Genomic DNA, 72089 nt, shown 5'->3' with positions numbered 1-72089 from the left:
GAGTTGGGAAGTACTGGCATCTTAACAATATTGAATCTTCCAGTTCACGAACATGGAATATCTTTTCATGCATTTATATCATCTTTGATTTTTTCTATCAGAGTTTTGTATTTTTCACATACAAATCATATATATATATATATATATATATATATATATATATACACACACACATATATGGTTAGAGTCATACCTAAGTAGTTCAAATTAGGAGGTAGGCTGAGATTGTAGATAATACTTTATTCTTCATTTCAAATACCAAATGTTCATTGCTGGTATATAGGAAGGCAACTCTCTTTTTTATATTGACCTTGCATGTTGTGATGTTGTTTTTTTTCTTTTTTTTTAATTTAATTTATTTTTCTTTATACAGCAGGTTCTTATTAGTCATCCATTTTATACACATCAGTTTATACATGTCAATCCCAATCTCCAAATTCATCACACAACCAGGCCCACCCCCCACCACTTTCCCCCCTTAGTGTCCATATGTTTGTTCTATACATCTGTGTCTCAATTTCTTTCCTGCAAACTGGCTCATCTGTAACATTGTTCTAGGTTCCACATATATGCGTTAACATATGATATTTGCTTTTCTCTTTCTGACTTACTTCACTCTGTATGACAATCTCTAGATCCATCCACGTCTATACAAATGACCCAATTTCATTCCCTTCTATGGCTGAGTAATAGTCCATTGTATATAGGTACCACATCTTCTTTATCCATTCTCCTGTCGATGAGCATTTAGGTTGCTTCCATGACATGACTATTGTAAATAGCGATGCAATGAACATTGGGGTGCATGTGTCTTTTGGAATTATGGTTTTCTCTGGATATATGCCCAGTAGTGGGATTGCTGGGTCATATGGTAATTCTACTTTTAGTATTTTTAAGGAACCTCCATACTGTTCTCCATAGTGGCTGTATCAATTAACATTCCCACCAACAGAGCAAGAGGGTTCCCTTTTCTCTATACCCTCTCCAGCATTCGTTCTTTGTAGATTTTCTGATGATGCTCATTTTAACTAGTATAAGGTGATACCTCATTGTAGCTTTGATTTGCATTTCTCTAATAATTAGTGATGTGGAGCAGCTGTTCATGTGCTTCTTGGCCATCTGTATGTCTTCTTTGGAGAAACGTCTATTTAGGTCTTCTGCCCATTTTTGGATTGGGTTGTTTGTTTCTTTAATATTGAGATGCATGAGCTGTTTATATATTTTGGAGATTTAATCCTTTGTCTGTTGATTCGTTTGCAAATAATTTCTCCCATTCTGAGGGTTGTCTTTTGGTCTTGTTTATGGTTTCCTTTGCTGTGCAAAAGCTTTTAAGTTTCATTAGGTCCCATTTGTTAATTTTTGTTTTTATTTCCATTTCTCTAGGAGGTGGGTCAAAAAGGATCTTGCTGTGGTTTATGTCATAGAGTGTTCTGCCTATGTTTTCCTCTCAGAGTTTCATACTGTCTGGTCCTACATTAGGTCTCTAGTCCATTTAGAGTTTATTTTTTTGTATGGTGTTAGAGAGTATTCTAAATTCATTCTTTTACTTGTAGCCGTCCAGTTTTCCCAGAACAACTTATTGAAGAGACTGTCTTTTCTCCATTGTATATCCTTACCTCCTTTGTCATAGATTAGTTGACCATAGCTGCATATCTGGGCTTTCTATTGTTTTGCATTGATCTATGTTTCTGTTTTTCATATCTCTGGGCTTTCTATTGTTTTGCATTGATCTATGTTTCTGTTTTTGTGCCAGTACCATCTTGTCTTGATTACTGTAGCTTTGTAGTATAGTTGGAAGTCAGGGAGTCTGATTCCTCCAGCTCCATTTATTTCCCTAAAGACTGCTTTGGCTATTTGGGATCTTTTGTGTCTCCATACAAATGTTAAGATATATTCTAGTTCTGTAAAAAATGCCATTGGTAATTTGATAGGGATTGCATTGAATCTGTAGATTGCTTTGGATAGTATAGTTATTTTCACAATATTGATTCCAATCCAAGAACATGGTATGTCTCTCCATCTGTTGGTATCATTTTTCATTTCTTTCATCAGTGTCTTATAGTTTTCTGCATACAGGTCTTTTGTCTCCCTAGGTAGGTTTATTCCTAGGTATTTTATTCTCTTTGTTGCAATGGTGAATGAGATAGTTTCCTTAATTTCTCTTTCTGATCTTTCATTGTTAGTGTATAGGAATGCGGGAGATTTCTGTGCATTAATTTTGTATCCTGCAACTTTACCAAATTCATTGATTAACTTTAATAGTTTTCTGGTGGCATCTTTAGGATTCTCTATGTTTATTATCATGTCATCTGCAAACAGTGACAGTTTTACTTCTTTTCCAATTTGTATTACTTTTACTTCTTTTGTCTCTGATTATCATGGCTAGGACTTCCAAAAGTATGTTGAATAATAGTGGTGAGAGTGGACATCCTTCTCTTGTTCTTGATCTTAGAGGAAACGCTTTCAGTTTTTCACCATTGAGAATGATGTTTGCTGTGGGTTTGTTGTCTATGGCCTTTATTATGTTGAGGTAGGTTCCATTTATGTCCACTTTCTGGAGATTTTTTATCATAAATGGGTGTTGAATTTTGTCAAACGTTTTTCTGCATCTATTGAGACGACCATATGCTTTTTATTCTTCAATTTGTTAATATGATGTATCACATTGATTGATTTGCATATATTGAAGAATCCTTGCATCCCTGCAGTGAATCCCACTTGATCATGCTGTATGGTCCTTTTAATGTGTTGTTTCATTCTGTTTGCTAGTATTTTGTTGAGAATCTTTGCATCTATATTCATCAGTGATATTGGCCTGTAATTTTCTTTTTTTGTAGTATCTTTGTCTGGTTTTTGGTATCAGGGTGATGGTGGGCTCATAGAATGAGTTTGGGAGTGTTCCTTCCTCTGCAATTTTTTGGAAGAGTTTCAGAATGGTAGGTGTTAGCTCTTCTCTAAATGTTTGATAGAATTCACCTGTGAAGCTTTCTTGTCCTGAACTTTTGTTTGTTGGAATATTTTTAATCAAAGTTTCAATTTATTTACTTGTGTTTGGTCTGTTCATATTTTCTGTTTCTTCCTGGTTCAATCTTGGGAGGTTATCCCTTTCTAAGAATTTGTCCACTTCTTCCAGGTTGTCCATTTTTTTGGCATCGACTTGCTTGTAGTAGTCTCATAGGATGCTTTTTATTTCTGCAGTACCTGTTGTAATTTCTCCTTTTTCATTTCTAATTTTATTGATTTGAGTCCTCTCCCTCTTTTCTGGATGAGTCTGGCTATTGGCTTATCAATTTTATTTATCTTCTGAAAGAACAAGCTTTTAGTTTTATTAATCTTTGTTATTGTTTTCTTTCTTTCTATTTCACTTATTTCTGCTCTGATATTTATGATTTATTTCCTTCTGCTAACTTTGGGTTTTGTTTGTTCTTTCTCTAATTCCTTTAACTGTGATGTAAGATTCTTTATTTGTGGTTATTCTTTCTTGAGGTAGGCTTGTATATCTATAAACTTCCCTCTTAGAACTGCTGTTGCTGCATCCCATAGGTTTTTGATCATCATGTTTTCATTGTCATTTGTCTCTACGTGTTTTTCCATTTCCTCTTTGATTTCTTCAGTGACCACTTCACTTGGTTATTTAGTGACATATTGTTTAGGCTCCATGTGTTTGTGCTCTTCACATTTTTTCCCTGTAATTCATTTCTAATCTCATAGCGTTGTGGTCAGAAAAGATGCTTGATACGCTTTCAATTTTCTTAAATTTACTGAGGTTTGAATTGTTACCCAAGATATGATCTATCCTGGAGAATGTTCCATGAGCACTTGAGAAGAAAGTGTTATCTGTTGTTTTTGGATGGAATGACCCATAAATATCAGTTAAAACTATCTGGTCTATTGTGTCAGTTAAAGCTGTGTTTCCTTATTAATTTTCTATTTGGATGATCTGTCCATTGGTGTAAGTGAGGTGTTAAAGTCCCCCACTAGTATTTAGTTACTGTAAATTTCCTGTTATAGCTGTTAGCAGTTGCCTTATGTATTGTGGTGTTCCAATGTTGGGTGCATATATATTTATAATTGTTATATCTTCTTCTTGGATTGATCTCTTGATCATTATGTAGTGTCCTTCCTTGTCTGTTGTAACATTCTTTATTTTAAAGTCTATTTTACCTGATATAAGTATTGCTACTCCAGCTTTCTTGTGATTTCCATTTGCATGGAATATCTTTTTCCATCCCCTCACTTTCAGTCTGTATGTCAGACAGCATATATATGGGTCTTGTTTTTGTGTCCATTCAGCAAGCCTCTGTCTTTTGGTCGGAGCATTTAATTCATTCACGTTTAAGGTAGTTATTGATATGTATGTTCCTATTACTATTTTCTTAATCGTTTTGCATTTTTTTTTTTTTTTTGGTAAGTCCTTTTCTTCTACTGTGTTTTCCACTTAGAGAAGTTCCTTTAGCATTTGTTGCAAAGCTGGTTTGGTGGTGCTGAATTCTCTTAGCCTTTGCTTGTCTTTAAAGCTTTGATTTCTCCATCGAATCTGAATGAGATCGTTGCTGGTTAGAGTAATCTTGGTTGTAGGTTTTTCCATTCCATCACTTTAAGTATATCATGCCATTCCCTTCTGACTTGCAGAGATTCTGCTGAAAAATCCTCTGCTAACCTTATGGGAGTTCCCTTATATGTTATTTGTTGTTTTTCCCTTGCTTCTTTCAATAATTTTTCTTTGTCTTTAAGTTTTGCCAATTTGATTACTATGTGTCTCGGCATGTTTCTCCTTGAGGTTATCCTGTATGGGACTCCCTGCACTTCCTGGACTTGGGTGGCTATTTCCTTTCCCCTGTTAGGGAATTTTTCTACTCTAATCTCTTCAAATATTTTCTCTGGTCCTTTCTGTCTCTCTTCTCCTTCTGGGACCCCTATAATGCGAATGTTGTTGCGTTTAATGTTGTCACAGAGGTCTCTTAGGCTGTCTTCATATCTTTCCATTCTTTTTTCTTTATTCTGTTCCACAGCCATGATTTTCACCATTCTTCCTTCCAGATCACTTATCTGTTTTTCTGCCTCCATTATTCTACTATTGATTCCTTCTAGTGTAATTTTCATTTCAATTATTGTATTGTTCATCTCTGTTTCTTTGTTCTTTAATTCTTCTAGGTCTTTGTAAAACATTTCTTGCATCTTCTCGATCTTTGCCTCCATTCCTTTTCTGAGGTCGTGGATCATCTTCACTATCATCATTCTGTATTCTTTTTTCTGGAAGGTTGCCTATCTCCACTTCATTTAGTTGTTTTTCTGGGGTTTTATCTTGTTCCTTCATCTAGTACATAGTCCTCTTCCTTTTCATCTTGTCTATCTTTCTGTGAATGTGGTTTCTGTTCCACAGGCTGCAGGATTGTAGTTCCTCTTGCTTCTGCTGTCTGCCCTCTGGTCAATGAGGCTATTTAAGAGGCTTGTGCAAATTTCCTGATGGGAGGGACTGTTGGTGAGTAGAGCTGACTGTTGCTCTGGTGGGCAGAGCTCATTATAACTTTAATCCACTTTTGCTGATGGGTGGGGCTGGGTTCCCTCCCTGTTGGTTGTTTGGCCTGAGGCGACCCAACACAGGAACTTACCTCGGTTCTTTGGTGAGGCTAATGGCAGACTCTGGGAGGGCTCATGCCAATGGGTACCTCCCAGAACTTCTGCTGCCAGTGTCCTTGTCCTCGTGGTGATGCAGAAACACCCCTACCTCTGCAGGAGACCCCCCAGTACTAGCAGGTAGGTCTTGTTCAGGCTCTATGGAGTCACTGCTCCTTGCTCTGGGTTCTGATGCACACACCACTTTGTGTGTGCCCTCCAAGAGTGGAGTTTCTGTTTCCCCCAGTCCTGTTGAAGTCCTGAAATAAAATCCTGCTAACTTTCAATGTCTGATTCTCTAGGAATTCCTCCTTCCATTGCCCGACCCCCAGGTTCGGAAGCCTGATGTGGGGCTCAGAACCTTCACTCCAGTGGGTTCTGTGGTATAAGTGTTTTCCAGTTTGTGGGTCACCCATCCAGCAGATATGGGATTTCATTTTATTGTGATTGTGTCCCTTCTAATGTTTCACTGTGGCTTTTCCTTTGTCTTTGGATGTGGGGTATGTTTTTTTGTGAGTTCCAGTGTCTTCCTGTCGATGATTGTTCAGCAGTTAGTTGTGATTCCAGTGTTCTCGCAAGAGGGAGTGAGAGCAGGTCATTCTCCTCCACCATCTTGAACCAATCTCTGTGATGTTGTTAAGAGTTGTTTATTAATTTCTAGGAGTTTCATTATCAATACTTTGGAATTTTTACACAGAAGAAATTCTATCACCTGAGAGTAAAGACAGCTCAATTTTTTCTTTACTAATCTGTATATCATTTATGTTTTTTCCTTGACTTGTTGCATTAGCTTAGACTTCTAGTCTGATGTTGAAAATGACTAGTGAGATTGGATATTATTTCTTTATTCTCCATCTTAAGTGGAGAAGTGTCCTGATCCTCACCATTATATACATTGTTAGCTGTAGGGTTTTTTTGGTTTTTTTTTAATCAGCTGAAACAGTTCCCTTCTTATTTTAGTTTCCTGAAAATTCTAATCATGAACAAGTGATGGATTTTGTCAAAATATTTTTCTGTGTTAATATGTTCCAGAATAGCATTATATCATTTTCTTGACAAGAATAAATTTCTAATCATACCCTCTAATATTACTTTGTTTTACTTAGAGTGATCTTTCAGACTAAGTATACTCAAAAGTAAAAACTGCTTGTTTTTGTAATTGGTTCTTGAATATGAAAAGAGATGTTTAGAGATCTCATAATTAAACAGCCATCATCTATTTTTCTCTAAGTATTTAGTATTTACTTAAACTGACATTTTAAAAATCAATAATTATTAATTACAAAACAATGATGAAACTTAGTAGAACATATATTCTGCAGTGAGGACCTCATAAACACTAACTTCATAGCTCTAAAATTTATCATGTGTGTGTTCTTCTCTCTCAAGATAGAAAATACACTTGATATAATTTTTGAACAATAAAATATTTTTATTTCCAATTAATGTCAGGAGTGGGAGAACCAAACCAGTAAACAGGTAAAAATAAAAGAAGTCTGAAACTTTTTTCTCTCTGTAATGCCTCCTACACTCATGGCTAATTCAATTCTCAATGCTCTTTGAATATCAATTTAAATTCAAGCTTACTTCAAGTCTTTCTTTGTTCTATTAGCCTATGAACATCTATCCTTTAAGGGTGGTTCAGTATCATCTAATTTCACACAATTCCATATATTAAATTAATGTGGATGTCTGCCTCCTCAGTGAGAACATGAACCCTATAAGAGCAAGATCACCTTGTGATTTTTATCTGACATCTGAACACCTATGTCAAAATCTGAGGCCCCAGACTCATGGCCCCTTAATAACTGCATCTTTGTTCCTGATATATACCTTCCATTTTCTGTTGTAACCAACACTGTCTACTTATAAACACCTAATTAAAACTTACTGGTAGATACCTGTCTCTAAATATTTGTCCCAATACAGTAAGTCACCTACACATGAACCTTCAAGTTATGAATGTCCAAAGATGCCAATGTGCATTCATGTGTCCTAAGTTAACATAAGTCTTAACATAAGTTAGTTCACATGTCTGGCATACATTGTCACATGTGTGCATCCTCTACAAGTGATTGTGCTTTTGTGCACTTCATTGTACAGTACTGTATAGAGTACAGTAGTACAGTATCTTTATTTCAAGCCCAGGATATCCAGAAGCAACCGTAAAAGCAGCAGTGATGTAGCTGGTACTGCTAAGAAGTGCCAGCTGTTGTACTGTACTCTTCAAGGTACTGTAATGTAAGATTAAAAATGTTTTATTTATTTTTTTGTGTGTTTGCTTGTTTTTTATGTATTATTTGTGTGAAAAGTATTTTAAACCTATTACAGTTGTGTTAGTTGGGTACCAAGGCTAACCTTGTTGGACTTATGAACAAAATTGGACTTACAAAGCACTCTCAGAATTGAATTCATTTGTATGTAGGGCAGTTACTATATTCCTTTCATTCCCTTTTGCTTATGTAAGTCTGATCCACAAGCTCATCTCACATCTATCCTATTCAGAAGATCTTCTCACTTTATCCCACAGGATTCACTGTTAACACATTTATTACCTGTATAGGAATCTATTGTATTTTGTATTTTATGTCATTTCTTGTGCTTTTTTTGTTGTCAATTAATCTTCATAAAATTATTCCTTTTCTCCAAAATGAATAAAACATTTTCTGAAAACAAAAATCATTTATTTGATTTGTTATATTCTCTATATGCCTAATACTGAACAATACACATGCAATTCATAATTGATGAATTTAATTTCTTTAGCCACAAACATTTCATCCAGTAATGGTTAAATGATCAGCTCATGTAAGGCTTGAAGACACTGTGCAGAGAGGTCAATGTTAAGAATCCAAAAAAGAGGTTGTGGAAATGAGCCAAGGACAATCTCAAAGGGATAAACGGCATGGACAGGAGTAGGGAGTTAATATATTTCTTATTTTCCAAAGGCAGAGAGAGGTACCCCTCTTGGTTGAAGAAAACGCTTGATTCTGAAGAGAAACACAAATTTACAGGTAAAAAGTAGGTGAAACATGAAATCTATTTGTAAATGGGTAGATGAAAAATTGAACTAACCAAAAGGAAACTAGGAACTGACTTAATCTGAGAATTTTAGTTAAGAATCCATCCTTAGATTATCTTGTCTTCCTTCAAAACATTAGTTAGCATTTATTATGGACAAGGCATTATTCTAGGAATTGTGGGGCTTCAAAGATGTGTAAATCATGGCTTTCTGTCTTCACAATTAAGTGCCAATACTACCTCTGCCACGAACTTTCTGTCAAGTTTTGGATTAGGCATTTTGCCTCTCAGGTTTCCATGCTCTTCTTCATTAAAATAACGGGGTTGGGCTAGATGAGCTTTTCCCTCTAACACTGCACAACAGGATGAAACAAATGGCCCAGTCATTTTCCTTCTTAAGATACTTTTCCCTCCATGCCCCCAAACATTTGTTTGCTGTCACAGACAAAGCTTTTAATACTAAACTGAGTCTGCTAACAGGATGAGATTTTGACATTCACCACACCTACTGCCAAGGAAGAAAGAAGCCTCTGGGAAGGCTAATTGTGGGAACTGTCATTCTGAGGGTTTGAGCAAATGAAAAATTATCTGATGCCCAGTGGGAGGTGTGGAAGCTTGTGGGTGAAACATTCAGGAGATGTAAGTGTTTTGGAAGCTGCCAAGAACAACCTGGTAGTTATCTCAGTAGTAAGAACAAAGCTTGGGAAGAAAAGCCTTGCTGGAAAAATAAGTCTACCTGTTGGAGAGATCTATCTTCACCTGCAGTGTGTGCAAGGAGAGGAAGAGTTGTTAGGGAGGCAGGATGCACCTGTGAGATTTCACATTGATGGTTCTAGCTTCTCCCTTAATAGCACACTCTAAACAGGATTTCTTTCACACGTATTGCAAACTAGTGTTTTGTTTCTCATTTTTACAGATCCTACTAGTAATTTCTCATTTCTGGCTCACACAATAATGATATCTCCAGGTTGTGGTGATCAGGCTCCGGTGTGCAGAAACATCTAGGTGAAAAGTTATTTTGTACAGCTCCAGTTCCCTTAAGTTATGTTCCATTCCTTCCCCTCTCTCCCTAAACAAAAGTGGGCCTCCTTTTTTTCCAACCTATGAAAATGTTATAAATCCTAAGAAATGCAACCCAAGTGTCATTTACCATGTCCTCTTTCCTTCCATGATTCAAAGTATATGAGATATAATATTGAAAGTAAGAAGTAACTTTCCATGATTATTGTTGTTTTTATTTATTTATTCTTTTTGTTAATTAGCTAGTATGTAAAGTTTTATTTTATTAGATTTTGATGTGACTTTCCAACTAGTCAATAAGTATTTTGAGGGCATACAGCAGGAGGCCTTTGTATCTGCCATAGCACCTTGTCTTCTCTGGAGCACATATTAGATATTTAAATGATACTTTTCAAGAGATCGTTGGCTCAATTTTCTCAGTTTAAAAAAAATGAGAGCTTACTACTCTAGAGACTTTTATGTTTGATTGACTGTCACAAAATGGACTGGGCAGATTTTAATGATGTCAAGTAATTGATAAAGGTTTACAACCTTTTTCATTCCTTTAAAAGGGCAGATTACCTCACAGGCCACAGTGCAAATGTCAATGACTCACTGCAGGGAATTGGGTCTAGCTGGTGCATGGCTTAATCATTGGAGAGTGCTAATGAAATATTGATCCCTATATAACACTCTATGGGAGAGTGTGTAAGTTAATATCTGCCCCCTAATACATGTGGGTATATTAAAATTATTGGGCTGTGAAATCTGCAGAGATGGAAGTTCACAGCTCTCTTCAGCCCCATGAAAACCACCGATTCAATGTTGTTTGATGGGATTCATCACTAAAGCACAGTTTGTTATGAGTAATGTATTCAACTACTCCAATGAGTGAAAAAAAAAATGTAGAAGATTTGTGCTGGTCCATGTGACACCAGTGGTCCTGGATTGGACAAATATCTGATTCAGATTCTCTGTAAATAGAGGGTTCACAAATTCAGTGGACTAAATGGTATTTAAAGAGATCATAGAGTGTGACCTGCAGATAAATAGCCATTAACTGTGCTTAGGAAAAGGATCAGAGTTGAGAGAAGGAAAAACATTCTATTACCATTCTATTCTATTTTATAATTCTAGTCCCTTTCTGAGGACTAGATTTTTTTCTGACCTAGGAAAAGCATGCCCTGAATAATAACCTTCACCTTCTTTTGGCTTGTCTTAGCTTAAGTCTGCCTCTTTAACTTGATTTTAATATATTCCAGCCCAATACAAATATTGGCTTTAGAAATGAAGGAAAGTAAATACAGAATAAACTGAACTGGGTTGGTATGGTCAGTGGTGCACTTTCACTCATCACAGAATGAAGGACTGTCAGACCATGATATTGATGGTGAAGTAATCAGGTGACATACTACCTGTCACCTACTGAGACTATGACCACATGGACACATTTGGTGACATTTTTGAGGGCTAGAATCAAAACAGCAAGAACACAGACTCTGTTAATTACTTTTGTGTTCCTTCAGTAAGGTACACAAAAGAAACGAGTTCTAAATTAGAATTTCCCACTAGAAGAAAATGTAGAAAATCTGGGTTGCTAGATTATATTTCTAAAATGCTAGAAGAAATGCATATGCCTAATAGTATTTAGATTGTTTGATTTCTTATTTCTATAGATAACATTGACATGCTTTTCAAGAAATGGAGGTATACTAGAAAATAGCATGGGAATATTGGGAAGAGGAAGAAATATCAGGAAACCAAACCTACCAGTTTTTTCCTGAGGAGCTCCTGATATACCGGTCTGCCCCCAGCTCCACTTGCCATTGCAAAGTATATTTTATGACTAAACCTGGAATGTAACAAGGGAGCAAAATTCTGGAAAGATGTAATACTGTTTTCTGTTTTGTTGTTGCTGTTTTTTATTGAAGTATAGTTGGCATTCAACATTATGTTAGTTTCAGGTGTACAACACAGTGATATGACAATCAAATACAGTACACAATAATCATAATTTCAATAATCATCTGCCATCATGCAAAATTATTATAGTACTGTTACCTACATTCTTTATGCTATATATTACATCCCTGTGATTTTTTCATTTTATAACTGGAATTTTGTATCTCTTAATCCCCTTTGCCTATTTTGCCCAGCCCCTGAACTCCGCCTCCCCTTTGGCAAACACCAGTGTGCTTTCTGTATCTATAAATTTGTTTCTGATTTGTTCTATTTATTTATTTATAATATTCCATGTATAAATGGAATCAGCCAGAATTTTCTTTCTCTGTCTGACTTATTTCACTTAGCATAATATTGGGTTGGCCTAAAAGTTCCTTTGTTTTTTAAGTAAACATAAAAGACACATTTTCCATTTTCACCAAGAACTTTATTGAACAACGTGTTCACCGTTTTGTTCCACTACCTTCTGCCATTCTTCAGGTAACTTCATAATTCCATCTTCCCAAAACTGTTTATCTTTTTGAGCAAAAAACTGTTCCAGGTGCCTTTTACAGTCTTCCAGGGAAGTGAAATTTTTTCCATTAAGAGAATTTTGTAAAGACCAAAATAAATGGAAATCCGAAGGTGCAATGTCTGGTGAATACAGCAGATGAATCAGAACTTCCTGGCCAAGCTGTAACAGTTTTTGCCTAGTCATCAAAGAAACATGTGGTCTTGCGGTATCCAGATGGAAGATTGTGTGTTTTCTGTTGACTAATTACAGATGCTTTTCATCAAGTGCTGCTTTCAGTTGGTTTAATTGGGAGCAGCATTTGTTGGAATTAATCGTTTGGTTTTCTGGAAGGAGCTAATAATAGAGGACTCCCTTCCAATCTCACCATATATACAACATCACATTCTTTGGATGAAAACCTGCCTTTGGTGTGGTTGATGGTGGTTCATCTCGTTTGCCCCACGGTCTCTTCCATTCCACATTATTGTACAGTATCCACTTCTCATTGCCCGTCACAATCTGTTTTAAAAGCAGAACATTTTTGTTACGTTTCAGTAGAGGATCACATGCATGTATATGGTCAAGAAGATGGAACCCAAACATCAAATCGATTAACATAAGCAAGCTGGTGCAAATGATTTTCAGCACTTGATTTGGATATTTTGAATATGCCAGCTATCTCCAGCGTGGCATAACATTGATTGTTGTCAATTAATGTCTCGATCTGATTGCTATCAACTTCAACTGGTCTACCCGACCGTGGAGCATCATCCAGTGAGAAATCTCCAGCACAAAACTTCACAAACCAAGTTGACACATTCAATCAGTCATAGCACCTTCTCCATACACTGCACAAATCATTTTTTTTGCACTTCAGTGCATTTTTACCTTTCTTGAAATAAACCATAATATGCAAAAATGTTGCTTTTTTTCTTCCACCTTCAATATTAAAATGGCCACACAAAAATTCACCAGTTTTGGGCTTCCCTGGTGGTGCAGTGGTTGGGAGTCTGCCTGCCGATGCGGGGGACGCGGGTTCATGTCCCGGTCTCGGGGAATCCCGCGTACCGCAGAGCGGCTGGGCCCGTGGGCCGTGGCCGCTGGGCCTGCGCGTCCGGAGCCTGTGCTCCGCAACGGGAGAGGCCGCAACAGTGAGATGCCCACGTACCGCAAAAAAAAAAAAAAAAAAAAAAAATTCACCAGTTTTGATTTTTTTTTTTTAATGCACGCTGATATGACAGCCGTCACAATACAATCTAACAAAATTGTTTCAAATGAAGTTAAAGACAACTAAGTGCTACTAAAGCTATCTTACAGAAAAAAATGAATGAACTCTTTGGCCAACCGATACCTTCTAGGTCCACTCATGTTGTCACAAATGGCAATATTTCATTCTTTTTATAGCTGAGTAGTATTTCCCTCTCTTTCTCCCTCTCTCTCTCTTCTTAATCCGTTCATCTTTCAATGTGTGTTTCAGTTGTTTCAATATCTTGGCTATTGTAAATAATGCTTCAATCAACATAGGGGTGCATTTATCTTTTCAAATTAGTGCTTTTGTTTTCTGTTGGTAAATACGCAGATGTGGAATCACTGCACTGTATGATAGTTCTATTTTTAGTTTTTTGAGGAAGTTCCATACTATTTTTCATCATGGCTTCACCAATTTACACTCTCACCAACATTGCACAAGGGTTTCCTTTACTCCAAGTTCTTGACAACACTTGTTATTTGTTATCTGTTAGAGGATGGCCTTTCTGACAGGTGTGAGGTGATATCTCATTGTGGTTTTGATTTGCATTTCCCGAATGATTAGTGATGATGAACATATTTTCATGCATCAATTGGTTATTTGTATGTTTTTTTTAGAGAAATGCCTACTCAGGTCCTCTGCCCATTTGTATTATTATTTTTATTTATTTATTTATTTATTGTGGTACGCGGGCCTCTCACTGTTGTGGCCTCTCCCGTTGCGAAGCACAGGCTCCGGACGTGCAGGCTCAATGGCCATGGCTCACAGGCCCAGCCGCTCCGCAGCATGTGAGATCTTCCCAGACCGGGGTACGATCCCATGTCCCCTGCATCGGTAGGTGGACTCTCAACCACTGCACCACCAGGGAAGCCCCTCTGCCCATTTTTAAATCATATTGTTTGTTTTTTGATATGTAATTGTGTATTTTCTTTATATATAACTTGGATATTAACCACTTATCAGATATATCAGTTGAAAATATTTTCTCTCATTCAAAAGGTTGCCTTTTGGTTTTGTTGGTGGTTTCCTTTGCTGTGTAAACTCTTCTTAGTTTGATGCAGTACCATTTGTTTATTTTTGTTTTGTTTCCCCTGCCTGAGGAAACATATCCAGAAATATATTAATAAGACCAATGTCAAAGAGCATATTGCCTATGTTTTTTTGTTTGTTTGTTTGTTTGTTTTAGTTTTATGGTTTCAGGTCTTACATTTAAATTTTAATCCATGTTGAACTTCTTTTTGTGCATGGTGTGAAAGAGTAGTCCAGTTTGATTCTTTTGCATGTAGCTGTCCATTTTTCCCAACAGCATTTATTGAAGAGGCTGTTTTTTTCCCCCATTGTGTATTATTGCCTCCTTTGTCATAGATTAATTTACTAATTCACTTCTGGATTTTCTATTCTGTTCCATCAAACTATGTTTCCATTTTTGTACCAGTACCATACAGTTTTGATGACTGTAGCTTTGTACTATAGTTTGAAATCAGGGAGTGTGATATCTCCATCTTTATTCTTTCCCAAGATTGTTTTGGCTATTTGGGGTCTTTTGTATTTCCATACAAATTTTAGAATAATTTGTTCTAGTTATTTGAAAAGTGCTGTTGATATTTTGACAGGGATTGCATAAAATCTGTGATTGCTTTGGGTAATATGGACAATTTAACCAGATTTATTCTTCTGATCCATGAGCACAGTATATCTTTTTATTTATCTGTGTACATTTCAATTTCTTTTACCCATGTGATAGTTTTTAGAGTGCAGGCCTTTCACCTACTTGGTTAAATTTATTCCTAGGTATTTTATTCCTTTTGATGCAATTTTAATGGGATTATTTTCTAATTTGTCTTTCTGACAGATCATTGTTAGTGTATAGAAATGACACAGAATTCTGTATATTTGTATTCTACAATTTTACTCAATATATTTATTAGTTCTGATAGATTTTTTTGTGGTATCTGTAGGTTTTCTATATATAGTATCATGTCATCTGTAAACAGCAACAGTTTTACTTCTTCCTTTTTAATTTGGATTCCTTTTATTTATTTCTTGTCTGATTGCTGTGGTTAAGACTTCTGATTCTATGCTGAATACAAGTGGTGAGAGTGGGAATCCTTGTCTTGTTGCTGAACTTAGAGGTAGTGTTTTCAGCTGTTCACCATTGAATACGATGTTAGCTGTTGGTTTGTCACATATGACCTTTATTATAGGTATGTTCTCTCTCTGCCCATTTTGTTGAGACTATTATGAAAAAAATGTTGAATTTGTCAAAATATTTTTTTGCATCTATGTTTATCAGAGATATTGTCCTGTAAATTTCTCTTTCTTTATTTTCTTTTTCTTTCTTTCTTTTTTTTTTTTTTTTTTTTTCTGTAGTGTATTTGTCTGATTTTGGTATCATTGTGTCAGTGTATGCTGGCCTGGTAGAAAGAATTTGGATATGTTCCTTCCTCTTCAAAATTTTTGGACAAATTTGAGAAAAATAGGTATTAAATATTCTTTGGATGTTTAGTAAAATTAACCTGTGAAGCTGTCTGGCCCTGGACTTTTGTTTGTTGTGGGTTTTTTAATTGCTGATTCAATTTCATTGCTAGTAACTGTTCTGTTCAGATTTTCTATTTCTTCCTGATTCAGTTTTAGAAGATTATAAGTTTTTAGGAATTTATACATTTCTTTACATCGCCCAATCTCTTGGCATATCATTTTTGTAGCAATCTCTTATGCTCTTTCTGTGGTGTTGGTTGTAACTTCCCCTCTTTAATTTTTTTTATTTTATGTATTTGTGTCCTCTTTCTTTTTCTTTGATGAATCTGCCTAAGGTTTATCATTTTTTTTTATCTTTTCAGAGAACCTGCTCCTAGTTTAATTGATTTTTGCTAATTATTTAGTCTCTATTTTATTTATTATTGCTCTGATCTTTATTATTTCCTTTCCTCTACTAACTTTCAGCTTTGTTTATTCTTCTTTTTCTAGTTTCTTTAGGTGTAAAATTAGATTGTTTATTTGATATCTTTCTTGTTACCTGAGGTAAGTCTGTATTGGTATAAACTTCCCTTTTAGAAATAACTGCCTTTGCTGTGTTGCATAGATATTGGAACATTTTGTTTCCATTTTCATTTTTCTCAAAATATTTCCTAATTTCCTCTTTGATTTCTTCAATAACATCTTGTTGTTTGGTAGTATGTTGTTTAGATTCCATGTGTTTGTGGGTTTTTTTTTCCAGTTTTTTTTTTTCTCTTAGTTGGCTTCTAATATCATACTATTGTGATCAAAAAAGATGCTTGATATGATTTTTATCTTCTTAAATTTATTGAGACTTTTTTGTCAGCCTAACGTGATATATCTGGAGAATGTTTCATGAACACTTGAGAAGAATGTGTATTCTGCTGTTTTTGGCTGGAATGACATTATATATTAGGTTCATCTGGTATAATATGTCATTTAATGTCAATATTTATTGACTGATTTTCTGTCTGGATGTTCTGTCCATTGATTTAAGTGGGATGTTAAAGAACCCTACTCTTATTGTATTACTGTCTGTTTCTCCTCTTATGTTTGTTAATATTTGCTTTATATATTTAAGTGTTATTATGTTGGGTGCATACATATTTACAAGTGTTATGTCTTCTTGTTAGATTGATCCCTTTATCATTATGTAATGCCCTTCTTTGTCTTTTGTTACAGTCTTTGTTTTTTAGTCTATTTTGTCTAATATAAGTATCGCCACCTCAGCTTTCTTTTTATTTCCATTTGCATGGAAATCTTTTCCCATTTTCTCACTTTCAGTGTGTGTGTGTACTTAAATCTAAAGTGAGTCTCTAGTAGAGACTCAGTCTTAATTTTTATCCGTTCAGCCCAGCCACCCTGTATCTTTTGAAAAGAGCATTTAGTCCATTTACATTTGAAGTAAATATTGATAGGTATGTGCCTATTGCCATTTTGTTCATTGTTTTCTGGTCATTTTGTTGTTCTCACCATTCCTTTTTTCTTCTTTTTCTCTCTTCACTTGTGATTTGATGACTTTTTAAATTATGTTTGTACTCTTTTCTTTTTAATTTTTGTGGATGTATTGTTGGTTTTTGGCTTGTGGTTACTGTGAAATTCTTATATAACAACTTCTGTATATAGCGGTCTATTTTAATTTGATGGTCACTTAAGTTTGAGTGCATTCTAAAAGCATTATATTTTTACATTTCCTCTCCATATTTAATGTTAACTTTACATCTTCTTATCTTGTGTATTCCTTAATTAATTATTGTAGATATATATGATTTTACTAGTTTTGTCTTTAACATTCATACTTACTATATAGGTGGTTGATCCACGACCTTTACAATATTTTTGCTTTTACCAGTGAGACATTTTTTCTTTCATAACTTTACATTTCTGGTGATGTCCTTTTAATTTCTGCTTAAAGAAGTCCCTTTTAAATTTCCTGTAAGGTCAGTTTATTGGTGATCTCCTTTAGCTTTTGCTTGTCTAGGAAACTATCTCTCCTTCAATTCTGAATAACAACTTTCTGGATAGAGTACTTTGGGTTGTAAGTTTTTGTTTTTATTTTTCCTTTCAGTACTTTGAATATGTCATATCACTCCCTTCTGGCCTGTAACATTTCTGCTGAAAAATCAGCTGGTATTTTTATGTGGGTTCCTCTGTATGTAGCTAGCTATTTTTCTCTTGTTGCTTTTAAAATGTTCACTTTATCAACTTTGTCATTTTAGTTAGAATGTATCTTTGTGTGGATCTTTTTGGGTCCAAAATCTTTGGGACTCTCTGTGTTTCCTGGACCTGGATGCCTGTTTCCTTCTCCAGGTTAAGAAAGTTTTCAGTCATCATTTTCTCAAGTGGTTTTCTGTTCCTTTCTCTCTCTTTTCTTTCTGAGACTCTTATAATGCAAATGTAGTATTCTTGATGTTGTCCCAGAGATCACTTAAACCTCCTTAATTTTTTGATTCTTTTTTTGTTGTTGTTCCAATTGGGTGATTTCCGCTAGCCTGCCTTCCAGATCGTTGATTCCTTCTTTTGTGTCATCCAATCTGCTCTTATTTCCCTCTTCTGTATTTCTGTTATTGTATTCTTCAGCCCTGATTTTTTTTTAATATTTTCTATTTTTTTAATTGAAGTCCTCACTGTGTACCTCCTTTCTTCTCCTGAGTTTGGTGAGTATCTTTATGACCATTACTTTGAACTCCTTATCTAGAACATTGCTTATCTCCATTTCATTTAGTTCTTTTTCTGAGAAACTGTTTTGTTCTTTCCTTTGTAATGTATTTCTTTATCTCCTCATATTGTCTAATTCTCTATGTTTGTTTCTATGTATTAGGCAGATCAACTACATCACACAGTATTGAAGAAATGGCTTTGTGTCATAAGTATCCTGTGGGGCCCAGCAGTGTTTTTTCCATTACCAGAGTCAGATGCTTGAGGAGTGTCCCTTGTGTAGGCTGCATGTGTCCTTCTGCCTGCCTGCACGTGCTGCAGACACACTAGTGTGTGGGGCTGGCCTACACTGGAGCTGGCTGTAAGGCCCAGTCAGAACACTTGCAGGCACTCTGATGTATGGGGCCAACCCCCAGTTCATGAGACACTTTGCAGGGATGCTGGTGCTGGCCGAGTGCATCTGCCAGGTCTGGAGGCTCCACTACTGGCCAAATGCACATGCTGTGACTTGTGGGTTGGGGGGGCACTTTGGAGGAGCATTGGTTGTGTCTGGTCTTCAAGTGAACCTGGGGAAGATCAAGTGGTGCTAAGAGGTTAGATAGAGGATATCATAAATGATACTAAGTCAACCAGGTAGAAGGTGAGTCTCCCTAAAGAGAAAAAGGAACAAAAAATTGGTGCCCACTAGCTTCTCCATACCCACAGAAAGTTCTAATAGATCCCTGTTCTTTGGACACACATTTTAAAATTAGTAAGTGAATATCTTTTACATATGACACAGGCACTTTTCAGACTGCTGCCTTTGTCCTGGGACTTGGAGTAAGTGAGTTTTTAAATGTACCCTTCAAGAGCAGAGCCTCAGTTTCCTATAGCCCTCTGTCTCCTGGACCAGATGTTATGAGCACTCCTTTTCCCAGTGTAGGTGTCCTGGATTTGGGAGCCTAATGTGGAGTTCAGAGTCTTCAATTCTCTGGTTGAAACCCTGAGGCTGTGCTCTCTCTTCTACCTATGGGTCACAACACCAGGGGTGTGGGTACTAGCTAGATCACATCTCTGCCCTTCCTACCTGTCACAATGTGACTTTTCCTTTTTATCTTTAGTTGTGGAAAATCTTTTCTGGTAGTCTTTAGGTAATTCTCAGAGATAGTTTCTCTATATGTAGGAGTATATTTGATATGCTTGTGGGAAGAGGAAAGCCCAGGGTCTTCTTACTCAGCAATTTCATCCTGCCCTCCATGATATGCTGTTTTGTTTGATAACTCCACTTTAGCTCTTTATTCCCCAGTCAACTTCTGAATCTAATGTAATTAAGCATAGAAAACCAAGAATGGGAAGAGACCTAGTAACAGCTGCAAATCAGCTGAAACAAAGTGGTTATGGCACTAAACACTAAACTATTACCATGACTTAATAATCAAGATACAGGAGTTATTTTGATCAGCAGAGGACTCTGGAAGTAATTTTTAGCAAATAAGTTTTCCAAAATATAAAATTTATAGACAACCAAATAAATTTAATGGAAGTTTTATCACCAGAAAAGTGTAAGCTTGGAAAACACAACACCAGAATTAAAACCAATAGGGTAGGGCATCTCAACCCCTCATATAGGATAATGTGACCTAAACACTAAAGATTCCAGTAAAATTTGGACATGCCATCCTCCATCAGGGCATTCTTGCCAATATTCCTATCAGACCAAGAACAATCCTCTTAACAGAAAACAAAACAAAACAAAACCTTGGCCAGATGAACAAGAAACTAATTTCCATGGTAACTAAATGAGACAACCTAATGCTGTCTTTGAGCATACCTGGTCCTACCATTTACCTTTCAATGAGTGTCTACAAGAGTGAAATGTATCTAGATGCATTGCTATTCTTGAGGTATTTTCCTTTGTCTTTTTAACTGAATATGTGGTGTTGAATGCATGTGTGCATGTCTTTTTCTTTCTCTACTACTGTATTTGGCATTGGAAAAGATAAAATTTAATTAATTAATTCCCTTAATTCCAGGATATGGTGAAGTCACAACAGCTCGAATCCTCCTCCTATGGTTAACTGTATCACAGTAATATATTTTGAATGCAGAAAAGGTGGCAAATAAATGGCTTGGCTAAATAACATCCAGAGGGAAATTTCAGTAAGTATTATAGAAGAATGTGTGACTCTTCAAATTTTTCATCAAACTATAGTAAGAGCAGAGAGGCATGCACAAGAGTTTGAGGCACGTAGTTAGAAGTATCATGCACAATTAAGATAAGGCTAAAGTACTATGCTTTATCTGGAAAAATTAGATAAAATTTTCATGCAATTCCACTACTTACCATTCAATTAAGTTGATAAGCCATGATTATCTGTGGCATTTTGTACCCCTAGCATGTTGTTTGTTGTCCTGGTTTGAGAAGCATGACTATAGCAGTTAAGTGGTTAAGTTGTTTGGATTTTTGGTCCAAACAACCACATTGCAATGATTCCACTTAGGGAATGAATGGTCTTTAGCAAGTTTCTTACCTACTTTAATTTTCAATTTAATCATTTCTAAGTTGTACATAATACCTACTCCATAGTGTTTTTAAGAGAGTGAAATGAAGTGTTACATGTAAAGCACATAGCACTGTACTTAGTACATAACTGACAGTAGATAATCAGCAGATATCATCAATATCATTCATGGTATTGGTTCCTTTAAGATATGGTCTTCTATATATAGGCATCAATTTACATTTAGGACTAATTTCAGATCACATGCTTTTGAACACACATAACCACAAGGTTCCTCTAGGCACTTTTCAAAATGCTTTGTCCATTGACTATATTCATTGCAATCTGACACCCACTGTGTATATCTTTTATACAATTATTGATCCTATCATATTATTTTTTAAATAATTGAAGTATATTGGAGCCATATGGTAATACCACTTACCTTTTGTAGGGAATACATTTTCTTCTGAAGAAAACAGATGTGCCAGTGTAAGTCATTTGAAAGAAAGGCAAGACTTCAAAATGGAAACAAAAATGCAGAAAATGGGACTTTAATAAACAAGGAGAGAAATCTATCATCTCAGTTTTAGGGTCTTTGCTTATGAATTTGAAGGTTTAAAGCATACTTGAAGACATTCTTTGATGATAACAGCCAGAAGACTCTCTTACATCTAGATTGTTCATGAGTAGGCACAATGGCCTCCCACAAGATTTGTTGTTGTTACTGTTGACTTGCATATTACTTCCAGATCTAGCTGTATTGTTACCAGTTACATTTTCCACCCATGCTTAAATACGGAGGATTAAGAGGGCCCATGTTTAGATTGAATGGGAAGATATGACACTGGGTCCATTGAAGTGAGGGCAGGAGTAATCAACAGGGGTCCCAAGAAGAACAGAAATCTCTTCACAGAGCAATTCCTTCGTAGTTCCTGTTTGTTTGATATCAACAGAGTCAGTGTGTTTTCTTACAAATTTGCCTGTAAACCTCTCATCTTCACAGAGTTATTTGGTCAACCCTAAGGCAGTCTTGCTGGAATATGTGTTTACAAAAGCTACCTAGCTCAATTCATGAAGGTAAAAACTTTCCTAACTCAGAAACTCTTAAGATATGCTACATGTGACTTAGAGTCTTAAAGTGGATAGATAAAGCATAATTAACACTATTCAGCCTCAAAGAAGATTATAAACTCTGGCTAATTAAACTTCCCAACACCTCCTTTGCACAGATGTAGTTATAACCCCTTTCTGGACAGGCTAAGACATTTATTCGAGGGAGAAGAATACAGCTGCTCCTCTCCTGAAGGGTAGGAATAAAATCTTCCTTCACTCAGTAGGGATCTAGGCTTAAAGTTAACTTTAATCAAACATTTAATCAGTATAATTTTATTGAAAACCTATGTACCTTACTTTGTGTTCTTTGGTTGTAGGGAAAAAAAAGTGTCAGTATCTCCTGTCTTTGGAGAGTTTAACATGAAGCTTAACAGACAGGACACTAAAACATTACTTTAAAAATAATGCAAATGAGTTTATAATTTGTTGTGAAATGTCCCCTTCCAGACTACATTTCTGTCTCCATTATGCACACTTTTATTAAAAAAGATCTTTCTGAAATGCAAGTCCAATCATATTTCTCTTCTGTTTATAGTCCTTCCATAATCTCATATGATTTGAAGGATAAATTCCAAACATTTGGAAAAATATTTACTAACTTTCATGATCTTGGTCACTGTTTACATGCTTGGTTCAGCTTCTTGCATGCCTTTTTTTTTTTTTTTTTTGCGGTACGCGGGCCTCTCACTCTTGTGGCTTCTCCCGTTGCGGAGCACAGACTCTGGACGCGCAGGCTCAGCGGCCATGGCTCACGGGCCCAGCCCCTCCGCGGCATGTGGGATCTTCCCGGACCGGGGCACGAACCCGCGTCCCCTGCATCGGCAGGCGGACTCTCAACCACTGCGCCATGCCCACTTTTGTACAGCAAGCTCTAGCGCTGGAAAATTACTTGCTAATCTACACATGTCTTTTTGGTAATTTCCATGCCTATACTATAATTTCCTCATTTCTCAGAATGTTTTCCCTCTTTCTTTCTCTCATGAACTCCTTCCTCCTTCTATTCCTTTAAAAACCAGTTCAAAGGTCATAAATTCTCTAAAGACACAGAAATAGAGAATGGACTTGAGGACACGGGGAGGGGGAAGGGTAAGCTGGGACGAAGTGAGAGAGTGGCATGGACATATATACATTACCAAGTGTAAAATAGATGGCTAGTGGGAAGCAGCCACATAGCACAGGGAGATCAGCTCGGTGCTTTGTGTCCATCTAGAGAGGTGGGATAGGGAAGGTGAGAGAGAGACGCAAGAGGGAGGAGATAAGGGGATATATGTGTATATATAGCTGATTCACTTTGTTATACACCAGAAACTAACACACTATTGTAAAGCAATTATACTCCAATAAAGGTGTTAAAAAAATTTAAAAAGGTCATACATTCTCTTGACAGCTTTCCTGATTCTGACTTTCTTCTACCCCGTCTCCTCTGAGTCTCCATAGCATTTTACATATAATAAAATGCAATAAGATAGAATGATTATTAAATGTCCACATTCTACTGTGATTATTTGTTTCTCTCTTATTAGATTACAAATATGAAGAACAGAGGTTCGGTTTTATATATTTATATAATTATTTATGTATACCCAGAGTCTGGCACAGTCCCTGGGAAATTAAAGTCATTATTGAGTGACTGGATGGCCATCTCAACTCGTGTCCTCACACCAGTCCTTCTCACACTACACTCTGCTCTTAGTGAGAGTTCTCTGCCATCCCCAGGACTTTGTATATACTTTTCTCTTGGCCTAGGATACTCTTCACTTCTCCAGGTATGTCACCTGGCTAATACCTACTCATATATCCAGGCTAAGATACTCAGCTAGTGGCATGTCACTCTAACAACATTCTTGACTGGATCAGGAACATTCCATATGTGCTTTCTTAAAAACAGTACACATCCGTATCATAAAACTTTTCACTTAGGGATTTTTGGGTGGTCACAACTTAGATCATAACTGGTGATTTACATTTGGAAAAACAACAAAAAAACCCAAAACTAATGAGTTGAGTTAATAACAGATTCACATGGGTTTAAGCAATCTGAGAAGGTTCCACAAAAATAGCTGTGTTTTAAATTAGTAATTGAGTTATAAAAGGCCTGTAGAATGCAAAGAAGGAAGAGAGAATTCCATCTGGAAGAAATAACATCAGCAGAGACTGATACAATAATTAGTGTAGTTGCTGCAGAAGCCCATGAGAAATCAGACTTATCTTTAGAAGGTTATTCATGCTCTGGGGTTGTCCAAGAAAATATGTAGATATTGTAGGGGCAGTTAGGAGAGAGCCAAGGAAGGCACACTCTTAATTAGCTTAGGTAAACTCTTTAATGAGTCTAAAAATTCATAGGGACATGTATACTTTGAAGGTAACATGGCATAAGGTGATAGAGCTTGGTTTTGAAATCACATTTACAGCGTCCTGTGCAAGTTTTAAAGCTTGTGTTGCTCTGTAATGTATAGAGCTGGAACTTTGGTTTTCCTGAAAGTGATCATTACATGATCATTTCAAACATAAATATGAGTGATAGTAAAGGAGACCTGGGTTTGTACTCTGGTTTTCTTTTTGAGTAGCTGTGTGACATTGGGAAAGGTGGATAAGTGTTTTGGGCCTCAGTTTCCTAATAATAGTACACACCTGATAGGTATCATGATCGAAGGTCACAATATTTTTTTTTTATAAATTTATTTATTTTTGGCTGCATTGGGTCTTTGTTGTTGCATGCGGGCTTTCTCTAGCTGTGGCGAGTGGGGGCTACTCTTCGTCGCAGTGTGCAGACTTCTCATTGTGGTGGCTTCTCTTGTTGTGGAGCACAGGCTCTAGTTCACGGGCTTCAGTAGGTGTGGCATGCGGGCTCAGTAGTTGTGGCTTGCAGGCTCTAGAGCACAGGCTTAGTAGTTGTAGCACATGGGCTTAGTTGCTCCACAGCATGTGGGATCTTCCTGAACCAGGGCTTGAACCCATGTCCCCTGCATTGGCAGGTTGATTCTTAACCACTGCACCACCAATGAAGTCCCGAAGGTCACAATATTAATAAAGTCCTTGGAACAATGCCAAGCATAAAATAAGCGCATAAATATTAAAATGTTAGAGTTATTGGGGGCTTCCCTGGTGGCACAGTGGTTGAGAGTCTGCCTGCCGATGCAGGGGACATTAGTTCGTGCCCCGGTCCGGCAGGATCCCGCGTGCCGCGGAGCGGCTGGGCCCGTGAGCCATGGCTGCTGAGCCTGCGCGTCCGGAGCCTGTGCTCCGCGGCGGGAGAGGCCACAGCAGTGAGACGCCCGCGTACCGCAAAAAAAAAAAAAAAAAAAAAAAAGTTAGAGTTATTATTAAAGGCAGTGTGTGGACCTACAAACATTAAAAAAAAAATGCCTTTGAGACTCAGTTTCTTATTCATGTGGAACTCAGGTGCGGTAAAACCTCTGCTTTCTGTTCTGCAGGATTTCTTCTTAGTCACTCTATTGCAGAAATTCTCAAAGTATGGTTCCCAGACAGGCAACAGCAGAAGCTGGAAACTTGTTTAGAAATGCAAATTCTTGGACCCCTAGTGAATAAGAAACTCTGGATACAAAGTCCTTCAGTCTGTGTTTTAACTAGCCTTCCAGGAGATCCTGAGGTAGTCCAAAGTTTCAAAACCACTGATCTATTAGAAAGGAGAACTGTGAGGATTGTTCTTATGGTTTCTGATATTTATGGTTTCTAACAATATGGAAAACCTGAAAGAAGGGTCTGTGAACCTTCAGCTCCATCTTGGCCACAACCATTCATGGATCAGAAGCTTTCAGATGACATGAATCCATTCTTTATTTTTTTTTTTTTTTTGCGGTACGCCGGCCTCTCACTGCTGTGGCCTCTCCCGTTGCAGAGCACAGGCTCTGGATGCACAGGCTCAGCAGCCATGGTTCATGGGCCTAGCCGCTCCATGGCATGTGGGATCTACCCAGACTGGGGCACGAATCCCTGTTCCCTGCATTGGCAGGCGGACTCTCAACCACTGCACCACCAGGGAAGCCTGTGAATCCATTCTTATACAGACCCTCAATACACTGAATGTCAGTGTAGGTTCTTGCTGCCTTTTAAATGGTAGGTCAGGTAGATATCATGGGGTTGAGGATTGAAGAGTGGACCTTTGTCTTATCCGTTTCATAAACTATGTGAGGAAGAGTAGGAAGGGAATCCTGACAGTTTCAAACATCAGGAAGAAGATAGCCCTGTGGATGCTCTCATTTTCCTGATATCTCTCTTTTTTCTATCTCCTTATTTACTTTTTCTTCAGCCCTTGGAAAACTCCATGCTTTACTCCCTTGAAATGAGCTCTTGCTTCCTTGTCAAATCCTGCGGTGATTTTGGAATGTTTATTTGAACTATAGTGGACCCTGTGAATAAACAGAAGTAATTGAACACTCAAATCAACTTTGGTTTCTTCATCAGCCATGGCTGCAGCCACATTGGAAGCTAGTTTTCTTAGATCAAGTGTAGTTCACCTGACTGAGTGTTCATTTTCTCCCACCAGAAGCATAAAATAATACTATGCATAAAGCATATATCTCTTATTAACGTGATTTAGATCCTACTCCTTGAGGAATATTAAACCGGGCATCTTTGTGCTAAGGAGCATTTTGACTCTTATCAAGGCAGATTACATATCAAAGATCATCAAATTAGCTGAATGAAACTGGACCTGTGGAGCCAGCTGGAATAACATAAACTAATCTCAAATATATTGTCCTTGATCTCCAAATCTCTCCTGAGATAGAAAAGAGAGTAAGAGGTGGGTCCTGGATCAACTGTATTAGACTGGCTCAGGGGCAAAGCCCAATGATTCTCTAATGACCAATCAGTGACTCATTATGGTAATAGTCATTAAATCCCCAGGAGATATCTGATCTGGGGATATCTCCTGAGATCTTCAGGAGATAAATGACCTGAAGTAGAGGCAAAAGAAATCTTCAGTATCTGGGTTGTTTCACTCCAAACAACTAGGTAGTCTCTTGGGATTGGACTAGACCATATTAAGTCACAAAACTCTTGCCTAAACATAGCATAGCTGCCTGATTTGTCTTTCCTCAGGGTCAGAGGTTCTTACACTTAATTGTAAATTAGATTTACTGACTGCAGTGGAAGGGGGAGTATCTTGTAAAATACATTTTCCAGAACTTCAAGCTAAAAAAAAAGCCAATTCAGAAGGTGTGGGATTTGTTGCAAGAATATACAATTTAACCAGTGCCCCCGGATTCTCTGAGGTAGACAGCGGATTAGATCATAGCCCTCTAGATTTCAGCACTGCACTGGTATAGAAAGAAAAATAAAAGAAAGGTATACTAATGGGGAAAAAAAAAGTAATGGGAAAGAACACTGGCCCCAGTGCCAGAGCAAAATCTATCTAATCAGCCTACTATCAGGCAGGAGACAACCCCTGTCAGCTTCACTGCTCCAGCTGGAAGTTCTCACCCTTCTCCCACCAGCTGTGGTCCTTGATCCCAAAAATCTTTGAGGAAAGAAGTCTTGAGCTTCATCTCATGGCCAGAGGAAACCTCTATTACTATTATATTTATTTTGCCAAAGGCCAACTATTAAAAAAATGGAAACATATTTAATGAGTCTTTTTGCTATCACAGAGAATATATATGAAAACTTTTGTAGAAATTATTAGAAACAACAACAAAAAAGCTGTCAAAGATTCCTGAACCCACAGAGATCCCTAACACACATTGGTATTGAAAGACATTTACCTGAATTCCTTTTCCTATGCCTTTGTCTTATTTCTTCTTTTGAGATTTTTGTTTCCTGTGGTTACACAACTTTGAGTTCAAGAAGTACTTATTCTATTTAATTAAAATAAAATAGAATGTCCCTATTTCAATCCAAAGACATCAGTCTCAGATTGAGTAGGACTGAAACACTGACCTTTGATTTGGTGATTTTGGGGGGGGGGGCAAAGTAATGATTGTGATATGGTGATTTTTTTTTGTTTGTTTTTTAGTTCTCACAGAGGACATGGCAATCCCATGATATGGAAGTTGTTTGTCTATATTGGAGGTAATGGGCAAAATACTGAAGAGTTTTCTGTGAGATAAGACTTGTATTTAATAATTTACTGCAACAAGATGATGACTTGTCTATATAGTTTGTATTTATTTTTTATGGTGATAGTAATATTCAGGTAATCATCATATGTAGAGCTAATATTTTGCATATGATATTAGAAGAACCTAATAGAGATCCATTCAAACATTTTCATTCAAAGTTAAACCATTGTTTGGTGGTCTGCTGGAGAGCTAAACAGAAAATGTCACATATTCCCAATTTTACATGAAATTTCAAAGGGTACAAGGGTCTGTCAGAAAGGAGATTTAAATTATTTTCTAGCAATAAATACTAATATAAAACAATCTTCTTTTTTCCAACCATGTCCACACAGAAAGAGACACACAGGTATAGTTGACCTCATCACCACGTTTGACCTGGATCCAGTAAAAACATTCCTATCTTACACTTGAGTCCTCAGTGTAAAACATTCCTATGTTGAAGAAAACAGAGATACATTTTTATCTCTCTCTCTTCACTTGTGCTGCAAGCTGGCCCATTTTATTAGCATGGTTGCAGTTTATCTCCAGCTTCAAAAAAAAAAAAAAAAAAAAACTTGAACTTTTTCATATGTGTGCAGATGTTCTATTTTTTTTCCAAAAATAAGTCCATCTCTTTCCAATAGATCCCTGATAGGCACTGCGTTTTTCACCCTTAAATCAATTTAGCCTTAAGCTCAATTTTCCTCAGTTGAATGCTCATCTTGATAAACTCCTTAAGGCTTGGTCCGTAGAGATTTTGTTAAACCTAATTTTATTAAAACTTAGGATATGAAAACCTTGTTTGCATAATTATCTATATTAAATATTTCTACCTGTTTCTTTGGAGATTTCACTGGTAATCTCCCCATTTTTTTTCCAGACTTTACCATTTTTTTAGGATTTAAAACTTGTTTTCAAACCAGGAAAGTCTATAACAGGAAAATTTATATTTTTTAAACTGAAATTAACCAAACTCTACACGCCATGCATTGTGTTGGACAAAAAGCTAGTGTTGTTACTGTTGTCATACTGGGTAAAATTTAGATTCTTTTCTCTTTTTCTGTGAAATTGGACTAATGATACTTGTCCTATTATATCACACTCAGTTGTGAATAATTAAGAAGGTGTTTTACTTGAAAGTGCTCCATGAATATAAAATATTATTATGCTGTCCTTGTTATACCAAGAAGTCATGTCAGCAGGGATTCTTTTAGGGCCTTTTTCCCAGTCAGCTCAATAGGCATTTACTTCAAAACTATCATGTGACTACCACTGAACTGAGTACTTTGAGATAATCTTAATGTTCCCTGGGCTTCCCTGGTGGCACAGTGGTTAAGAATCCGCCTGCAAATGCAGGGCAGGGACACAGGTTCGAGCCCTAGTCCAAGAAGATCTCACATGCCACAGAGCAACGAAGCCCATGCACCACAACTACTGAAGCCCATGCACCTAGAGCCCGTGTTCCGCAACAAGAGAAGCCACCGCAATGAGAAGCCTGCGCACCCCAACTAAGAGTAGCCCCTGCTTGCCACAACTAGAGAAAGCCGCTCACAGCAACAAAGAACCAGTGCAGCCAAAAAGAAAAAAAAAACAAAAAAAAACTTAGTGTTCCCTAACGGTGAGCAAGCTGATTTGTGGCTCAGTTGTTCCAAATGACCAATTTGAAATAAAAGATCCAGAAACCGAACTGTCAGGTAAAAGAAATATGAGCCACCTTCTCATCAATATCACTTAAAAGTCAAACTATCATTCACAGTGTGGGTATTTTCCCTTTTTGGAAAACCAAGCAATGCTTTCACCCAATGGAAATTTTAGAAGGTCATAAAGGAAGGACAGGAGAAGATAATTCTCCCTCCCAATGGCAAGGAGCCATATGAATGAATGAAGTCATTTCACATTGCAAATTTTATCTAAGGGAGAAATCCCTATGAGGGGTCTGAGGAACTGAGCACAGACTCTCCAGTGCTCCTCAGATGATGTCAGATATACTTTCCTTCATGGAGGAGAAACCAAAATGGAGTTATATATGGGGAGTATTGTTCTTCTCTCTACAAACTTGAACATAATGCTGCCCCTTGATGTACATTATATTATAAATTAATCAGAGCAGAAATATTCAAATCACCACAGCCAGGAGCAGTTGATCACAGAGTGATTGAAAATGATATATCTTTAAAAGAAAAAGCTTAGAGCAAAATTGGGTAATCAGAAATAAAAACACAATAAAAGGAGAATGAAAGTGGCAATATTTAACAGTGTGGAGGGGAACTAAGTGCCCTATTCTCCTGATTGGTGCTGCCTTTTGTTCATGGATATAAGAATCTGATGTCATTGACCGTGTAAATTACAGGCACTCTGTCTTTTCCTGGTCTCACCAGACTGTGATGACAAATGCAATAATGTTAGTGGTATCAGATTTTCAGTGGCTCTCCACCATACCTACTAAGAAGTCAGGACCTTGAATTCTTGAAAAGTACCACTCTAGGTACTTCTGGAAGCTACCACAGTACTCACATGTGCTCACAAACTACCTCTCAACTACCACTCAGTTATTCTGTGTCTTCAAGTCCACACCACCACTGCTGCCATTGCTTCCCTGTACCATGTGGTTCACAGAGGGACCACTGCAACTTCCGCTATGCTCTCACATGTTGACTGGGTACCAACTTCCTTCTCTGAGCTCTATGGATATTGCTGAGTAACATAAATTCCACTGGTCACTGCCACATCTCCTGGACACAACAGTTTTCCCAGGCACAGCATTTTCTTCCTAGGAGCCACTGCCAGTTTCCTAGATCCCAGTAGTTTATTGGAACAACTGTTTTGTGTTACAATCACAATTTATGATATGTACTTATGTTTAAGATAATTGTTTAATGAAATATGTATGGATTTTCCTTCAGAGTGCATGGCTAATCACCCTTTAGAAATCACTGTAGCATTTTTATGAACATTCAAATGGTATAACCCCATGAGGGTCTGTTATTATTCAGAATGTGTTCTTAAGTTTTACTTAAGTCTAGATAAGTTTATTCAGAATTCAAGCACTTTTTATTACAAAGATACAGCACAATAATATAGAAGCAGCACAAACTTTGGAGTCAGTCTTTGGGTTCAAATCCTGACTCTCACACTACTTATCTGTAGAAATTTGACCAAGTTCAGCCTCATTTTTTTTTCAACCTTTAAAATTGGCATAACATACACCTTAAAAGGTCATTGTGAACTTTTAACAGGATAACATCTATTTAGGTATTATTACAGTGCTTGGTTAATTAGAAAAACTAAATCATTTGTAATACTTATTATCATTATTATTGGCTGCATTTCCCTGCAGCATCCTAGAAACTTGTTTCAGTGTCAAAGTAGAACTCTTGGGACCTTCTAATTGTGAAGGAAAAGGATAGGACAAAGAAATTTTCACTGATGTATTCGTGACCTAATGTGTTGCTCTATGGAATAGGAAATAAGAAAGGTTGGAGAGAAAATCTTTTTGCCCCAAAATGAACATTAGTGGTAAAATCTGGGGCTCTGATCTGGTCCTTCTGGTTAGATTAGCTTTATTAACTTTGCTGAGGAGGTCTAATAGAAGATTTACCTGAGTGAGCTTGACCTCACAAATTCTATTATCCCTCCCCCAGCCCATCACACCAGCCAGCATGGAAATGGGCCTTTTTATTATAAACTAATTACTATTCACTTTTTATCAGCTAACAAATCGATTTGCAAACACTTTTTAAAATTCAGGAACTGCTATATGAATTTGTTGAAACAAAGAGGGTCATTACCAAGTCCTATTATCCATCCTGCTGGCTCTCTCTTGGGTTTTAATTATTCCAGCCACAAATAGATATTGGATAGGAAGGCAGGTCACTGAGGTCCTGCCAGTTTGAGTCTTGTGTGCTGGGTCTTCTTAAACCTGTCAGCCACATGGCCATCCTTTCCTCCAAGACCCAGCAGTGAGAGTAGATAATAGTAAGCAGCCCTGTCTCCTCATCATCATCCTCAATTAACCACAACTGAGCTCCCACCAATGCACATTGTAGAACCAAAGAGTCCCTGGGGTTTGGAGAAATTTTAAAAGTTTAGAATAAGGGAGTGAGGAAACTAGTAAAGAAGACATTATCAAAATGAGATCACCAAAAGAGTGAAGTAATTCTGTCGGGCTGCCCAAAGCCCTCCAAGTATGCTTTAGACCCAGGTGCAATGGTTTTGTGATTGACTAGGAAAGGAATTAGAGACTCTGCCCCTGTTTTGTGTCTCAGAAACCAAAGCTGTTAACAGTAGCTAACAGGGAGGGAGTAATTAAGGTGAACTCTCACTGTATAATACGTTTTAGAAGCATTAACATTCTTTACCTTCTAATATACTATGTAACATATTTATTGTGTTCATTTTTTTCAGCTTTATTGAGAAATAAAATTGTAGTATATATAAAATATACAATGTGATGATTTGTATACTTTGGGAAAGTATTCCCACCATTGGGTTAATGAACACATCACTTTCCATATTTTCTTCTTTTCTCTCTCTCTCTCTCTTTTTTTTTTTTTTTTTTTTGCTGAGAACATTTAAGTTTTAGCAAATTTCAATTATACAACACGGTATCAACTATATCACCTATATATTATCAACTATAGTCACCATGTTACACATCAGTCTTTTTTTTTTTTTTTTGCGGTATGCGGGCCTCTCACTGCTGTGGCCTCTCCTGTTGTGGAGCACAGGCTCCGGACGCGCAGGCTCAGCGGCCATGGCTCATGGGCCCAGCCGCTCCTCGGCACATGGTATCCTCCCCTACCGGGGCACGAACCCATGCCCCCTGCATTGGCAGGCAGACTCTCAACCACTGCGCCACCAGGGAAGCCCTACACATCAATCTTTATTGATCTTATAACTGAAAGAAATTTGTACCTTTTTTACTAGCCTCTTCCTATTCCTCTCACCCACACAGTCCCAGGCAACCACCATATTACTCTGTTTTTATGTTTAGACTTTTTTGTTGCTGTTTTTAAATTCTATACATCAGTGATACAGTGCAGAATTTGTTTTTCTCTGACTTATTTAACTTAGCATATTGCCTCCCACGTTTGTCCATATTGTTGCATGGTAGGATTTCCTTTTGTAAGGGTGAATAATATTCAATTGTTTGTATACACCACACTTTCTTTATCTATTTATCTCTCAGTGGAAACAATTATGTGGTTTCCATTCCTTGGCTATTGTGAGTAATCCTTCAATGAACATGAAGTACAGATGTCTATTTGAGATAATGACTTCCTATGTATGTATACCCAGGAGTGGTATTGCTGGATCATATGGTAGTTCTATTTTTAATTTCTTAAGGAAAATCCATACTGTTTTCCATAGTGACTTACCAGTTTACATTCCCACCTACAGTGTACAGGGTTTCCTTTTCTCCACATCTTTGCTATCATTTGTTATTTCTTGTCTTTTTGACAATAGACACTCTAAAAGGTAAGAGGTGATATCTCATTGTGATTTAGATTTGCATTTCCCTGATGATTAGTGATGTTGAATATCATTTTATGTACCTGCTGGCCATTCATATATCTTCTTTGAAAAACATGGATTCAAGTCCTTTGCCCATTTTTATTTGGGTTATTTATTTACTTATTTATTTATTTATTTTGGTTACTGAATTTCTTCAATATGAATTTCTGGTATATTTTGAATATTAACCCCTCATCAGATATGTGATCTGCAAATATTTTCTCCCATTTTATAAATTGTGTTTTCTTGATGGTTTTCTTTGCTGTGCTGAAGCTTTTTAATTTGTTGTAGTTCTACTTGTTCCTCTTGCTTTTGTTTCCTTGCCTTTTAGTGTCAAATCCAAAAGAAAAAAGCATTGCCAAGACCAATCCAGTGTCAAGGACTTTCTTTCCTATGTTTTCTTCTAAGAGACTTATAGTTTCAGGTCTTGGAGTCAAACTTTTAATCCATTTTGAGTTTATTTTTGTGTATGATGTAAGGTAGGAATTCAGTTATTTTGCATATAAATATCCAGTTTTCCCAGCACCATTTTTTGAAAAAAACATTCTTTCACCATTATATATTCTTGGTTTCTTTGTCAAAAATTAGTTGAACATATATGCACAGATTTGTGCTTATGCCCATATCCTAATGTTCTGATTACTGCAGTTTTGTAAAAGTTTTGTAATCAGGAAGTGTGATACCTCCAGATTCATTCTTCTTTCTCAGGATTACTTTGTCTATCTGGGCTCTTTTGAGGTTCCGTATATAGATTTTTAGATTGTTTTCTATTTCTGTAAAAAATAACACTGGAATTATGATAGGGATCACATTGACTCTACAGATAACTTTGAGTTGTACAAACATTTTGACAATATTCATTCTTCCAATCCATGAACACAGAATATCTTTTCATTTCTTTGTGTCTTCAATTTCTTTCATCAGTGTCTTATAGTTTTCAATATACAGGTCTTCAATTACCTAGAAGACTGCCTAGGACGTAGTAAGTGCTTAATAAATATTAGCTTAATAAATGTATCTTACTCACTCTTCTAAATAATGGAAAAAATCATTTAGACAACTCATTTTTCTCTATGTCAGATCCAGTGTTTTTAATCTGAGTCTTTTATTGGAATGGTAATAGGAATCCTAGTTTTACATTTGCTCTCAAAATTTATTCCTAAATTGGGAGTCAATTATCCTTCTCAATCCTTGTCTAGAGTTAAGGGCTTGCTGAACTCATCATCTTAATATGTTTGACCCCTCTCTTAATTCTTTGTTTATATTTGTACTATTGCCATAGCTCCCAATCTCTTTTATTTCCATTTCTTACATTTGGTTCAGTAACCTACCGACTGAATGATTCTTTCCTTTGGACACACATGTCTAGTTTTCCTACATAACAGTAGATAATTCTAAAAACAATCCTTTTTTTTTTTTTTTTTTCAATTTCTCAGGAGGCTACAGTTAGTGGCATGTATGCTTAAGCATTAAGCACACTTTTGCATTGTGTATCCTGGGAGCCCATGCTGATCTGTATCTGACAGATTGGAGTAGGAAAAGGTGGATTCTGCATGTTGATCTTTGTAGCAATCCCAAGAAACTCAGCCTGTTTTCATCTTTCAAAGTACAGTGACCTCTCTGTACCTTGTAGTATGTTTGGTATGAAAAACATAAACTTTATTTTAATCTAAGCCAGAGTTCAATTTTGTATAGAGTCAAAGACATGCTGAACTTTTATCTACTGAGCTCTAATTCTGGAGAGACCAGTGGCTCACTCTTTTCCTAAATTTACATTTCTGATTACTTCAAATTAGATGATACTTTTCTACTTTAATGTTACCCCCTGAAACTAATAATCATTTAATGCATTTATTGTAAATCACATTTATTGATGCTCTCAAAACAAAAAGAGTTTCATTTTTATCCCCATTCTAAGCTCACATTTGCAATCCATAGATTTAATCTGATTCTCTGTCCTAGCATTTGAGGTTGCATTTCTAAGATTAAATGTGCACTCACAAACACACCACCACAACTTATAGATTAAAAAAATACAATTTTTCTCTATATTGTTCATTATTTTAATAATTTATGATTATAATGATAATGTCTGTTGGTCTCCATTTTGTTTCACTTATCAGTTATTTTATTTTTTACATAAAAAATATTTAAGTATCACTGTTTTGTGGGGAAAGAACTATATTAAACATTTTGTATTTTAATACAAAATATAAATATAAATTTTTGAAATGCATTTATTTCACTAAATAAAGTTATAAAGTGAGTTTTTTAAAAGCTTAATTTATCAGCTTACTTATTTTCATAATATTATAAAAATTACATCAATTATATTATAGCAAAGGAAGGCCTTTGGTTCAAGGGGACAGATGTGAGTATATTAAGTGATTAGAAACGCCTGGGAAATATGTGCTATGCTTGTGTTCTTTCCCTGACACCAATATTTTAATTTTGAATAAGTGTTATTAGTTATCTGTGTCTTTACTGTGACTGAATTTCACCATGAAAACCCTCATCAGGAGGTATGTGGGGGTAGAAGATTTTCCATATTTTATGAGTATTCTAGCACATGTGAGAGAGGTCTGGCTTATATTGACTGTGACAAGTCTAACAACCTGGAGTGTCTCAGATGCCATCTCCCTAGTTTAACATCTCACCCAATTTGTGAATGAAATGTAACTTAATGCATTTGAAGTTTTGAATTAATGTAAGAAGAAAAAAAAGTTGCATGGAAGCAAAACTTTCATTCGATGTCTAGGTATATAAAGTTGTCTGATGATGTTTGGGGCTCCCTTTCATCAGGTAATGGGTACAAATATTCTAAACTACATTTACCTTTTGTCCCAATCTCCATGGTATCATACCATATTATAATCCACTTTTATTTTTAAACTAGTCCTCTGGTACAAAAAAATTATAAATTCAATCTCATTTTCCCTTCCCAAATGTGTGATGGATCAGACAAAATTCCATTTCTCCCTGAGGATTGTACAAATGTTTCTAGATATGGTGATCTGTTTGGCTTCTTTGTTTTATTTTTTAAATAATCCAGCAAAAGATATGTTTTTAATATCTGCACCAGATACAATTGGAGAAGAAAGCAAGAGAGTACACATTAAAATGCTGTGAAGTGAGTACTTTAAACCTGAGAAGACGTTAAGGTATTTTTTTTTTTTGGAGTACAACACCCTTCTTTTGACTAGACTACAGTTTCAGTGAGAATACAAACTGTGATTACTTCAATCAACCCTACATTCTCATTGCCTAGAAGACAGCCTGATATATAGGAAGATGAAAAGAACTGTATTGAATTAATTAATAACTGTATTTATTTTCAATGTATTTTTTACTGTATAAGTTCTTCCTACAGTTGAACTTGGGACTAACAAGGTCTTCAGAAGAGAGAGAGATTATTTGGGTTAGGTAAGGATAGTCTAAGAAGATTTTATAAAAGAAGACATCAAATAGATATTGTAACACATAGAACACACTCTCTGTAATAGAATTCTATGGGTGATTTACAGCCTACCTTTGAAGGTCCTCATTCAGATTTTGGCGTAATATTCACATCTACTAAAAGGATAAAATACCTGATCAAGACCAATTTCCTTGGTTGCACTGTTGATGATGGAACCATCATTTTGACATTTGAGCTTTGTGTCTCTTGCCACATTTTCATAGACCACAAGCAGAGCTGTTGGAGAGGGTGCTTAGTGAATGAATATTAGATCATGGAGGTACCAGTAGAAGGAATCTCTGTCTTAACTGAGCTCCCCAGGCAGTAGAATTTGATACAAAAATTAATGAATCAATTGTGTTATTTCATTATGTGTGAGAAAAATTCCAAAGAAACTGGAAGAGGAAAAGGGGAAATGATGAGGGAAGGAGAGAGCCAGTATGTGGTGACTGACATGGCTGATCTGCTTTTTATCAAACAAAGCATCAAAATGTTCCATTTTGCAGGATAGTCTTCCAAGGCCCAGGTAACTGTTACATCATTTCAAGTCAGTAAGTCCTTAGGTTGGAGGAAAGAGAATTGACCGTCAGTTTACTATATTCTATTGATCAAACACTCATCCACAAGAAGATATACAACACATATCAGACTTGAGACTTTTGGGAGCCGAGTATGACTCCATCATCTCATTCCTCACTGAAGCTGAAGCCCACAGATGGGAGGCACAGGTTCAGTCAAGGTCATAATCATAAATGCGGGTTGAGAGTTTGAATGAAGTCAGTCTGAGCTTATGCTCAGTACTTGTTGCTGCATCTATTACTAGGGAAAAACAACTGGCTCAGGATTCTGGACATAGCTGAAGCTAAAAGGCTCTAAGGTGGTACCTAACCTAAGTAGCTACAGGAACAACTGATCAGTTGAAGGGCCCTGGATCAGATTTTCCAAATGGAATGCACAAAATACATGATCCAGGAGGACTCAGGTGGTAAAAATAACTATTCATTTAGAGAGACCATGAACAAAGGATCTAGGGACGTGTGAATCAGAGAAAAGGCAAGAAAAGAAAATGAAGCGTGTGAGGCATATTGAAATATCTAAAGAAGGTCCTTTGGGGAGAATAAATGGAGTCCTCTGATAGTGTGTATCATAATAATGCTTGGCAACTTCTTAATTACTCCTTCAATCCAGTATCCACCAAGGCCCACCATTCTTTGTAAACAGATATGGCACTTAGAAAATGTAAAGAGTATGAAGAATTTCCAGAATGGAAATAGGAAGAAAGGATGAAAGGAAAGAAGAAAGAAAAAAAGTAAGGAATGGCAGAACGATATGGCGAATTTCAAGGTCAAGGAAAACTAAAGTCAAATAAGTTCCCATTCTTTTGATGAATGTAACACTATTAAGACTTTTAACATTTAAAAAATAAACAATAGATTATATTCTAAGAAATGAAATAAGTATGTTGTACATATAAAAGAATGGAAGTAAATGTGGAAATTGAGGAACATTCTTTGCAATACAGATAAAATTTGCCTTATGTTCCTATAGAGTATAATTCAAAAATTACATATTAGCTTTATTTCTGGAAAGTCGCTCTCATTTATATTTAACACATCATCAGTAGATTCGTCTTAAAGTTACATTACGCTTTATTAAGACTACCCAAATTTTTGGAGAGTCATCCTAATTTATTCTAAAGAGTCCTAACATTTCTTTGGAGGGACAATTTTTAATTTCATAAATTCAGGGTGTTGGGAACTTACAAATAGTGTTTGTTCAGTTTTATTAATATCCCTTAAGAGACCTTGACCTTATTGACAAAAGGTAAAAATGTGCCAAATTATACCATCTGAATTTTAATCTCTTTGCTCAACAAATATTTATTGAGCCCTGTGTTAGGCCTTCTGCTGGGTAATAGTCATGCAACAGTGCACAAAATATACGTGTTTCCCAACCTTATGGAGCTCACATTCCAGTGGGAAAGACAGAAAAATGCAAATAAGCTGAAATAATTTTTAAGTATAAATTTAATAAGTACAATGAAAGAAAGAAGTGAAGGGCTGAAAGACCAAGAATGGCCTTTCTGAAGACCTAACATATACACTCAGACATTAAGAATGAGTAAAAATAAGTTCCTATGTGAAGAACAAGATAAAAAGTGTTTCAGTAGAAAGGGTAGTACATAGTTTTCTTTCTTCCTTGAGAAAGAAAGAGCATGGGGAATTCAGAAAACTGAAAGGAGTTCAGCATGGTTGCATCATAGATGGAACAAGGAAGAGTAGCTGATGGTAAGATGAAGAAATAGAGGTCAGATCATGCATGGCTGGTCAGACCATGATAAGAAATTTGGGTTTTATTATAAATGAAATAGGAAAAGCCTTAAGTGTTTCGAGTAGGTTAATGGTTTGATTATAATTTAAGAAGATCACTGTGGCTGCTAAGTATGAAATGGATTAAATGGAGCCAAGATGAATGCATGCAGACCAATTAGGAGGTTATTGGCATTAGTCAAAGAAAGTGATGGTGGTAGTTTAAACTGGGACACCATAGATTAGGAGATGAATAAATTTTTCTTTCCTTTTCTTTTTTAAATTTCAAATACATATACAATTTTTCCAAGTCTCCAAATACTTTTTGTTAGTTTCTGCTTTATAACAAAGCGAATCAGTTATACATATACATATATCCCCATATCCGCTCCCTCTTGTGTCTCCCTCCCACACTCCCTATCCCACCACTCTAGGTGGTCACAAAGCACAGAGCTGATTTCCCTGTGCTATATGGCTTCTTCCTACTAGCTAACTATCTTATATTTGGTAGTGTATATACGTCCATGACACTCTTTCACTTCGTCCCAGCTTACCGTTCCCCCTCCCCATGTCCTCAAGTCCATTCTCTATGTCTGCATCTTTATTTCTGTCCTGCCTCTAGGTTCTTAAGTAACATTTTTTTTTAAGATTCCATATGTATGTGTTAGCATACGGTATTTGTTTTTCTCTTTCTGACTTACTTTACTATGTATGACAGACTCTAGTTCCATCCACCTCACTACAAAAAAATAAATTTCATTACTTTTTATGGCTGAGTAATATTCCATTGTATATATGTGCCACATCTTCTTTATCCATTCATCTGTTGATGGACACATAGGTTGCTTCCATGTCCTGGCTATTGTAAATAGAGCTGCAATGAACATTGTGGTACATGAATTATGAATGGTTTTCTCAGGGTATATGCTCAATAGTGGAATTGCTGGATTGTATGGTAGTTCTATTTTTAGATTTTTAAGGAACCTCCATACTGTTCTCCATACTGGCTGTATCAATTTACATTCCCACCAACAGTGCAAGAGGGTTTCCTTTTCTCCACACCCTCTCTAGCACTTATTGTTTGTAAACGTTTTGTTGATAGCCATTCTGAATCGTGTGAGGTGATACCTCATCGTAGTTTTGATTTACATTTCTCTAATGATTAGTGATGTTGAGCATCTTTTCATGTGTTTGTTGGCAATCTGTATATCTTCTTTGGAGAAATGTCTATTTAGGTCTTCTGCCCATTTTTGGAATGGGTTTTTTGTTTTTCTGGTAATGAGCTGCATGAGCTGCTTGTAAATTTTTGAGAATTATCTTTGTAAGTTCCTTCATCAGGAAATATTTTCTCCCATTCAAAGGATTGTCTTTTCATCTTTTTTATGTCTTCCTTTGTTGTGCAAAAGATTTTAACTTTCAGTAGCTCCCATTTGTTTATTTATTTTTTTTAAATTTCCATTTCTCTAGAAGGTGGGTCAAAAGAATCTTCTGTGATTTAGGACATAGAGTGTTCTGCCTATGTTTTCCTTTAAGAGTTTTATAGTATGTGGCCTTACATTTAGGTATTTAATCCATTTTGAGTTTATTTTTGTGTATGGTGTTAGGGAGTGTTCTAATTTCATTCTTTTACATGTAGCTGTCCAGTTTTCCCAGCACCACTTACTGAAGATGCTGTCTTTTCTCCATTGTATATTCTTGCCTCCTTTATCAAGGATAAGGTGACCATATGTGCATGGGTTTAGCTCTAGCCTTTCTATCCTGTTCCATTGATCTATATTTCTGTTTTTGTGCCAGTACCATACTGTCTTGATTACTGCAGCTTTGCAGTATAGTCTGAAGTCCAGGAACCTGATTCCTTCAGCTCAGATTTTCGTTCTCAAGATTGCTTTGACTATTCAAGGTCTTTTGTGTTTCCGTACAAATTGTGAAATTTTTTGTTCTAGTTCTGTGAATAATTCCATTGGTAGTTTGATAGGGAACGCATTGAATCTGTAGATTGCTTTGGGTAGTAGAGTCATTTTCACAATGTTGATTCTTCCAATCCAAGAACATGGTATATCTCTCCATCTCTTTGTATCATCTTTAATTTCTTTCATCAGTGTCTTATAATTTTCTGCATACAGGTCTTTTGCCTCCTTAAATAGTTTTTTCCCAAGGTATATTATTCTTTTTGCTGCAATGGTAAATGGAAGTGTTTCCTTAATTTCTCTTTCAGATTATTCATCATTAGTGTGTAGGAATGCAAGACATTTCTGTGCATTAATTTCGTATCCTGCAGATCTACCAAATTCATTGATTAGCTCTAGTAGTCTTCTGGTGGCATCTTTAGCAGTCTGTATGTATAGTATCATGTCATTTGCAAACAGTGACAGCTTTACTTCTTTTCCAATTTGGATTTTTTTAATTTCTTTTTCTTCTCTGATTGCTGTGGCTAAAACTTCCAAAACTATGTTGAATAGTAATGGTGAGAGTGGACAACCTTGTCTTGTTCCTGATCTTAAAGGAAATAATTTCAGTTTTTCACCACTGAGAACGATGTTGGCTGTGGCTTTGTCATATATGGCCTTTATTATGTTGAGGTAACTTCCCTCTATGCCTACTTTCTGGAGAGTTTTTCTCATAAGTGGCTGTTGAAGTTGTTGAAAGGTTTTTCTGCATCTAATGAAATGATCATATTGTTTTTCTCTTTCAATTTGTTAATATAGTTTATTACATTGATTCATTGGTGTACATTGAAGAATCCTTGCATTAGTGGGAGAAACCCTACTTGATCATGGTGTATGATCCTGTATTGTGCTGCTGGATTCTGTTTGCTAGTATTTTGTTGAGGATTTTTGCATTTATGTTCATCAGTGATATTGGCCTGTAGTTTTCTTTCTTTGTGATATCTTTGTCTTGTTTTGGTATCGGGGTGATTGTGGCCTCATAGAATGAGTTTAGGTGTGTTCCTACCTCTGCTATACTTTGGAATAATTTGAGAAGGATAGGTGTTAGCTCTTCTCTAAATATTTGATGGAATTTTTCTGTGAAGCCATCTGGTCCTGGGCTTTGGCTTGTTGGAAGATTTTCAATCACAGTCTCAATTTCAGTGCTTATGATTGGTCAGTTATATTTTCTATTTCTTCCTGGTTCAATCTTGGAAGGTTGTGCTTGTCTAAGAATTTGTCCATTTCTTCCAGGTTGTTCAATTTATTAGCATAAATTTTCTTGTAGTAATATCTCAGGATCCTTTGTATTTCTGCAATGTCAGTTGTTACTCCTCCTTTTTCATTTCTAATTTTATTGATTTGAGTCTTCTCCCATTTTTTGTTGATGAGTCTGGCTAATGATTTATCAATTTTGTTTATCTTCTCAAAGAACCAGCTTTTAATTTTATTGATCTTTGCTGTTGTTTCCTTCATTTCTTTCTATTTATTTCTGATCTGATTTATTTCCTTCTGCTAATTTTGTTTTTGTTGTTGTTTTCATTCTCTAGTTGTCTTAGGTGTAAGTTTAGGTTGTTTATTTGAGACACTTCTCATTTCTTGAGGGAGGATTGTATTGCTGTAACCTTCCCTCTTAGATCAGCTTTTGCTGAACCTCATAGGTTTTGGGTCATCATGTTTTCTTTGTCATTTGATTCTAGGTATTTTTTGATTTCCTCTTTGATTTCTTCAGTAAGCTCTTGGTTATTTAGTAGTGTATTGTTTAGCCTCTATGTGTTTGGGGTTTTTTTACAGATTTTTTCCTGTAATTGATATCTAGTCTCATAGTGTTGTGTTCAGAAAAGATACTTGATACCATTTCCGAATTCTTAAAATTAACAAGGCTTAAGTTGTGACCCAAGATATGATCTATCCTGGAGGATGTTCCATGAGCACTTGAGAAGAAAATGTATTTTGTTGTTTTTGGATGGAATGTCCTATAAATATTAATTAAGTCCATGTTGTTTAATATATCATTTAAAGCTTGTGTTTCTTTATTTATTTTCATTTTGGATGATTTGTCCATTGGTGAAAGTGGGGTTTTAAAGTCCCCTACTATGATTGTTTTACTGTCAATTTCCCCTTTTATGGCTGCTGGCATTTGCCTTATGTTTTGAGGTGCTCCTATGTGGGGTACATAAATATTTACAATTGTTATATCTTCCTCTTCGTATGATCCCTTGGTCATTATGTAGTGTCCTTCTTTATCTTTTGTAAAAGTCTTTATTTTAAAGTCTATTTTGTCTGATATGGCAATTTCTACTACAGCTTGCTTTTGATTTCCATTTGCATGGAATGTCTTTTTCCATCCCCTCACTTTCAGTCTGTATGTGTCCCTAGGTCTGAAGTTTGTCTCTTGTAGGCAGCATATGTACAGGTCTTGTTTCTGTATTCATTCAGCCAGTTTACGTCTTTTGGTGAGAGCATTTAATCCATTTACAATTAAGGTAGTCATCAATATGTATGTTTCTATTACCATTTTCTTAATTGTTTTGTGTTTGTTATTGTAGGTCTTTTCCTTCTCTTGTGTTTCTTCCTAGAGAAGTTTCTTTAGCATTTGTTATAAAGCTGCTTTTGTGGTGCTGAATTCTCTTAGTGTTTGCTTGCTTGTAAATTTTTAATTTATCTGTCAAATCTGAATGAAATCCTTGCTGAGTAGAGTAATAATTGTTGTATGTTTTTCCCTTTCATCACTTTAAATATGTCCTGCCATGCCCTTCTGGCTTGAAGAGTTTCTGCTGAAAAATCAGCTGTTAACCTTAAAGGGATTCCATTGTATATTATTTGTTTTTTTTTTTTTTTTCCTTTGCTCTTTTTAATTTTTTTTTGTATTTATTTTTTTGTAGTTTCATTAATATGTGTCTTGGCATGTTTCTCCTTGGACGTATCCTGTATGGGACTCTCTGTGCTTCCTGGACTTGAATGACTATTTCCTTTTCATGTTAGGGAAGTTTCCAACTATAGTCTCCTCAAATATTTTCTCATTCCCTTTCCTTTTCTCTTCTTCTTCTGAGACCGCTATAATTTGACTGTTGGTGCTTTTAATGTTGTCCCAGAGGTCACTGAGACTGTCCTCAATTCTTCTCATTTATTTTTCTTTATTCTGTTCTGTGGTAGTTATTTCCACTATTTTAACTTCCTGGTCACTTATCCATTCTTCTGTCTCTGTTATTCTACTATTGTTTCCTTCTAGAGAATTTTTATTTTATTTATTATACTGTTCATCATTGTTTGCTCTTTAGTTCTTCTAAGGCCTTGTTAAATGTTTCTTTTATTTACTCCATTCTATTTCCAAGATTTTGGATCACTTTTACTATCATTACTCTGAATTCTTTTTCAGGTGGACTGCTTATTTCCTCTTCATTTGTTTGGTCTGAAGAGTTTTTCTCTGCTCCTTCATCTCCTGTGTGTTTCTCTGTCTTCTCATTTTGCTTAACTTCCTGTTTTGCGGGTCTCCTTTTCATAGGCTTCAGGTTTATAGTTCCTGTTGTTTCTGGTGCCTGCCCCCAGTGGTTAAGTTTGGTTCAGTGGGTTGTGTTGGCTTCCTGGTGGAGGGGACTGGTGCCTATGTTGTGGTGGATGAGGCTGGAGCCTATCTTTCTGGTGGGCAGGACTGTGTCCAGTGGTGTGTTTTGGGGTGTCTTTGACCTCATTATTATTTTAGGCATCCTCTCTGCTAATGGGTGGGGTTGTGTTCCTGTCTTGCTAGTTGTTTGGCATAGGGTGTCCAGCAGTGTAGCTTGCTGGTCGTTGATTGGAGCTGGGTCTAGGGTTGAGGTTGAAATCTCTGGGAGAGTTTTCACCATTTGATATTGCATGGAGTTGGAAGGTCTCTGGTGGACCAATGTCCTGAACTTGGCTCTCCCACCTCCAAGGCACAGGCCTGACACCCAGCCAGAACACCAAGACCCTGTCAGCCAAATGGCTTAGAAGAAAAGGGGTAAATAAATAAATAAATAAAATAAAACAAAAGTTATTAAAATAAAAAATATTTTTAACTATTAAAATAAAATTAAAAGGCAATAAATGAAAGAAAGAAAGAAGAGAGAAATCAAGCCAGAAAACAAATACACCAATGATAACAAGTACTAAAATCTATACTAAAAGTAAAAGAAAAACAAACAAAAAAAAAGGACAGACAGAACCCTAGGGCAAATGGTAAAAGCAGGGGAGGAAAGGGGGAAGATGGCAGAAGAGTAAAACGTGGAGGTAAACTTCCTACCCACAGATACATCAGAAATACATCTACACGTGGAACAAGTCCTACAGAACACCCAGTGAATGCTGGAAGAAGACCTCAGACCCCCCAAAAGGCAAGAAACTCCCCACATACCTAGGTAGGGCAAACGAGAAAAGAATAAACAGAAACAAAAGAATAGGGACAGGGCCTGCAATAGTGGGAGGGAGCTGTGAAGGAGGAAAGGTTTCCACACACTAGGAAGCCCCTTCGTGGGCGGAGACTGCAGGTGGTGGAGGGGGGATTGTTCAGAGTCACGGAGGAGAGCACAGCAACAAGGGTACAGAAGGCAAAGCAGAGAGATTCCCACACAGAGGATCGGTGCTGACCAGCACTCACCAGCCCAAGAGGCTTGTTTGCTCACCCACCGGGGCAGGCGGGGGCTTGGATCTGAGGCTTGGGCTTCAGTCGGATCACAGGGAGAGGACTGGCAGCGTGAACACAGCCTAAAGGGGTTAGTGCACCACAGCTAGCCGAGAGGGAGTCCGGGGAAAAGTCTGCAACTGCCAAAGAGGCAAGGGACATTCTCTCCCCTCTTTGTTTCCTGGTGCACGAGGAGAGGGGATTAAGAACACTGCATAAAGGAGCTTTGGAGATGGGCACGAGCCATGGTTAACAGCGCGAACCCCAGAGACGTGTATGAGATGTTAAGGCTGCTGCTGCCACCACCAAGAAGCCTGGTGTGAGCACAGGTCACTATCCACACCTCCCTTCCAGGGAGCCTGTGCAGCTCATCACTGCCAGGGTCCCAGGATTCAGGGACAGCTTCCCCAGGAGGACTCATGACGCGCCTCAGGCTGGTGTAAATTCCCACCAGCCTCTGCTACCGCAGGCTCGCCCTGTACTCCATGACCCTCCCTCCCCCTGGCCTGAGTGAGCCAGAACCCCTGAATCAGTTGCTCCTTTAGCCCTGTCCTCTCTGAGCGAAGAACAGATGCCCTCCAGTGACATATACACAGAGGCAGGGCCAAATCCAAAGCTGAGCACCACAGGGAGCTGTGCAAAAAAAGAAGAGAAAGAGAAATTTCCCCCAACAGCCTCACAAGCAGTGGATTAAATCTCCACAGTCAACTTGATGTACCCTGCATCAGTGGAATACCTGAATAGACAATGAATCATCCCAAATTGAGGAGGTGGACTTTGAGAGCAAGATTTATTATTTATTCCCCTTTTCCTCTTTTTGTGAGTGTGTATGCTTCTGTGTGAGGTTTTGTCTGTATATCTTTGCTTTCACCATTTGTCCCAGGGTTCTGTCCATCTGTTTTTTGGTTGTTGTTGTTACTTTAAAAAAAAAATCTTAATAATTATTTTTTATTTTAATAACTTTATGTTACTTTATTTTATTTTATCCTCTTTCTTTCTTTCTTTCTACTTTTTCTCCCTTTTATTCTGAGCTGTGTGGATGAAAGGTTCTTGGTGCTGCAGACAGGAGTCAGTGCTGTGCCTCTTACGTGAGAGAGCCAACTTCAGGACACTGGTCCACAAGACACCTCCCAGCTCCACATAATATCAAACAGTGAAAATCTCCCAGATATCTCCATCCCAACACCAATAACCAGCTTCACTCAATGACCAGCAAGCTACAGTGCTGGACACCCTATGCCAAACAACTAGCAAGACAGGAACACAACCTCACCCATTAGCAGAGAGGCTGCCTCAAATCATAATAAGGCCACAGACTCCCAAGAACACACCACCAGACATGGACTTGCCCACCAGAAAGACAAGATACAGCCTCATCCACCAGAACACAGGCACCAGTCCCCTCCACAAGGAAGTGTACAAAACCCAATGAACCATGTTTAGCCATTGGAGACACACACCAAAAACAATGGGAACTATGAACCTGCAGCCTGCAAAAAGGAGACCCCAAACACAGTAAGGTAAGCAAAATGAAAAGACAGAAAAACACACAGCAGATGAAGAAGTAAGATAAAAACCCACCAGATCTAATGAATGAAGAGGAAATAGGCAGTCTACCTGAAAAAGAATTCAGAATAATGATAGTAAATATGATCCAAATTGCTGGAAATAGAATAGAGAAAATGCAAGAAACATTTAACAAGGAACTAGAAGAACTAAAGAGGAAACAAGCAATGATGAACAACACAACAAATGAAATTAAAAATACTCTAGAAGGGATCAATAGCAGAATAACTGGGGCAGAGGAACAGATAAGTGACCTGGAAGATAAAATAGTGGAAATAAATTCTGCAGAGTAGAATAAAGAAAAAAGAATGAAAAGAATGGAGGACATTCTCAGAGATTTCTGGGACAGCATTAAGCACACCAACACTCCAATTATAGGGGTCCCAGAAGAAGAAGAGAAAAGGAAAGGGACTGAGAAAATATTTGAAGAGATTATAGTTGAAAACTTCCCTAATATGGGAAAGGAAATAGTTAATCAAGTCCAGGAAGCACAGAGAGCCCCATGCAGGATAAATCCAAGGAGAAAAATGCCAAGGCACATATAAATCAAACAGTCAAAAATTAAATACAAAGAAAACATATTAAAAGCAGCAAGGGAAAAACAACAAATAACACACAAGGGAATCCCCATAAGGTTAACAGCTGAACTTTCAGCAGAAACTCTGCAAGCCAGAAAGGAATGGCAGGACGTATTTAAAGTGATGAAGGAGAAAAGACTACAAGCAAGATTACTCTACCCAGCAAGGATCTCATTCAGATTTGATGGAGAAATTAAAAACCTTTACAGACAAGCAAAAGCTGAGAGAGTTCAGCACCACCAAACCAGCTTTACAACAAATGCTAAAGAAACTTCTCTAGGCAAGAAACACAACAGAAGAAAAATACCTCCAATAACGAACCCAAAACAATTTAGAAAATGGGAATAGGAACATACATATCGATAATTACCTTAAATGAAAATGGATTAAATGTTACCACCAAAAGACACAGACTGGCTGCATAGAAACAAAAACAAGAACCGTATATATGCTGCCTACAAGAGGCCCACTTCAGACCTAGGGACACATACAGACTGAAAGTAAGGGAATGGAAAAAAGTTATTCCATGCAAATGGGAACCAAAAGAAATCTGGAAGAGCAATTCTCATATCAGACAAACTAGACATTAAAATAAAGACTATTACAAGAGATAAAGAAGGACACTACATAATGATCAAGGGATCGATCCAAGAAGAAGATATAACAATTTTAAATATTTATGCACCCAACATAGGAGCACCTCAATACATAAGGCAAATACTAACAGCCATAAAAGGGGAAATTGACAGTAACACATAGTAGGAGGCTTTAACACGCCACTTTCACCCATGGACAGATCATCCAAAATGAAAATAAATAAAGAAACAGAAGCTTTAAATGATACATTAAACAAGATGGACTTAATTGATATTTATAGGACATTCCATCCAAAAACAACAGAATGCACATTTTTTTTTTTCAAGTGCTCATGGAACATTCTCCAGGATAGATCATATCTTGGGTCACAAATCAAGCCTTTGTAAATTTAAGAAAATTGAAATTTTATCAAGTATTTTTTCCGACCACAATGCTATGAGACTAGATAGCAATTACAGGATAACATCTGTAAAAAATACGAACACATGGAGGCTAAACAATACACAGTTTAATAACGGAGTGATCACTAAATAAATCAAAGAGGAAATCAAAAAATACCTAGAAACAAATGACAATGGAGACACATTGATGCAAAAAATATGGGATGGAGCAAAAGCAGTTGTAAGAGGGAAGTTTATAGCAATACAATCCTACCTTAAGAGACAGGAAACATCTCGAAGAAACAGCCAAAGCGTGCACCTAAAGCAATTAGAGAAAGAAGAACAAAGAAACCCTGAAGTTAGCAGAAGGAAAGAATCATAAAGATCAGATCAGAAATAAATGAAAAAAATGAAGGAAATGATAGCAAAGATCAATAAAACTAAAAGCTGGTCCTTTGAGAAGATAAACAAAATTGATAAACCATTAGCCAGACCCATCAAGAAAAAAAGGGAGAAGACTCAAAACAACACAATTAGAAATGATAAAGAGGAAGTAACAACTGACACTGCAGAAATACAAAAGATCACGAGAGATTACTACAAGCAACTCTATGCCAATAAAATGGACAACCTGGAAGAAATGAACAAATTATTAGAAATGCACAATCTGCCAAGACTGAATCAGGAAGAAAGAGAAAATATGAACAGACCAATCAAAAGCACTGAAATTGAAACTGTGATTAAAAATCTTGCAACAAACAAAAACCCAGGACCAAGTGGTTTCACAGGTGAATTCTATCAAACATTTAGAAAAGAGCTAACACCTATCCTTCTCAAAATCTTCCAAAATATAGTAGAGGGAGGAACACACCCAAACTCATTCTACGAGGCCACCATCACCCTGATTCCAAAACCAGACAAGGATGTCACAAAGAAAGAAAGCTATAGAACAATATCACTGATGAACATAGATGCAAAAATCCTCAACAAAATACTAGCAAACAGAATCAAACAGCACATTAAAAGGATCATACACCATGATCAAGTGGGGTTCATTCCAGGAAGGAAAGGATTCTACAATATATGCAAATTAGTCAACGTGATACACCATATTAACAATTTGAAGGAGAAAAACCATATGATCATCTCAATAGATACAGAGAAAGATTTCGACAAAATTCAACACCCATTTATGATAAAAACCCTCTAGAAAGTAGGCATAGAGGGAACTTTCTTCAACATAATAAAGGCCATATATGACAAACCACAGCCAACATCGTCCTCAATGTTGAAAAACTGAAAGCATTTCCACTAAGATCAGGAAAAAGACAAGGTTGCCCACTCTCACCACTCTTATTCACCATACTTTTGGAAGTTTCAGTCATAGCAATCAGAGAAGAAAAGGAAATAAAAGGAATCCAAATGGGAAAAGAAGAAGTAAAGCTGTCACTCTTTGCAGATGACATGGTCCTATATAGAGAGAATCCTAAAGATGCTACCAGAAAACTACTAGATATAATCAATGAATTTAGTAATGTAGCAGGATATAAAATTAATGCACAGAAATCTCTGGCATTCCTATACACTAACGATAAAAAATCTGAAAGAGAAATCAAGAAATCACTCCCATTTACCACTGCAACAAAAAGAATAAAATATCTAGGAATAAACCTACCTAAGAAGACAAAATACCTGTATGCAGAAAATTATAAGACACTGATGAAAGAAATTAAAGATGATACAAAGAGATGGAGAGATATACCATGTTCTTGGATTGGAAGAATCAACATTGTGAAAATGACTCTACTACCCAAGGCAATCTACAGATTCAATGCAATCCCTATCAAACTACCACTGGCATTTTTCACAGAACTGGAACAAAAAAATTCACAATTTGTATGGAAACACAAAAGCAAATAACAAAAGCAATCTTGAGAACAAATAACAGAGCTGGAGGAATCAGGCTCCCGGACTTCAGACTATACTACAAAGCTACAGTAATCAAGACAGTATGGTATTGACACAAAAACAGAAATATAGATCAATGGAACAGGATAGAAAGCCCAGAGATAAACCCACGCACATACGGTCACCTTATTTTTGATAAATGAGGCAGGAATATACAGTGGAGAAAGGACAGCCTCTTCAATAAATGGGGCTTGAAAAACTGGACAGGTACATGTAAAAGTATGAGATTAGAACACTCCCTAACACCATACACAAAAATAAACTCAAAATGGATTAAAGACCTAAATGTAAGGCCAGAAACTATCAAACTCTAGAGCAAAACATAGGCAGAACACTCTATGACATAAATCACAGCAAGATCCTTTTTGACCCACCTCCTAGAGAAACGGAAATAAAAACAAAAATAAACAAATGGGACCTAATGAAACTTAAAACTTTTGCACAGCAAATGAAACCATAAACAAGACCAAAAGAAAACCCTCAGAATGGGAGAAAATATTTGCAAATGAAGCAACTGACAGAGGATTAATCTCCAACATTTACAAGCAGCTCATGCAGCTCAATGACAAAAAAACAAAAGACCCAATCCAAAATTGGGCAGAAGACCTAAATAGACATTTCTCCAAAGAAGACATAAAGATTGCCAACAAACACATGAAAGAATGCTCAACATCATTAATCACTGGAGAAATGCAAATCAAAACTACTATGAGATACCGTCTTACACCAGTCAGAATGGCCATCATCAAAAAATCTAGAAACAATAAATGCTGGAGAGGGTGTGGAGAAAAGGGAACACTCTTGCACTGCTGGTGGGAATGTAAATTGATACAACCACTATGGAGAGCAGTATGGAGGTTCCTTAAAAAACAACAAATAGAATTACCATACGACCCAGCAATCCCAGTACTGTTCAAAAAGAGTCATGTACCAAATTGTTCATTACAGCTCTATTTACAATAGCCAGGGGATGGAAGCAACCTAAGTGTCCATCAACAGATGAATGGATAAAGAAGATGTGGCACTTATATACAATGGAATATTACTCAGCCATAAAAAGAAATGAAATTGAGTTATTCGTAGTGAGGTGGATGGACCTAGAGTCTGTCATACAGAGTGAAGTATTTCAGAAAGAGAAAGACAAATACCTTATGCTAAAACATATATACGGAATCTAAGAAAAAAAAAATGTCATGAAGAACCGAGGGGTAAGACGGGAATAAAGACACAGACCTACTAGAGAATGGACTTGAGGATATGGGGAGGGGGAAGGGTAAGCTATGAGAAATTAGAGAGTGTCATGGACATATATACACTACCAAACATAAAATAGATAGCTAGTGGGAAGCAGCTGCATAGCACTGGGAGATCAGCTCTGTGCTTTGTGACCACCTAGAAGGGTGGGATAGGGAGGGTGGGAGGGAGGGAGATGCAAGAGGGAAGAGATATGGGAACATATGTATATGTTTAACTGATTCATTTTGTTATAAAGCAGAAACTCACACACCATTGTAAAGCAATTATACTCCAATAAAGATATATAAAAAAAATGGTAAAAGCAAAGCTGTACAGACACAGTCACACAAAGAAGCATACACATTCACACTTACAAAAAGTGAAAAAGGAAAAAAAAATACATGTTAAGAAAAAAGGAAGAGAGCAACCAAATCTATAAACAAATCTATCAATGATAATAAGCTCTAAACACTAAAATAAAATAAACATAAACCCCGAAACATATTAGATCCAGAAAGCAAACCTCATGTCTACAGTTGCTTCTAAGGTTCACCACCTCAATTTTGGGATTATTCACTGCCTCTTCAGGTATTCCAGATATGCAGTGTACATCATGTTGATTGTGGAGATTGAATCCGCTCCTCCTGAGGCTGCCGGGAGAAATTTCCCTTTCTCTTCTTTGTTCGCACAGCTCCTGGGTTCAGCTTTGGATTTGGCCCTGCCTCTGCGTGTAGGTCACCTGAGGGTGTCTGTTCCCACCCAGACAGGACAGGGTTAAAGTAGCAACTGATTAGGGGCTCTGGCTCACTCAGGCTGTGGGAAGTAGGGGTACGGAATGTGGAGCAAGCCTGTGGCGGCAGAGGCCATCATGACATTGCACCAGCTTGAGGTGCACTGTGTGTTCTCCCAGCGAAGTTGTCCCTGGATTATGGGACACTGGCAGTGGCAGGCTGCACAGGCTCCCAGGAGGGGAGGTGCTGATAGTGACCTGTGCTTGCACACAGGCTTCTTGGTGGCTGTATCAGCAGCCTTAGTGTTTCATGCCCGTCCCTGTTGTCCGTGCTGATAGCCACGGCTCACACCTGTCTCTAGAGCTTGTTTAGGTGGTGCTCTGAATCCCCTCTCCTTGTGCATCCCGAAACAATGGTCTCTTGCCTCTTAGGCAGTTCCAGACTTTTTCCCAGACTCCCTCCCGGCTAGCTGTGGCTCACTAGCCCCCTTCAGGCTGTGTTCACGCAGCCAACCTCAGTCCTCTCCCTTTGATCTGACCTCCGAAACTGGAGCCTCAGCTCCCAGCCCCCACCCGCCCTGGCAGGTGAGCAGACAAGCCTCCCAGGCTGGTGGGCGCTGGTCAACACTGATCCTCTCTGTGGGAATCTCTCTACTTAGCCCTCTGCATCCCTATTGCAGTGCTCTCCTCTGTGGCTCTGAAGCTTCCCCCTCACCCACCCACCATCTCCACCCGTGAAGGGGCTTCCTAGTGTGTGGAAACTTTTCCTCCTTCACAGTTCCCTCTCAGAGGTGCAGGTCCTGTCCCTTTTCTTTTGCCTCTGTTTTTTCTTTTTTCTTTTGCCCTACTCAGGTATGTGGGGAGGTTTTGCCTTTTGGGAAGTCTGAGGCCTTCTGCCAGCATTCAGTATGTGTTATCTAGGAGTTGCTCCACATGTTGATGTATTTTTGATGTATTTGTGGGGAGGAAGGTGATCTCCACATCTTACTCTCTGCCATCTTGAAGATCTCTCCTAAGTTTTTCAAATAGTAATCATATGGTAGGAAGATGTGTGCTATAGAAATTGTTCATATGTAGTATAATGAGAGACTAGAGAACACCAAGTTTATGTTTGATTTACACAGAAAGATGGACAGCACAGAAGATAATTCAAGAAGATAAGGTGTTTGAGCTTCATCTTGTGGAATTGAGGACCGGGAAGAACATTCAAATAGAAGGAATGGTATATGATGAATTTCAGAAGAAAGAAATGGTCCAACATTTGAAGCCATTAAATTAGTCCACATGTGGAACAAGAGTGTGACTTCATTGCTGGGTGTGAGTGACAGCGTGTTGAACAGAGTGGCATCATGACAGGATTGTGGTTTGGGAACAATGGAGGACAGGGAGTACAGCTGAAGTAAATTCCATGGAGGAGAAAAGCATCTGTGTGTTGACTGTGAGGGCGAGTGCGATGGTTCTGAGGCAGCAATACTGAGGACCTTGTCCCAAGAATGGAAAGAGGGAGCATGTGGTTAGAAGATTTGCAAAACAAAATGATTTAATTGCTTTCTGATTTTTTGTGTCTTTTTGAATACTTAGTCATGGGGCAGAAACTTTTCTTCAGACTCTAAAGGTTCAAAGCACAAGTCGAATATAATTTGGGGAGTGTGGTATTTCAATTGATTTTATACTTCAGCCACATAATTTCCCACAACATAATAACCTAAAAAACTAGAGCTGCTAAATTAGTACCTATCATAAGAAATTATTTTTAATTTTCACTACTAAATTCCTGTACATAATTAATATACCTGGGTCCAGTGAACTTCTTCACCTACATACTTATGCTATTTTTTTTCCTGTCAGTGTCTCATTGTCAAAAGCTATTTCTGCATTCCCAGTTTTATTGATCAGATTATGATTTGAGAAAATAAAAAGTAGTTTATTGTCTTTTTAAAACTATTTGATGCCAATATCTCTATCCATATTTAGCCAGAAATCTATAAAAAATTTAAGTATTAAAAAGTCATTGAAGATCTACTAGGTACAGTGCTAGGTACCAGATGTGTGCTAGTTACATTATTTAAACTATGTCTACTTTTTATAAAAACTACATAAAGGAAATACTTTAAAACCCTCTTTCCGACTAAGGAAACTGATGTTCTGTAAAGTTAAGCACCCAAGGACCACACAAATAAGTGATAGGGTTTGCATCTGCCCCAAGGTTTTCCTGATTCTGAAGCCTGTGCACTTTCCTTTCCATCAAAATGCCTTAACTGATCTAGAACAGTATTTCTTAAATATTTTGGTGTCTAGATACCTTTTACATTCTTAAAAAAATATTGAGGACCCTAAAGAGCTTCTGTTAATATTGGTTACATCTATTGATACTTACTGTAATAAAAATTACGACTAAGAAATTTTAAAAATTTTAATTCATTTAAAAATAACAAGCCATTATATAAGTACCTTGTTTTGTGTAGAGAGTAAGTGTATTTTATATAACAAGAAAAAATTAATAATAAGAATGGTATTGTTTTACATTTTTGTAAGTATAATTACTCTCTGTCTCTAGAAGATGCCTGGGTTCACCTATCTGCTTCTGTAATCGAGATGTAGTATATGTCTCTTTGATGAGGTATATGAACAAAATCCAGCTTCACTTCAAATATGTGTGAGGGTAAATAAATATGAATTAGATAAGGAAGGACTGTTTTAATAGACTTTACTTTACAGTTGTGGATATTTTTTTGATAGTATACCAAAACTCAACAAATTGTTTCTCATAGGTTGGTTGCAATGTGGATTATGAAACCATACCAATAAGCTTTGCACGCTGTTACATTAAATTATTTTATATATCTTGTTTTTTTGAATGACTCTTGCACTTGTGCTTAATTTTATAACATTGTGCTTTAGTCATTTGGAAAATATCAATTGATTGAGCTTTGCAGATTTTCCAAATGTTGATAAATCCATTGATTAATGTCACCATCCATCTTATCTGAAAATTAAGTATCGGGAAGATGTTCATCTTAAGGGAGCAGATACAAGTTTTTTCAAAATTTTAAGTTTTGCCTGAAAACTCAACTTTGAGCAATGGAAAAAATGTTGTCAATTGAATGCCTTGAAATGACAGGCTCACATAGTTCATTTTCAAGAAAATGTCTACTCAATACCCAAGTCTGAATAGCCAGTTGTTTTTCAATGTCTTTCAAAAATGACATTCCATTCTTTTTAAAGTGGCTAGTTCAGTTTACAACTAAAGCAATAGCACACATGTGGTTTCGCTTGAGACAATTATAGTGCTTGGTATGTAGAAGTGCTTTGTCCATACTTTGTATTTTCACACACAGAATAGTAAAGAGCTATATACTCAAGAGTTGAGATTTAATAAAATTAGTACTTTAGCTACTTATTTAAGGGCACTTTTAAATAAAATGCCTTTTGCTTTTCCTAAAAGTATGTGGCGGTGAATATACAATGACTTCTACAGTATACTGCTGCTGGATTTATTCATACTAAGGCATGGCCAGTTACACTCACTATTGTTTTCGCACCATTGGTGCCATTGTCAACACAGTGAAAAAGGTAAATATCATCTTTAAAATTACTACAAGAGTAGTTTTGATTCTGCATTCCCCCTGGAGGGGGTCTTGGGTACCCCCAGGCATTCACAGACTCAACTTTGAGAACCCCTGATCTAGAAGATCAGTGTTAAGTCAGCTGTGCAGAATGTATAAATATCTGAACTGTGCATATTGTTGTATCTTCCATTTCAGCCTTATATAAATGTCTCTTGAACTTGACTCTCATTTCTGATGGAGTGTGAAATTACGTAAAACAAATTCACAGAGTATGGAGACATAAATGCTGCCCTAGCTGAGGTCTTTTAACAATATGAAAACTTCAGAGCTAGTTTTTCCTCTAAAACCACTTTTTTAATTTCTATTAAAAAGGAACAAGCTTTTACCCACAAGCCCTTTCCCCCTGAAGTCCTTCCACGCTTACCCAGATGTCATAAATAATTTATATTTCTAACTACTGAAACAATAGTTTTTCAAAACAACTGCTTAGAATGTGCTTGATTAAATTTTTCTGATGACTGGTTTAACAATGTTTTGTTTATATTTTTCTCTAAAATTTTTGACAAACATAGAACCAGCATTAAAATGATCAGAAGGGCTTCCCTGGTGGCGCAGTGGTTGAGAGTCCGCCTGCCGATGCAGGGGACGCGGGTTCGTGCCCCGGTCCGGGGGGATCCCGCGTGCCGCGGAGCGGCTGGGCCCGTGGGCCATAGCCGCTTAGCCTGCGGGTCCGGAGCCTGTGCTCCGCGGCGGGAGAGGCCACAGCAGTGAGGGGCCCATGTACTGCAAAAAAAAAAAAAAAAAATGATCAGAACAAAAAGGCTGACATATATGATACAATAGATAGCTATAGCCTTTCTGTTGGCAGAGAAGGCAGTTTACATGATTATGTAGACAACAAGAACCAGCGTCCATAGAGTCTCCAAACCTATTCTCAGAAGAGGAAAAAAAAAATGTAATGGGAACCTCTGTTTGCCTGTCATAACACAGGACCTTACATTTCCAAAAGAACTATAATTCTGTGCTTAACCAAAATTTGCTTATTTTTCTTATTCTCTATGCATCCCAACTCAAAACTAGTCTAAGGTATTTGAGATTCATTCACCCTAAATTCTCTTTTTTCCCCATCTCATAAATACAAGGGATAAACAAGGAATTTCATGTCCTTCCTACACATCTCTCCTCTCCATCTTTTAGTTTCTTTCTGATTCCAATCTGCAAACCAGTTCCAAGGAGTGTGCTCCCTATTAAAAGTAACCAGACCAACTTCTTGCCATTCTCCTGGCTTCACACTCCACATCATCCTCTTCCTTTCTCTTCTCTTTCCTCTCTATCTCTCACCCCCTCTCTTCTCATTCCATTTCTCTTTATTTATTCCTAAATTATTATTAAGCACTCCTCTTTCCATTGTAAAATTAAAGCTTGTCTCTTTATCATGAAAAATAAAGTTCTCTGAAATTCTTCCCTAGGATAGCAGAAGAAACACAAAGGACTTATACCTCTGAGATTAGTTTTGTATCAGAGATGAGTGGAAATACTAATTATTTTTATTGGTTTAAGGAAACAGTATAATCCAGGAGTTCATGCAATGTATAGGAAGCTGCCTCATCTTCATACATAGAGTCAACATTTACTTTTCTGCACAATTTTCATACTAACATGGAAGAATAAATAGTATTTAATATTATTAATAGTATTTAATACTATTAAAATACAATTATTACTATTATTATAATAATGCTATCATTTATTTTAATAGTATTTTTTTTAACATCTTTATTGGAGTATAATTGCTTTACAATGGTGTGTTAGTTTCTGCTGTATAACAAAATGAATCAGCTATACTATACATATATCCCCATATCCCCTCCCTCTTGCATCTCCCTCCCACCCTCCGTATCCCACCCTTCTAGGTGGTCACAAAGCACCGAGCTGATCTCCCTGTGCTATGCGGCTGCTTCCCACTAGCTATCTATCTTACATTTGGTAGTGCAAATATGTCCATGCCACTCTCTCACTTCGTCCCAGCTTACCCTTCTCCCTCCCAATGTGCTCAAGTTCATTCTCTACATCTGTGTCTTTATTCCTGTCTTGCCCCTAGGTTCTTCAGAACCATTTTTGTTTTATAGATTCCATATATATGTGTTAGCATACGGTATTTGTTTTTTCTCTTTCTGACTTACTTCAGTCTGTATGACAGACTCTAGGTCCATCCACCTCACTACAAATAACTCAATTTCGTTTCTTATTATGGTTGAGTAATATTCCATTGTATATATGTGCCACATCTTCTTTATCCATTCATCTGTTGATGGTCACTTAGGTGGCTTCCATGTCCTGGCTATTGTAAATAGTGTTACAATGAACATTGTGGTACATGACTCTTTTTAAATTATGGTTTTCTCGGGGTATATGCCCAGTAGTGGGATTGCTGCGTCATATGGTAGTTTTATTTTTAGTTGTTTTATAAGGAACCTCCAGACTGTTCTCCTTAGTGGCTGTATCAATTTACATTCCCACCAGCAGTGTAAAGGGTTCCCTTTTGTCTACACCTTCTCCAGCATTTATTTTTTGTAGATTTTTTGATGATAGCCATTCTGACTGGTGTGAGGTGATGCCTCACTGTAGTTTTGATTTGCATTTCTCTAATGATTAGTGATGTTGTGCATCCTTTCATGTATTTGCTAGCAATCGGTATATCTTCTTTGGAGAAATGTCTATTTAGGTCTTTTGCCCATTTTTGGATTGGGTTATTTGTTTTTTCTGATATTGAGCTGCATGTGCTGCTTGTATATCTTGGAGATTAATCTTTGTCATTTGCTTCATTTGCAAATATTTTCTCCCATTCTGAGTGTTGTCTTTTCATCTTGTTCATGGTTTCCTTTGCTGTGCAAAAGCTTTTAAGTTTTATTAAGCCCATTTGTTTAGTTTTGTTTTTATTTCCATTACTCTAGGAGGTGGATCAAAAATGATCTTGCTGTGATTTATGTCAAAGAGTGTTCTTCTTATGTTGTCCTCTAAGAGTTTTACAGTGCTTGGCCTTACATTTAGGTCTTTAATCCATTTTGAGTTTATTTTTGTGTATGGTGTTAGGGAGTGTTCTAATTTCATTCTTTTACATGTAGCTGTCCAGTTTTCCCAGCACCACTTATTGAAGAGTATGTCTTTTCTCCATTGTAAATTCTTGCTTCCTTGATCAAAGATAAGGTCGCCGTATGTGCATGAGTTTATCTCTGGGTTTTCTATCCTGTTCCACTGATCTATATTTCTGTTTCTGTGCCAGTATCATACTGTCTCGATTATTGTAGCTTTGTAGTATAGTCTGAAGTTAGGGAGCCTAATTCCTCCAGCTCCATTTTTCTTTCTTAAGATTGCTTTGGCTATTCGGGTTCTTTTGTGTTTCCATACAAACTGTGCAATTTTTTGTTCTAGTTCTGTGAAAAATGCTATTGGTAGTTTGATAGAGATGCATTGAATCTGTAGATTGCTTTGGATAGTATAATCATATTCACAATGTTGATTCTTCCAATCCAATATATAAACACTGTTATGTTCAGTATATGAGTCTGTATCAGTCAAGGTATCCATTAGGGTAAACATCCCAATTCATACATATGTGTGTCTATATGTATGTGTATATACATATATACATATGTATGTACATAAAATTATATATAATCTTGGATATATTTATATATGCTAATATTTCACATGGGCTTTCTGTTTTTCATTTTTTCCTCAAATATTTCTATATATGACAAACTTTTTAATACATATTCACATATCACAGCTGTTATAAAACCTCTCCAAACCCTACCCTGGGAAGATCAATTATCCTCTGTGATGAATTAATTATACATTAAACATTTATACCTTTTCAATTTGTATGTCCTTATGGACATACAAAAATGTATGCTATTTGTATATCTATGTTGGACAAAGCATTTTGGAGGAAACAAAACATCAGCATATGTCTCTAAGGATATAAATAATTGCATATACATTTTATACATGCAATAAAAATATAAAATTTGTGTATACATAAAAACAAACAATACTTTTTACTTGCCTCTAAAATAGTAATTACTCATTTTAAACATCAATTTTTATGATATATAAACCCTGATTGTAAGCTCCTTGATGTGAAGTAAAATGGTTTATTTCTATAGCTCCAGTTCCTAGAATAGTTTCCCAAACTAAGTAGGTATCAAAAATGTGTATTGCATGAAGTTGTTGACTTTACTTTGCAAATCAAACATCTGTCTCTCATCCTTCTAGAAAAAACACTTAATTCTCAAAACCTGAAATTTGGTGCTAAGTCTGTCACCCCCAGTATTTCTTTATAGTGGTATGTATACCAAGTTCTGTGTATGGTATTCATCTATTTTTTTTTTATCAAGTTCAGTTTAGTTTTTATATGTTGATCTATGAGTAAATATAAAAGGAAATTTTAATTTATTTCTCTGAATCTACATGCCTTGACGCTACATGTCCAGATGAATATGTCTCCTGTCCTCAATGGAATTTGGCAATATATAATGTCTTCTTGGACCCATGACCTGCCTGAACATTTAACACTGTTCACTTTCCTGAAACACGGTTAGTCTCTCTACCTCCATATATTTCTTATTTGTTCTTTCACAAGCACCTCTCCCTTTCCTGAACCCTTAAATATTGGTCACACCAAATACTCTAGTTGTTCTTCTCATATCCTCTCATAAATCCATTGATTCTCTGTAAACCAGTTATTCCAAGGCCTGAAGCTTTGTATTACAGAAGCTCCTTCAACAGAACCTGCTTCCATTTCATTAGATGGAATATGCCAAATTGCCACCATTATCTGTAAGGGGAGTGAAAAATGTAATATTTTTAGCTGTGTATATTTGCTATCCCCAACAGATTTGGAAATATCTTAAAAAGAAAGGAGAGAATGGATACTAGGTGAACAACTATAGCCACCATCTTTATCATGCAAAGCAAACCTCTTCTTCATGAGCACCCTCAATAACTCCCTATTTCTAACCCCATCAAGTTCTGCTTCTGTGCCTTAGGGTTTAAACCACTTCATAAAATGGCTGCATCTACAACACAAGACCTTATTTATCACTATTCCCAGCATATTATAAGCTCTGTGCTTACAGGTTTATTCAGGGCCCATATGTTGCCCAAAAACTGGAATTGCCTCTTTGTAGGTGTCCAGCCAAATGATTCAACCAAGCCAAAGAGTGGAAGAAGAAAGGATTTTAATACTTGCAACAAGAAAGGAGAATGCTGGGGATATCTTCCAAAGCAGTGTTTCTCTAAATATCAGGATTGGGAAGTTTAAGTTAAGGTTATGTGCATATATAGGAAGAGGGGTTATAGTCTTCCAGGTAGAGGTGGAGTCCTAGGTGCACTTGCATGATGGACAGGAGATTCCATCATATAATTGGGGCAAAGGTCATTCTAGGTTAACAGAGTTCAGGCTCTATTTGATTGAAGTCACGAGCTCCAGCAAGGGTTAGTATCATCAATTCTCAGGCTTCAATCTTGTGGTTGGATGTTCAAGGGGTTGAGATCCTGTAAAACAGCTCAAGAATGTGCACCAGGGTAGTATTTACCTTTGAAAGAGATCTGGGGGTCTTTACGACTGATTATCTGCAATATGGTTAAGTTATTTTCCTGGTCTGGTAATAGTCGTTTGTTCTTACATTCTTTTGTTCCATTAAAATCATTATCTACTGAGACCTGAACTTCTGCAGGGCTAAGCATTGCCATCAGGCTTAGATCATAGAATAGCGTAGGGCCTAAAATGACTTCTTTTATGTCCAGAATGCTATGTCTTGTTCTTCTTTCTCCTGGGATCCCTGACCCTCTCTGTCTACACATATACTCCTTCTTTTGCTCTTGATATCTTTTCCTCTTTTAGAATGTCTTCTTTCTTCATCTTTACTTATTGAATATTACTCAGAATCCAGCTAAGTTCTCATCACTTAAAGGAAGATTTCATGTCTGAATTGATGTTTCTCTTAGGAGGTTTATTAGACGTAGACACTTTTTTTTTTCTTTTCCTATTTCATGTCTTTTATTTTTACTTCAACAACTAGAAAGCTGCTAAGGGCAATGACAATGTTTTATACTTCTTTGTGTCTCCTGTAATGTCAGTGAAGTTTTGAGAACAACATAGGTCGTGCTTAAGAAATCTTTCATGGTTACTATACTGAAGAACTAAAATGTGAACCTAGTGTACTTTTTTTAATGTTACAGATATGATTTATGAGACTTTTTTCAGTATTTGGATATAACAGTTTTCAGGGTTTTTATTTTTTTCATAAATGCTGGGACTGAGTTTCTGATATGCAGAAGCTCATCGAAACTCAACAGTAATAAGGTTTGAGCAGGAAGATTTACATAATACTAAATATCATTGTGAATTTTCTTTATTTGCTCTGGATTTTCTAGGATAGATATAGCTTGAAAATGCCCTTACAACAGTCCTTATGATAACAATAAAACACTCATAGAGAAACTAATAGAGCATTGTTTTTGTGTATAGAAAATAAAAAGTAATGAAGGAATGGACATTGTTTTTTTACTTATACATTTACTTATATCTTTATAATCTGAGAAATAGTTTTAATTCAACATGATTTAGTGAATAGACCTTGAAAACCCTAACAGTATCTCAATTCTTTTCCTACTTGAGAGAGAAAAGACTCGGTAAGTGATATTAAGAACATTTATACTATGGTTGGGAGATAAGATGAAAAGTAAAAAATAATCAAAGAATGATTATGGAATGCCAACATATTTATCATGTTAATAGCATTTTGGAAGTTTATAATAGACACGTAATGTAGTTGAGAATACTTAGAACCAATTAATCCACCACAGGGCCTGGTACATATTTAGTGTGCAATCTGTAATTTTTTAACAAATATATGAAAAGTAGTATTAATTTTCTTTGTCCTTTTTGTTAAGCATTTCCAATGTTATTTTGTGACCAGAAAATTTGGTCTGATATTAAACTCTGGTAAACTTTTAGACTTCTTTTATATCTTTTGTTTTAAATTCTTACATACATTATGTACGTTTTAAATAAATGTGTATTTTTAATTTGATGAATGCTTCATCTTATGTGAAAGTTGTCAGATTTTTAATCTGTCTTGATCAAATAATCTATATTCCTATCATTTTTGTGAAGTTATATTGAGTTACAATTAAAACACAGTAAAATTCATATCATGTGTGCAATTTGATGTCTTGACATGTATACACCATACCACAATAAGGATAATGAATATATCTGTTATCCCTAAACATTTCCTTATATTACTTGGTAACCCATCCTTGTCTTTCCCTTCTAGGCAACCACTAATCTGCCTCTGTCACTATTGAAAAATTGACTTTTCTGAGATTATTATATAAATAAAGTCATACTATACATACTCTTTTTTAGTCTGGCTTCTTTTGATCAACAGAATTATTTTAAGATTCATCCATGCTGTTGAGTATATCAATAGTTCATCCCTTTTTATTACTGATTAATGTCCCACAGTTTGCTTATCCATTCGCCTGTTGATGGGCATTTGTTTTTTTCTAGATTTTTCACTATTAAAATAAAGCTACTATGAACATTAATGTGCACGTTTAGAATAAATGTATTCTTTTATTTCTCTTGGGTAAATGTATAGGAGTGGAATGTCAGGATCATATAGAATGTGTATGTGCAACTTTTTAAGAAATTGCAAAACAGTTTTTCAATATGATTGTAACATTTTACATCCCCCTGCAACAGTGTAAAACAGCTCCAGTTGTACATGTATTTGCCCATTGACGTTATTGCCACTTTTTACAATGTGAGCCATTCTACAGGTGAATAGCATAGTTCACTGTGGTTTTAATTTGTATTGCCCTAATGACTAATGATGTTGAGTATCTTCTCATGCACTTATCTGCAATGTGTATATCTTATTTAGTAAACATTTTCCTATTTTTATTGGGCTTTTGTTTCCTTATTGACTTTTGACAGTCTTTATGTATTATTTATACAAGTATTATAAAGATATATGGTTTGCAAATATCTTCTTCAGATGCTGGATTGTTTTATTTTTTATTCTTTTAGTGAATATCAAACAGTATAATTTAATTTAGATGAAGTCAGTTTATCAATCTTTTTGCTTTATGATATATTCAGGGCACTTTTGACTAAATCAGATTTACAAAAGTTTTCTATATGTTTTCTTCCAGATGTTTAAATCATTTATTTAGTGCTAAGATCTAATTTAAATTATTTTTTATATATGGTTGAGGTATGGATTTAAGTTCAATGTGTCCATCCACAGAAGAATGGATAAATACACACACACACACACACACACACACACACACACACACACACATACACATACACACACAATGGAATAATACTCAGTCATAAAAAAGAATAAATTTTTCCATTTGCAGCAATGCGGATAGACTTGTAGGACATTATGCTAAGTGAAATAATTCAGGCAGGGAAAGACAAATACTGTATGATATCACTTATATGTGGAATCTCAAAAATACAACAAACTAGTGAATATAACAAAAAAAGAAGCAGACTTATAGAGGACGAACTATTGGTAACCAGTCAGGGGGGTGGTTAGGGATAGGGTCAATATAGGGGTAGTAAGAGGTACAAACTATTAAGTATAAAATAAGCTACAAAGATATACTGTACAACACGGGACATATAGCCAATATTTTATAATAGCTATAAATGCTGTATAACCTTAAAAAATTGTGACTCACTATATTTTACACCTGTAACTTACATTATATATATATATATATATATATATATATATATATATATATATTTAAACTAGATATATTGGGCTTCCCTGGTGGCGCAGTGGTTGAGAGTCCACCTGCCGATGCAGGGGACACAGGTTAATACCCCGGTCCGGAAGGATCCCACATGCCGCGGAGCGGCTAGGTCTGTGAGCCATGGCTACTGAGCCTGCGCGTCTGGAGCCTGTGCTCCACAACGGGAGAGGCCACAACAGTGAGAGGCCTGCGTACCGCAAAAACAAACAAAACAAAACAAAACTAGATATATCATATGATCCAGCAATTCCAGTTCCAGATATTTATCTGAAGAAAATGAAAGCACTAATTCGAAAAGTTCTTTCAGGTCCCCTGAAATTGTTCCACAGTACAGTGATGCTCTGCTCAACTTTTAAACTTTCTTTTCTCACTGTGTTTCATTTTGTCTTCAAATTCCAATTCACTAATCTTTTCTTTGCTATGTCTACTCTACTGTTAATCATATCCAGTGTATTTTTCATTTCACACATTATAAATAAAATCTCTACAAGTTTAGTTTGAGTCTTCTATTAAATGTCTTAACTTGATCCATTTAACTTTCTGCATGTATGGGATATAGTTGTAATATCCTTGTCTATCAGTTCTAATATCTATAACAGTTCTGGGTTGGTGTTGATTGGTAAAATTTGCCCTTGTTACATGATATATTTTCCTTCTTCTTTACATATTTGGTAAGTTCTGAATGGATGTAAGCATCATGAATTTTAGCTTATAGATGCTAGATTCTGTACCTATTACTCTGTTGAGCTTTGGTTTGGGACACATGTAAGTTATCTGAAAATAGTTTGACTTTTTTTGGTCTTGCTTTTAATATTTGTTAGGTTGGATCAGAGTAGTGCTTAGTCTAGGGCTAATTATTTTCCACTATTTATGAAAACCCTTTCTGTGTACTCTGTTCCTTGTCATGTGAATCAACGGTCTGGATTTTGCAGGCAGGTATCATTCCTGGCTCTATGTGAGTTCTGGGAAATCTATCCCTACACCTGGCTGGAGTAAGTGAACAACGAGGGAAGCATTAGAAAGTGAGTTCAGAAATTTAATGAAGGGCAAGTTCAGGTAAGACTTTGTGGGTCATATATGAAATTCAGATTTTATTTTAAGAGAAATAGGGAGATTAATACTATGGTGATAATCATTTTGCAATTTATAAATATCAAATCAACATTGTATAACTTAAGCTTACACAGTACTCTGTGTCAATTATATCTCAGTAAAGCTGAAAAAATACAGCGAGCTATTGAAAAGCTTTAAGCAAAGAAGTACATTATTTGCCCTTCGTGTTTTACTGAACTACTCTGAATGCTACGTTGTGAACAGTATGTAGATGGCAAGATGAAAATAAGGAACCAATTATAGGGCTTTCAGCAGATGGCATTACATGTGGGAAAAAAGTTTGAAACTGCTTACCCAACAAAAGTTCTTCAAAAAACAGGGGTAATTTGGGACTACTCTGGCAGTCCAGTGGTTAAGACTTTACACTTTCATTGCAGAGGGTATGGGTTCAGTCATGATTCCTAGTCGGGTATCTAAGATCCCGCATCCTGCATGGGGTGTTCAAAAAATAAAGAGAGAGAGAGAGATAATTTGCCCTGTAGAATACAAGTTTTTGTTAATTCAGAAAACTCGGAGGAAGTTTCAATGATGTGTTCATACAAAAGAAGTAAACATCAATCTCTGCCTTCAAAAAGATTTATGATTTATCGGGGAAGATGCTGGATTGAGTAGGAAGAGATGTTATCTGGATAATGAAATCATTCAGTAGGTGACTTTTGGGATGAGCACTAAACACTCCTGATATTTCTAGAGGTGTAAATGTGATGAGAAGAGGGCATTGTCTGTAGAAAGCAGAGCAAGAACAAGACCATGGACACCAAAAATTTCATGGTATGTTCAGAAGACATTAGGTAAATGAATTCTACTACAACATTGGATGCATCAAAGTGGAAGTAAAAAAAAATAGAAAATGGAACCTGGTGCCACACTGGGGATGGCATTCAAGACTAAGCTAAGTGACTTAAACTTTATTCTATAAGCAGTTGAGAATTAAAACAGATTTTTAAATAAAAGGGAGAGTGGGATCAGTGTAGGACATGATTTGAGCAGTACTTCAGGAAGAAAATTCCAACCTACCAAGTTCAAGATGACAGAGAACTGGGATGATATGGGCACAGAGAGCAAGGGAATGGAAAGGCTGAAAAAGTTCACACATGAAAGAGTTCATTGTAATGTATTATGGGAAATGTAATGAGGGCATGAACCAGAATGGGTGGTGGTGTGAACTGAAAAGATAAAATAATTTATTATGAATTTACTACATGTCAGTCTCAACGATAAGTGTTTTCCATGTATTTTCTTATTTATTCTTCTCAATATCCTTTTGATGTAGTTATTATTTTTCTGAAAATTAGAAATGAGGCTATAAAGGTTAAGTGAATTACTTAAAGCTCCAAAGCTGAAACATGTCAAACTAGGACTTGAACCAGACCGTCTTCCATATCCATGCAAAACTTTTTTGTTTCACCACCTTTCAAGAGACAGAATCTATTAGAAGTGTTATCATAAGAAAGGGATATAGAAAGAGTAGAAAAAGGAGACAAAGGGACTAGAAGAAAAGTGCTAAACTTAATCTAGCATTTGACCATGGGGAGCGCATTTGTTTAAAAGATAAGAGAAGGGAAGGAAATATTGGAAAGGTAGAAGAAAGGGGCCGTAATGCTGAGAGGCAAAGAAGATGAGAAAATAATGCTAACACTGATTATTAAGGAGTTATTTCTCTTCTTGAAAAGACAAACTATGTATTTCTGTCTTCTAAGTTAGGTGGGGGAAGAAGTCAGACAAAAAAGATCTGATAGATAAGAAAGATGATGCCAGAGACTTCACTTCTCATTCACCAAGTTAGGTCATAAAAAGTTAGGAAGATTAAAAGAGGCAAAATGAATGAGAATTGGGTCAAAAAGAGGTTTTGTGGGTTTTTTTTTTTTTTGCTACTATTAAGAGATTAATGAATAGATATTTATGAATACATGGAAAACTATTGATGAGAATGAAAAAAACAAAGATCATAAAATGGTACGGAAGTTTTTGATAGAACAGATAAGGTATTAGTAAAAGTATATCAGTGATATGAGTGAATTAGTTACCATTGGTGAAAAGAGAAGTGGCATGGCTTCATATGAATTATATGGAAAGGAGTCAGAAAGGTGAAAAAAATATAAAATATAATTAAAAGGTTCAGAACATGACTTAAGAAGCAGACAAGGTCACTAGAAGAGGGAAAGAGCGCTGTCTCTTCATAAGAAGAGTATATTGAAAAAAATTCTACTTAAATTTATGGTAGACAATATTCCTTCAGTTTCATAAGCCATCCAATCCAAGGTGCTGCATTTTTGAGGGAAACTACAAATAATTATAGAGATTGCCAGCGTTTTTGGTGTATTGTTTTTCCTGAACCTCACAGAATTCATGAACTCTCCAAAACATTGCTGCCATCCTTCCTATCACCTCATGGGATAGGACCTGGCAGCCATGTGGCCTTTGATAGACATTCTTTCATTACAATTTAGAAGACACTGTTCCTTGACTTGTGGTTTCTTCCACCATTGACTTTTTCTTTTTTTTCTTTAAAACAAATTGAAATGTTCAAAATTCCCACCAGGCTATGAAGAATTCTATTTTTCAGCCAAACTCTCTTTTTTTTTCCAGGCAGGACACATAAAATTTAATTTCCTGACCTCTTTTGCTGATGTATAGCAGTCATTTTTCCACAACATTAGACTAGGTAATCTATTCTTAGGGGAACCTCGTCAAGCCTGACTGATATTCTGCATTTTTCTTTCTTTTCCCTATTTTATATATATATATATAAATATATATATATAAATATATATATATATATATATATATATATATATATATTTTGCTCTTTCTCCCCCTTCATATTTTCTACTGTGGAAATTTGATAATAATAATAAAATATCTATGGAAAGACAGAATGTATTTACCAATCCATGATGCTAAGATTAAGTGAGAGGTGGAAAGGTCATGTTTTCCATTCCTGAAAATAAAGTGAAATAAATTTTCAGGTTGAGAAAAATCCACAAACTCAGCTAGAAATATCCCATTTGTAGACTGTTTTGACACTGATTTCATATTGAAAGATGAATTTTAGTGTCAATGAAAAGTGCTGGTACAATGACAGCTGTGGAGACCAATATAGTCTATTAATGCAAAGAAGGAGCAAAAATACCATTAGGTTTTCTGCTACTCTGTCAGAATTAGTCAACACACTTGTTTTCAGGGGACTGTCAGTGTGCCACCTTGTTTCCTTGACAAGGCTGAGTGCAGGGCCAAGCTCAGTGTGGGCACACTCTTGATTGTCATGATGATGTTAGGCTCTTCCTATTTTTCCTCTCTCTTTATCCTGCGGCCCATCAGAAAAAGGAACTCAGTCCACATGTTCTCATTTTTTCTCTCCACAAACAAGACACTGGACAGCTGTCAGACTGGAATAACTTCTACTCACAATCAATTTGTATCTGATTCAAACAACTGAGCCAGAAATGCAATGAGAAAGCCCATTCCCATTACCTACAGGTTTAGGCCACATCTGGCCAGAGGGTGGTGAGAAATGAACCGGTGCATTTGGTTGGTACAGGCAGTCTATCCTGTAATGATATGATGAGTAGCATTAAGCATTTATTGGGAACTTTCTGTGATTGTGCCATTGTACCAAATGCAGTGCCCAGTAGAAAAACCAAGGGGGGAAATTTACAGTTTAATTGGGGATCAACTTATGTAAGAAAACGTAAAGCCATATATTCTCAGCATAAAATGGGTGATACCGACAAGTAAAAGCTATAGGAGGTTTAGAGAATAGAGAGCCCAGCGTGTACCCTGAGGTGGTTAGGAGAGGCCTCAGTGCCTTGAAGAATGGCTAAGGATTAGACAGGTGGGATTCGGGAGGAAAGGCATGCCTGGGTTAATGAAGTGGCACAAGTGAGAGCAAACAGACCAGCAGTACAATGGAGACAATGAAGTCACATGATCAATCTGACTAGACAAAATACTATAGTCATATTATCAAAGTGTTCCCACCCATCCCTACTCTATGTATTTCCACGTTCAGTTAAGCTATATGACAATAATGTATATCATAAAGCATCCCTTACAATGAAAGTGAGTTTTTAAACCTCAGTTTTCTGAACTGGAGATCTACCCTGTTGAATTTCACTCTCATATTTATTTTATTTGGCTATGTAAGCCAGGTGCTATATTGTATTTTTGTGTCTTTTTATTTTCTAAGAATATGTCTGAAAATTTGAATAAATATGTAAAGTTAAATATTCTGATTTTGTGTACTTTTAAAGAGACATTTAATATTTCATTAGATAAAACAGAATTATAGCTTTAAATATTATTAATGGAGATAAAGTGCACCGAAATCTACGTAGGCCACTTGCAATATGTGAATATTCCCAATGGTATAAATAGATTTTGCTAAAGGGATTTGGGTCTTAGGGAAAAGTTTAGCAATGCAGTATATAAAAATTCCAATAATAAAATAATAACAATATTTTGGATATATTAAACAAATCTGACAAATTCTCACACTTCTATTTTTCATCTTTCACCTACCTTCAATGTGGTTGTAATGCAGTGAAATTAATGCACTGTCATAGCAAACAATTATCCAAAACTACCTTCCCCTTCTTTAATACAGTGTACTACTAGCAGTAATAGTTGTGTTGAATGAATTAGTCACCACATTTGTTTAAGTGTTTAAGTTTTAAAGACAGTGCTTTATACCATTGAATTGGTTTTAATTTATTTTATTGAAGTATAGTTGGTTTACAATGTTGTGTTAATTTCTGCTATACAACAGTGATTCAGTTATATATATATATTATATAATATAAATATATATTATATATATAATAAGCATAAATATAAAATATGTTTTTATTCCAAACTGTTTCCCCTTCTCTCTACTATTCCACATTCTGATCTATGCCATTCAAGGATGCATTTTTGGACAGGGTAGTTTGAGTTGAGAAATATTTAATTCAATAGTGAAGAATATAAATTATTTTTCTTTGAGATAGGCTAATTTAACTATGATTGCTACTGCAGCAAATGGGTATATGGTCTAACTACAAAGGGTAAAACCAGAATAAACAGTGCCTGATATGTTGTAGATACTCTAACAATATTTGTTGAGTAGTTGAATGTATAAATAAAATTCATGGATAGTCCAATTCCAATTAGTTTTCCCTGACTCATGGGCCTAAATAACTTCAGAGCTTTTCAACAGAAATGTGACTTCAGCATTTTTTATAACTTCAGTCAGTATCTAGAGTTGTAAATCAAGGCAGTCTCTAAAGGGACAAATGTAGAAACTGAAGCTGAAAGAAGAAATGGTTTGATGACAATTACCTGTCTTTACTCCCATAGAAAGAACATCACATCCTCAGTTGTGCCAAACTCCCATCTACTGGATAAGCTAAACCAACCAAAGGAAAGAGCAGAACCGTCAGAATGATGTTCTGATAAGGAAAAAGAAAGGTTCGCTTAAAAAAAGCCCATTTCTGGGACAAGACATTTTGTTCAGGTAGGGTGGAAA

The sequence above is a fragment of the Grampus griseus genome, assembly GCF_964374135.1.
Source record: "Grampus griseus genome assembly, chromosome: 12".
Taxonomy (NCBI): domain Eukaryota; kingdom Metazoa; phylum Chordata; class Mammalia; order Artiodactyla; family Delphinidae; genus Grampus; species Grampus griseus.
Note: the sequence above shows the minus strand (reverse complement) of the source record.